The following is a 72089-nucleotide window of genomic DNA, read 5'->3' on the forward strand; positions in this document are numbered from 1 at the left end:
TATCAATATCATGGGGTAACTTTGGGTGGGATCAGCCAGTGGACATTTTGCACATTTAATTTCTTAGTCTGGTCATGGAGCTCTGAGCGGGGCTGGGACTGATTCTGCATAAGGACCGAAGCTGAGTGGTTTTGGGCAGTTCTTGCTGCTCTTTAAGAGTAAACATGCTGTCATGTCAGTTTCCAAAAAATCCATAAACATCAGAAACAATCACTATTTGTTGCTAGTTGCTTTCTATAAATGGTTGTTGAGGTCTAAACCAGGACTAAATTAGCTAATTTGTTAGCTAAGCTCTGACATGTGTATCAGTATAATTGGTGTACCACTAAATCGTGCCCTGACAGACGTTCTGTTATCTGAAATGCAGACTGTGATTAAATGCATTAAATTTTCCATTAAATAAACACAATCAACATGTAAAACTTCCACCAAAATATTATCTTAGTCTTTCCTTGCATGTGATGGGTGTCCAAGTCAAACTAAAGCTCCAGCCATTTCTAGAGATTCACCTCACCCTGAAAGGAGACAACATGAATGTCATATTACAATATCACCGCTCTTCAGTATTAGCTGTAAAATATGTCAAGCTCAGTTTTGCCAGATCCCAAACCTGCAATACTGTTCCACAACTCCTCAAAATGTTAACAGAAACATATCTCAGTGGTTTATTTTGAACATGTCCAGAATAAATCTGAAAACAAGCCAAAAACAATAAGAAGCAAAACAAAAAGGTGGAAAGTCCACCACAAGCCCTGGGAAGAAGTCTTAACTTATTTATTCCCACATCATTACAGTACTACCACTGTAATACGTGGGTATGTGCAACCATAGAACTTGAAAGTTATGCTAATGGCAGTAGAAGCTTTTCCAATTGGGTTGGTGTCAAATTCTTATTTTATCTATCAAAAAATTAGCAAGATGCAAAAAACATGCCAGCTAAAGGAAGCTAGATCTGTACAATTTGATCCCACTAAAAATAAAAGTAGCACAGTGGTCAAACTTTGTCCAAAGAAGATCTAATCATTGTAAATTAGCCTCTTGGTTTAAATTTACTGGACCATGCTTGAAGAGCAGACTGGTCAGGAAAACTCTAGGTTGTGATTCCAGCATGACAGTGTACCATTTCCCTGTTAAACCTGAACACATTCTTCCCACCTGTCTCGCATCTCCACTGAGCCTGCAAAATCGACAAGCTGAGAAGCTTTCACATTGCTTAGCGCGTGTTTATAATTTATTGCCCAAAATGGATTGTTTTTCTGCCTGTGAATTGACACAATAATGGCCGCCTGTGATGTATTTGACCACTTTGCTTCTTACTTTCAAATCAGCTCACATAATAGGCGGTGATTACGCTAGCTGAGCTGCGCTGCCACAGCAAATATTTCTTCTAAAGAATGGGACTGTTTGCGGCCCTTTCAGCCCAACACAAATGGAATCGATTAATAATTGCCTTCCCCCCCCCTTCCAACAATGATTAGTTATTTCATGTTGCCATTTGTGTAAGGTTTGATTTGTGTGACTGCTCAGGGAAAGTTTGTGTGTTTGAGAGGGTGTATGTAGGAAGTTGGGTGCATGATTTGTTGCATTGGTACCTGGGAAATGTATTCTTAATTGCACTGAAACCTTGTTACACCCGCAGACTGGTAGGTCACAAATAACTAGCCAGCTGCTCTATGGCTATGGGTACATGAGGAGAAATAAAGGATGGCAGTGTGATAGAATGTGAGTACAAAAGAAAAGGAGTATGTTATCAGTGAAACTACAGGTGTTGTGCTGTCGGGTCTGCATGGCAGGTGTGTGATTTGAATATCTTACCGGCAGCTACTTTTAAAGATGCCATCTTTTTTTTTTTTTTTTTTTTTTTTTAGGTATTTTTCTTCATTTAGTGTTTATCGGCTGAAAGATTACAGCAGTTGGAGTAGGCTAAACACAACAGAACATTTTATGTTAGCCATAAAGTCACACTAAAGCAGTAAATCCCAGTAAAAGGGCAACAAGAAGAAACTGGTCATTTATGGATTGAAGGAATTAAAAAGATTTGCAATGTGAGGAACTTGAGGTGTAATTATTTTTTTTTTTTTTGTTTCAAGGGACTTCACACAGTCTCCATGTTGATCTCTAGCCCCATGTTTACCAGCTGGTCCAGTGGCATGTTCATGTATGTTTGTGTGAATTTCTGCATCCTGCTTCACTTCACAGCTTACAACCCTTCCTCCTTGTAAAAGGCTCCAGCAAGCAAACAATAGAAAAGTGTATTTTTGGGGCGAAATGGCAACCAGAACAAAATGTTTACCTGAAGGCAACCAAGATCCGACATTCCCTCTAAAGACACAACTGTGGTTGGTGAAGAAGTTGTCTGATACAGGAACGCGACCTTGTTTCCGAAGTGGAGGGAGAGGTAAAGGGGCTACAGTTTGCCCCAGAGCTAGTTCTTCTCCTGTAATAACTACATATAAGTTATAAGTTACACTGGCATGTTCCATAAAGTGGTGATATTGCTTTGTCTGTTTGCACTTTGCAAATTCGTTTGCAAGCGAGGCAAATGAAGGTACAGAGGTGTGGCTTAAGACCTACTTTGTTTTTTGTTTGCAGTCAGCGCTCAACATCAAAACTGCAGTGAAAAAACTCTGCTTTTTGCTTATTTAATGGCGCAAACATGTTCTACATAATACAACATTTAAGTTACCGAGTGGAAAGTGGTGAACGCAGCAAGATGACCCACCCCTTGTATCTATGCAGTGGTACATTTTTCTTGTCAAGAGACAATACATTTTGGTGTATATACCTGACTGTAAAAAGAGGAAAACATGCTATGTTGTTCATTTTCTTGGTTATTAAACCACATAAACCATAAACTGAAGGTTTGCCAATATTGCAAAATGGAGGCTGCGAGGCAAAGTGCAAAGGCTTTGACAGAAATTGAGCCAGTGATACAACTTTCTCCACAATCAGACACATTAATCTGAGTCCACAAAGTCTAAAATGCTGTTTTATATTTGACAAAGAAAATTTATCTTGCCAGTAGAGAAAGATTGAGGCTTTGCATCCGTTAGGGAGGCGCGTCCAGCAATGGCTGAAATCGGTTTGAAAATCCCTGATAGTATTGGTGTTATGACCCCTGTGGGGTCTAGAGGTAAAAAGTAGGTGGAACATAAAACAGAACAAGTAACTAAAAGTTCAAACAATAAATATATTTACAAATAAGTGAATTTACCAGAAACAATAGGGGATAACTCAAAACTTCCCACTATGGGAGAGATAACTTTGTTTCTTAATAAAATAAAACAAAAAAACTAATAGACTGAGTCCACACAAGGACAATACCACAAGGAAAACCAACACTACAGGCTCTATGTCTACAGCAATCTCGAGTCCCAAAAATCAAAAGCTCAGCACAAACTACAGACAACTGCACAGGAGTGGCAAACTGTGCCACACTCAGACACAGCTGCTCTGAATGAGGCTAATGACGTGTCTTAAATAGTAGAGTTGTTGAGGGGGTAGCCTATGAGCTTTGGTCCTTAAAGTCCTCCACCAATCCTGAGGCACCAATGGTAGAGGCGGAGATGAGGAAGACTGCCCAATCGTATACTTGTGGGGTGCTGGAAACATCCTCCTCCACATTCCAGCCAGTTTTGGCCGTAACAATTAGCAAAAGAGAGACCGACAGATGGGTCATTTGCAGATTCAACTCAGTGGAAAACGCTAGGTACAGTGGGACAGAAGTGGAGAAAGAGTGAACAGACCACATTTCTAAACTGGGTGACCAGTTCCATGGCCTTACTCCACAGAGAAATGGTATTTAAATCTGTAGACTAACATTCCGAACAGCTGGAAAGAGAAGAGTTTACCTTTTGGAGATGATTAATTTCTACCTGGGTCAACGTGAATCATAAGACCGACTTATTTGAGAGTTCTTATTTTAATCACTCTTTGACTTAGACTTGGTGGTTTTAAATTCAGGATGTCATAATGCATCCTAAATTACTGGAAGATGTTTTTATTTAAATCTATAAAATTATTCCTTCTCAAGAGGGCAGTAAATGCTAAAAAAAGAGGGGAAAAAAACCTCTCCTCACTCTCGCCTATGCTGATATGTCCCCACCCAAAACCTCAGCCCCCACAAGAGTTCTGTGAAGTCTTTTCTAACTCTGCAAAATCCGCTTTGCTACCCTCACAGGCTAAACAGCAACAGAATGATGATTAGGGATTGCCAACTCTCACTGAGCATTACAGACTCATGGGCTTTCCACAGAAGAAGCAGCAGCTACAATTTACTCTGTTCTCAGCAGGACACTGGTAAAGCTACCCTGATCTCTCTAGGGTCTCTCAGCAGTAAAACCCAGGGCAGGTATGGTCTTGGCTCCAGGGTCTGACTACAGCCCTGCTTACTGAAAACTCACAGCTTGACTGCAGGAATTCTACAAAAGAGCAAGACGAGGAGAGATGACAATTTGAGACGCTGCACTTTCAGAATCTTTCTGAACTTAAACCAGTTTACAAACTTAAACAAGATGACTTTTTGGTTGGATCTTCAGAATCTATTAAACTGAATCTCATACTCACAGGGTATGTCTTTGAGTAAGACAAGAATTTTTCGTGTTACCATAGTCATCATCAGAAGAGATCAGGTTTCTTGGCAACAAGAGAAAACTAATCACAACTATTGAGCCCTGACACTGAAAAATTGTATTTCTTGAATTTCTCATTTAATTTTAACATTTTCTTTATTTGATTTCTTTTTAAAGTTAGTTTTACAGTCTCTTCTGCATCCCGTTGTAATGCTTTTAACATTTTTGTAAAGCACTCTGAATAGCCTTGCACATAAAATGTGCTAAACAAGCAAATCTTTTCCATCTAGCGTGTGCTAGCTTCTCCTGTAGTTTGCTAGCTTTTAATCTTTATTTTCATTCAAATTAATTACAAAATTTCCCCCAGAAAGTAGCATAGTTGCTTCCTTGGTGGACAGATTTTGGAACATAAAACAGACTCTAGAAATGTTTGATATATGTCCAAATATGGTCCAAAGTTTTGTTTGGGCCATAATTAGCCCATTGACTCCACGTGAGTGTGGCTGCCAAATCTCAGCCCCATGAAAACCACATTTTGGGCAAAAGGATTCATGTTCAGACCAGCTCCAGAGCCACAATGGAGCCGTTCGTGCAAAAGTAGCCCAGGCTAGGTCCCAATGTGTCAGCCTGTTGCACTTCATTCACCTTTCAGACACTTTAAATGTAAGAAATTCCAACCTACAACACTATTTATACACATTATTATTATATGGACATGCTAATAATATTAAAACTAGATTTTTCCTTTGTAGCAATACATTGATTTGACTTGCTGGCTATATTTTCATATGTGCTCAGGTTTTAATATCCGTCCACTCCCCTCCGATTGGGTAATATGAAGCACCACACAGGGGACACCCTGTTTAAACTGTATCATTGATTTCCAGCTCTGTTCAGGTATTGATGATTATGAACAAGATTGGAGTGCTAGCTTAAATGGAAATGACTGGTGTTTATTGGCCGCTAATAAGCCATTACCTCAACCTTGCTTCAAGCCAGAAGTCAATCCATGCTTGTTTCTCTTGTGGCAGGAAGCGGGTGGAGAGAGCTGGCGGTTGTGTAGTTTGGAAGTATTAAGGAGGCAGAGGGCAGAGTGAGATAAAAAGGGGAGAACATCCGTGTTTGTATTTCAATGTGCTGAGAGTAAGCTGCAGCTTAAAGCAATTTATATACCTGTGAAAAATGTGCCAGCCATTTAATGGCTGTGGAATTAGCCGGGAATGGAACAGCACCCATTTCAAGGGCAGGGCTGCTTGTAGATAAGCATCACCATTTACTGTAATTTTGCAGCCGGAGGATAGAGTCCTGTTACAGAAGAGATTAATGAGGGCCATATGTGTGGGGCTAGTGTGTGTGTGGATACTGTATTTATATCTTTCCTGGAAATGTTAAGGTTTCCAGGAGCAAAGAAATTAATATTTCCTCGTTTTTGACACAGTACACCACACATGAATTGATTGGTGCTGCTGCTTTAAAAAAAAAAAAAAAAAAAAAAAGGAAAAGGGTTCATAATAGTGCCATCCAGTGGACGAAGCACTCCTGTGCACCTGTGTGTGTCAGCATACCTGACACTGCCAGCACTTTAACCTGTCCTACTCTGGCTGATTTGCAACATTTTGACTGAAGCATAAATGCACACCCTCTTTCATGCACACACACATACACAAACATGTACAATATTCTATATTTGCTTTTTTTTTCCTCCAAAAATGATAGATGAGTATGGTTTCTGGTGTATTGATTGCATGCTTTTATGGAATTACATCTTTGGAGCAGGTTGGGCTTTAAAGGGAAGACAAATAGGTCTGACTTAATGAGAGTAAGCACAATCCAGCATCAGCTGGATTGGAAGATTGGGCCATGGGGCACCAAAGGGCCAGAAGGGGTTCCAGCTCCGCAGACTGACATCCATCCATCCTTCCTCGCCTACTGTTTGTCATCACTCTGAAAAGAAGGATAGCTGTCCTCAAGTGGAGAAATTTGAAATTGAATCCACTTCACTTCCCTTCCACTTGCTGCTCTCACTGGTACGGTGACTCTGCAGCACAGAAAGCAGCAGTGCAGCTTGATGTGTTTCTCTTATTGCAAGAACATTTAAATGGACCTGCTCTATTTCCTTTATTGATTATTATGAAAGCATTTCATTATGCAGGAAGTTATGACCAACAAGCAATTATGAATTCAATACCGCAAATGTAAACTGAACTGTGTCTTCAAGATGTATGTGTGTGTGAGAGAAGTGGAAAGTTACTAAATACCTTGCACATGCTGCTGTCTACACACACACACACACACACACACACACACAGCATTTAGTGCAGTGAAAGTGGAAATGCCATCATTTTTGGACACTAGATAATTCACTAACTTGATTGCCAGTGTGATGTTTTGTGTAATGCCATTATGAGAATCAGAAATGAGGAAAAGGAGCGTGCTTAAGCTGTTTTTGGAGATGGAACAAGCAGGAAGTGCAGCAGCGGAGAGGGAGAACCTGCTCCCGCTGGTCAATTAAACTCAGTCACTCATAGTAAGTAAAATCAAAGCTGAAACCAAAATGCTTTTAGAGATTAGTGGATCATATATGAATCAAGTGTCAGTTTAGACATAAGTCTTGTTTTTACCCTATTGAGGCTGTACTTTAAACTGTTCAGCTTGTTGAATGATGCCATAATATACATAATTACTAACCTTTTCAAGTGGACTTCATTTTGCTTTCTCTAAGGTTGTGAATGGGAAGTGTTCTCTTGTTTTCTGACAAGGTGATTAACCTGAAAAAAACTAAAAGTAGTGTCTGAACCATGAGTCGCCACCAAATATTCAGATTTATTTACAGCTTATATCTGAAACGCCCTTCATCATCCTGTTGACCACAACTAACATATGACAAGTTGAGATGTTGACATTTTTGTTATATCCTCCTGACTACCAGTAGTTCAAATTTGTCCTCGGTAGAGGACCTTTGTAAACCTAAATATTAAATATTTTCTCCCTGAATGTTACTGAACTAATACCTTTTGGTTTTTAAAGAGGACATTTAGTGCTTTTAAATGGTACCTCATTTGGGGGGGGGGGTTTGTGAACTTTCTCCAAGAAAAATGGCCTCCAATACTTTTCTTTGTGCTGATTTTTACTTGAAATTTTGTGCTTATATTTTCATTGAATATCTTATAAACACATTAAATCGTTTCTTAGATAAATATAACTATATTTTACCACAACAATTAAAAGTTTAAGCAATGTCCTCCGTAGTGGACATAGTTACACATTTTTTTTTCCTGGTAGTCAGGAGGATATCACCACCATTGTTAGTTTCTGTTTGAATAAACTATCAATCACTAAAATTACTGTGAAATTATTTTACCTAAATGTCCTACATTTATGACATGAATTTAGCATCAAGTTTTTGCATTTTCCCCATCAGGCAATTGAATATCCACAACTTTTTGTGAGTAGTGTAGATTCATAGCCATGGGAAAAACCATGTGATGCATTTCTTTTCTTTGTTTCTTTTTATTTTAATAGATTAGTTTTACTTATTTTTTTCAAACTGTCAGTAATAATCTCCTCTTAGTACTCCCAGCCCTAACCTCTGTAGTTAACAGCTATTAGATTGATTATATTTATTCGGCTACTTATCCAGATTACTGGAAGGGGGAACTGCTGAGATCATGTATGGATGCATCTGAAATCTGCTCGGTTGCAAACCTTCAGGAGGCTTTATGAGACTCTGGAGTTGCACTGCTCTGTTCTGTAGTTACATTTGTGCTAAAATGATCTGAGTTAAACAAAACAATCCTTACCCCAAAGTTTCATAAGTAAAGTTACAGAGAAACAAAGAAATTCATGAATTCAACCCTCTTCCAACAGTTAATAAGAGATGTGGGAATGTGTTGCAGCCAATCATAACAAAACTGTGTAAAGTAAGAATGAAAATGAAGGTCCAGATGAAGAGAACAGCTTCTGCACACCAACACATACACACCCCACATGCAAACACACCAACACAAAAAATACAACTCAAACAGAAAGGCTTGGTTACAAATGAAGGAAAATTTTGGTATCAGCATTGGACTTGGATTTCTGATGGGGGGGGGGGGGGGGTTCTCACGCTCAACAAAAATTGGTAAAATTTGTCATGTCCCAGACAGGGTAGACTAGTTTTAAATTATTAAACTGCATAGAATCGCAAGGCTGGTTTCTGTCAAGCAACATCATGTGGTAAAAACATTGAGTTTTTAATGTTAAAATGTGGAGAAAAAAGATTTTTGCCACAGTTTATTCATGTATTTCATAACATATACATCAACCAATGAATATAAATTCCAACCCCAGCAATGCACTTAAAACTTCTAACGTAACCACCTGCAAGTCAAACAGAGGAGCCAAATGTCTTGCTAGAAGTTTCTTAAATTTGCCGTTTTTGCATTACTGATGAAGAATGAATGGATATGACACCTAGCATGAATAGAAACAAAAAAAATAGTCGTTTGTGATGATGCAGCTGCATAGTACTATCTGTGAACATTTTCTCTGTGAATGTCATTTTGATAAAGTGAAGCAGAGAAAACGGAGAGAATTTGGGAAATCTTTCTGATGAATTAACCAGCTGCAAGTCGGAGTACCAAAGAGCAACAGGCACTTCAGGTAAGGTCTAAAGACACATTTGTCAGTGTGTTCTCAAAGTCTTCCAGCTGGAGGACCTCGGGTTTTAAATTAAGATTACCTTTCACATTTTTCTAACAAAGGTAGTTTTTAATTCCTCAACCTTGAATGAGGTGGAGGAGCCTAAACCTAACCAACCAGTTGTTGGTAGAAAAACGATGCACTGGGAGAAGTTAAAAATACTGACTCAGACTTGAGATAAAACTACATCTTTGTGTGAATTATGTATGATCAGGATTAATGAGGCTTATATATCCAGAGATGACTTATTCCAGTTCTCTACAGAATTAGTTGCAATTCCAAATGATTTCTATTGAGATAAGATTACAGACGGTGAGGATCCAGCCGCCTTTCGCTTCCCTCAACACAAACTCCAGGATTCCTTGTGGCTGCAGTAGGGTCTTCTGAGGCCTGTCAGTGGTATCTTTGCCTCTTATCTGCTTCTTTGATGTGGCCAATTATCCCGATGAAGGAAAAAAATACATCATTAAATAAATTGTACCCATGAACGCAGCTTATGTTCCCCTGAGCTGTTTTTTTCCTCGTTTTGCAAATTGCATTTTATTTATGTTTTTGGTTTTTCTTTTAGCATACATTTAGGTAAATTTCAGTGAAGGCTATTCAAAGTCTTAACACCCTATTTTTTATATTTACTTCAGTCTAGACAAAAGTAAACGTCGTGATGAGGGAGATGGGACTTGATCAGCATTTAACCTCTGACTCCATTTGGATCATGCAAAACCTGATATGACTAAATACTGCAGTCAGTGTGATAAAAGTCACAGCACTTTTCATAAGCAAAGGAGGGGGATTGGGGTCGGGGTGCAGGCAGAGGTAGACAGCAGGCAAAGAAGGCAGTGCAGATTTGTGCTGTGTTCTTAGCGCTTCAATCCCCTCGAGTGATCCCGGTGAGCAAGAGCAGAGAGAAAAGGGAGAGATGTTCCTGCTGCAATTTCTCTGCCTGATTTGTAACAGACTGATAAGCTTGGCAGCCATCCCTGCAGGACAGCAGACCAATGGTGGCACACCTCTCAAGCTGAGAGACAGGGAGACACATGTGGCATATCATAGATACAGCCTTCCATGTTTCCCATTTCTCAATGTCTCTTGATTGTCATACATGAAGCGCCTCTAAGGACATTAATTTTTCAGGTACGGCGTGCTGATCTTATTTGTTTGCCGTGATTTGATATTTTTCCTTATGAAAGTCAGTCAGGCAATGTGTCTGCAAGCGACATGGGGTTATCACATGCATTATAGAAACATAAAGTAAATAAAGCAAAGCAAACTAAGGAAAATGATTTTTGCGAATACGTTTTCTATCCAATGCAAACAATACCATTGGTGGTGGTTAAAGCAATGACTAAATAATGATGCCTGCAGATATCTTTTTGAAAAGGAGTTTATATTGTGACTACTGAACTGGAAAACAGAATGCACGACTGCTGTGATCAAAATTGTGCTCTGGTCAGAGCCCCGTTGTTCTGGACATAATTGTATTTGCCAGTAATCATTGCAAATCCCCGTGGGCCACCGCTGGCGAGAATATCTGTTGGACAATAATATTGATTTTCGATTTGCCTAACAGAAGTCATTTCTCTTAAATAACATCCATCATGTGTTGCCTCTCACTTGGTGTGGGAGAAATGCCTGCAAAGGAGCAAAAGTTACAAGAATGATTGGAGACTTTGGTCCTCTTATCCAATATATCACCGGAAGCAAATGAAACCACATGGAGTCAAACTGCCTCAATAAGGGCTTTGAAATGACTCAACACAATATTCTCCTTCCACCAGGAATCTATAGATGGCCCATTTAGCATCTGTGACCCGAGTGCCTGCTACTGAAGGAGAGTTATGGCCTTTCAAAAGGAAACTATCATAGATTTTAGTGAAGTAAGAAAATGTCCCCAGGTGCTGCTAGAGCAAATGAAATTATGCATGACCTCCTCATTACTTGGCTTAATAAGTGATCTATGGACTGGGAACAATAAAAAGCCAGATGTCATCGAGACGTATGAACCGGGGAGATAAAAAAAGACGTTGAAAATAAATCCACAGCTGCATGTTCTGTACTGTGGGAATGCATCAAAGTGAAAGTTCCTCCTCTGTCTCTTTGTCATTCGTGCCCGTGCACGTGCATGCTTGCGCACACATCACCAAAGGCTGTGATATCTGTCTCTCATTGGTATTCATTGACCCTGGGATGGAGAAATGGGCATCACACTTTTCATTTAATCAGACTCTTACGGGGATCAGCTGTATGCCTCTGAGGTGAGGAGTGTGTGCGCGAGTGTGAATGGTGGACATCGGCTGTCAGCAGATATTAACGCAGACTCGTCAAGGTGGAAGAGTGCAGAGGGTATAGAACTTCAAGCTGGGTTAAGTAATTGGATTCTTGTTCAATAAAAGCAGGGCTGAGTATGTGTTTGCGTCTTTATGTGTGCATGACGTTGAAGTGAACACGCATGAATATATTGATGGGAGTTATAATTGCTTTTGTGTGGCTTGTATCTTAAGTGGTATTAAGAGTGGCTTATGTTAAGATGGACAGTTGCATGGAGTTGTACTTATTTTCCTCAACAGGGTCAACAGTTGGTGCGACAGCTGTCATGCATGACTCTAGTTGCAATTAAAGTTGATCTAAAGCCATTGGACCCCATGCAGTGCAGCTTACATCAACAGTAATTCATTCTCTGATGTCTGACCCAATTGTTTACACCAAGAGTTGATGCTTTAGAAGGAACTGCAGCTGCAGAAAATGCATGAGAATCACAACATTTTTAGTTTTTACCCCCTTTTTTCCCCCAATTTCAGACTGATCAAGTGATTCTAGAAGATTTAAAGCTTTAACATCTATTTGATGTGAGTTTTTGTTTAGTAAGGAGCAACATTTTTCCATTGAACCACTGAGTGTCTCATCCTCATTTGAGCCCAGATGAAAGCAGAGCACACTCTCCTTTCAGCTGCTCTCTGGGAGGTTTCACACAGTCCTGGCACCAGATGGAACATGAGCTTTCTTGAACATGTCCTGGTTCTGCCTTAGGGATTGCTTCCCAGCAGTTGCTCACAGCCTGTTCATCCCCACGGCAACCGTCTCAGTAGATGTTGTTGCCAGGTCTGTTGATCACCAACACTCTGGTGTGACAGACGTGCGGTCTCCTTTTTCGGGCCACCCTAAGATCTTCTGACCATAAGGTTGTTGCCTCCAAGATAAAACTAATATTGATAACACGTGTCCAGGATTTTATTTTATCATTTACTGTCCAGAACTTGTGACCACAGGTGAGGGTCGGCACTAAGAATTGAGTGGTGTGTGGAAATTAGAGTCAGACTTGGTGGTTCTGCTCTCTGTCAGTGGTAATTGCAACCAGTTGCAGCATTACTGCAGCGTTTGCACCAGAGTGACTTGATTTTAACACCGGTTTCAAAGACACGGTCATGAGGTGAGGTATCAAAGTGCAGGGTATCATCCCCACATATATGGAGACATCCTGTCTCATAAAGACAAACATTTACTCAGGTTTGCATTTGACGTTTTGTGACTCAGGGGGAATTAGTCATTATTTGTGGATTTTCAGGGATCTTACCCACCTGGAAGTTAAGTGCATGCACTTGAGAAGCTACTCAAACACTGATAAAGACAAGTGTTTGTTTAAAAAGAGCTCTTGTGAACAAGACAGCACTTCATCATGGAGAGAAAGAAGCATCCATGTTCTGTAAAATGCAGTATTTGAACAGACTTTAGGCTAATATCACTAAAAATATATATATTCGTGTGTGTGTGTGTGTGTGTGTGTGTGTGTGTGTGCAGTACCAGTCAGATGTTTGGAGATATCCAGCCATTTATTTTGATTAGATGAATGAATCTCTTTCTTCCATGCTGCTTGGTTTGCCTTTTGTCCTACATGTCTGGATTGCAGGCCAAAGCCGTAAACTTAGCCAATTATGTTGCAAGTCCATCATTGGCTAATGAAGATTTAAGTTCAAAATATTAACTTTCAACTGACTACCTTACTGTTAATCCAGTTATGAACAAACTACATATTCTAACTTACAAAATGCTGTGTTTGTGGAACAAAAAAAAGGGACATTTCTTACACTATTTCCCAATTTTTTTGTCTATTTCTAATGCTCTTTTCCCTCAGTGTTTGCCTTCTGTTACTTACTAAATATCTAATTTATGGATGCACGACAGAAGGAAGTATATAGATGGTAAAGTCATGAGATGGACAGTGCTTTGCAATGACTAGTTGCCACCGGAAGGAGAAAAAAGGTGAAAAGATTATTTCAATTATTATATATATATATTTTTTTTATCATTTATAATCTCTGTAATAATGTCAAAAGGAATTTAACTATTTTTCAGACAAACCAAGGTCCAACCATGGGATTATGAGGTTCACATGACCTTTATAGAAGTAGACAATAGAAGGGACCTCTACCACATGTTTGTGACAACATTGGGGAGACTCAATGGAGGGTAACCATCTGCAAAGACTGCCTGCGGTTCAGGAACAGCAAAAAGGAAACCAGATGAGAAGTGGAAAAAATAATACATAATAAATATATGACAGGAGAAGCACAAGCCTTGGGAGAGGCAACACACTAATAAAAAGAGGTGAGGGGAGAGAAAAGTGTTGCTGCAGGTTGTCGGCCACCTGGGCTTCTAGCATCAAGACGAAATGATTTACAGTCGTCACCTGAGCCAGATACCACTGTACACGGCATAAAAGAAGCCAGATTTAAGTCTGATTCTAGAAGTAGGTGAAGGAGTTAAACAAAATCTCAGAGCTGGTTTCATTTTAAGGGATAGTTGAAGCCTCCGCCTCTTGTTTTGCTTAACTGTTGGCGCCGTGGGTAGGACTCTGAGAAGTTAAAGCACGAAAATGAAAGGAACTCAGGCACAATTTGGTCCCCGTTTGAGCCTTTTCTGAAGGTTATAAGAACATCCTGAAAATGGGAAATTATTATAATTTGGCTCAAAAGGAAATCAAATCCATCATATACACTTTTAAAATGTTTCAGAAAGAGGATGTTTCCAGATCAACCCAGGAAAGCAAGATTTTCTTCACATTATTTTTTTGTAACAATGTTTATGACACTGGAGAAAAGACTTATGTCAGTTGTAGCTTTAACTCATGTTACTATTAAATTTCTTTTGCTTTTACCTTATTTTTTACCCCTGGCAGGTGGTTATGCTTTACGTTTCTGTCATTTAGCTACATTGTGGGGACATTAAATGTATGTTCAATGTATAAACAGTAGATGCGCAGTAGCTGTCGGAGAGTTTCTGAGCATGGCCTCTGCAAGACTGTTTCTAATTGATTTGCTACCACTATTAGACAATTACAGTAGCCTTTGGCGAAAGATCTACAGTATCACCATTAATACACCTGGCTCAAGAGTGGGCTTTTAATTAAAGCAGCATTGAAAGCCTGAGGTAGAAAACCTGTTGATGAAGACACTGACCAGAAAATATTGCTTGCTGATTCTAATAAATGTAATGTGGTGCGTATTCTTCTTTGCCAATAATGACAATCCTTACACTTCCAACGTCTCCTGCTTCCAATTGAGTAAATTTTTATTATAAAAGAAAATGGAACATTATAATATATATGCTTTGAGACATTACAAGCTGTGCCATATGGCTTTTTAGCTTGCAACGGAGCAGCACTCAGTCTCTATTACTGGAAAAGCAGGAGTGTCTGACTCGAGCCAGGGAAGCTCAAGGTAGCATCATAGATTTGACCAGTCAGTCGTGTAGAGCGCTAAGTCCTTCATTTACTCCCCACATTCCCCTGTCTACTAGCCTCTCACCACAGACCCCCTGTGCACAGAACCACACATGCACACACTAAACACAAAAAGCATGCACAAGACATATTTTATGTACGGTGTGTGTCTGCTCATCCCCTCTCCCTCTTTGTCACACAAGGAAAGCTACACACACAGCCCTTGTTTCCCGACTAACTCACTTCACCTATTCAACACACTCTATTTTAGCAGCCTTGAAAAGCTAAATGGTGTGAAGTTGAGTGTTGGTCCATCTGTCTCCTGGGTGTTTGGAAGGAATGAGAAAGGGAGTGAGCAGTGGGAGGAACAGGGGGGGGGGGGGGGGGAACTGGAAGAAGTAAAAGGAAAAGAGGGATTGGGGTCAAGTCCATTAATATGAATCACCAGCAGAACCCCACAGTGGATCCATCTGTGGCTGTACAGTGCCCAGAAACAATTCAGTCAAGACAACGGGACATTAAAAGGTGATCGGGGGTATACAATACCTATGCATGAATTCTTGACAGCCTCTGCAAGTAGTTTGATGTGTCTGGTATCCTGCTGTCTTTCCTCCATTATTGTGTTGAAAGCAGTAGGCAATGCAATGTATAAATCAAACGCCACTGTGTATCTTTTGTAAAGCTATATTTTACTATTTTGCTGAGAGGTTTGGTTGTAAGTCCAAGAGCGAAGGTTCAAAAACCATCAAATGATGTCAATTTATGCATCCCAATGTACAGTGGATGGGCACAATTGTTGAATCTGAAATCAATATTCTCCCTTTCATGGATATTTTAAACAACATATCTCTCTGTGAGGCCAGGATACAGATTCAGGGGCTGCTCCCTCACCAACCACAGACACACACACAATCTCTCTTCCACACATGGCCCAGGTGAATGTCAGTATGACTGGTTGGTCAGTATAGGTCTACTATGAATCTTTTACATACTGTAGCAGAACCAGCAGAAGACATGTTGATCCCATAAAGTAGGAAAAGGTGAAGATGAATTGGACTCCCAAAATCTTCTAGCTGCACCTTGCTACAATTCAGGTAGGTAAATCATCTTGTTTTATGTTACCTCTTATGAAATGATCCTCATAAGCCACGGAGAGAGCTGCAGAACCTTGCAGAGTGTAAATGAGTTTTGCAGTTGGCAAAGTTGTGGAATAATGTTTCTAAATACTGTTTGGAAATGACTTTTGTAAGAAGGCTTAGAGACCACCAGACCTTGCAGGAGGTAAGAACATTGGCAGAGGTAAAACTTTGAATTATGTGGTCCAACGTTTGAGGAAAGGATGCTTAGTTCTTTCCAAATAATTTCAGTAAGAATTATAGGCTAAGTTTTCAGTGTCATTACCAAGGTGAAGCATCTGGTCATCAGCTGGTGGCTGTTGAGAAGACCTTGTTCCACCTCTTTATCAGACGCAACCAAGTGATGACAATGGCTTTAGTTTCCACATGAGTGGTGATCTTTTTGATGCACAGATGTGTAATTTTCTGGACTGTGATGCTTGGCATTAGATTCTGTAAGATTCCAGCCACACACATGGAGGACAACAGTAGTTCTACTGGTTGAGCATTAATATCACTGTGTAAATAGTTCTAGTTCTTGCCCAAAAGGCATGCTTGCATGTGGTTGCTGCAAAGTGAAAAATAAAATGTTGCCCTGCAACTGAAATTCTGGTTAAATTTGAGGTTCCAGGATTCCTTTTAATATTGTAAAGACAGAGAATAGCAAACTTGTCAACATTGTTTTATTTCAAACAACTCAGTAAAACTAGATGATTCCTTGAGCGATGACTAGTATTTTCTGTTTATCTGTACACATCCAATAAATGGGTCTCCATTGGCAGAACTCATACTTCACACAAAGTGAAGTTATACTATCCCTGGTGACCATTGTCTACCATCTCCCACTCAATACAGGCACTATGTTGCTTTCTTTACTGCTAGGCCTGCTTTGAAATGACTTGAAGTTTCTTGGCATATCAAAAAGTCTAAAGAAGTGATACAAGAATCTAGTTTACTCTCAAACAACTTAAGTTACAATATACTTAAAGACTATTATGATTAAAACCCCTCTCCATGAGGGGAAAAAAAAACTTGCATTACTTGGCAACAAGGGAATCCAATTTGACATCCAGTAATTATATTACAGATAGCCTACTAATCCCAGTTATGCTCCATTGCTTCTACAATTTGGGGGTTGACTTGTTTTGTGTCTTATCTGAAGTTTGATGGATGGCTGACATCAATTTAAAAATCATTTGTGTGCTAAGTGCACAAACTCCTGCAGGGAACATGGTGGTCGGAGCTTTTAGCAGACAGCAGTCACCCCCAGATAACAACACACCTCCTGCTGAAAAGTTTAGATCACTAACTCACTGATTGGTCAGATGGATTTGCTTGCATTCAGTTTCTTTTTCAGCTAAATATTGTATTCTTTAACAGTCGATGTCTGATTCTATGTAGCCCAACGCTGCCTCTTATAAAAGGTAACTAACCACCTCTACACTGACCTTTTTATTAGCATAGCCTGCACAAACTAGCACCAGGGAAAATAACCTAATCCAAAAGAATACAAGTGCAAAATCCCACTGCTTCCGTGTGGATACCTAAATGTGAGTAGAACTGAAGGCCGCGCATGCTTAAAAAAGGATCCTGTTGATCTTTTTTGTTTTCATGTTAGTTATTTTGAGCTTTTACTAGCAAGGGTATTTGTGGTGTAAAGGCCAGATGATACTCATACTGAGTCAGATGGTCAGATTTTGCAGGTATGTAAATGACATTATTGCAATGAGGTTGTAGTTCTAAAACAGACCCATTTAACAAGGGCTAACCTCAATCCTGGTCCTCGAGGGCTGATGTCCTGCAGGTTTTTCAACTGTCCCTGCTGGAACACACCTGACTTAGATTCAGACAAGCTCTGCACATGTCTGCTAAATAAACATTGATTTGATTCAGGTGTGCTGCAGCAGGGACACAAGGAAAACCTGCAGGATGCTGACCCTTGAGGACCTGGATTGAAGATCCCTGCATTACGTGTTAGGAAATGAACAGAATCAGTTTCTCAGAAATAAACCTGGAGTTACTAAAGAAATACAGAAAAGTTGAACTTCATGTCATTTGAAGCAGAATTCAAATGTAAGCTCAGAATGCAACAGAGTGAAACCTTGAAGTTCACACACAGATGATAATTAAGAAGGCAACCTGAGGGTTTTCCTGGGAGTAAGTTTTCATCTATAGATAAATTTAGCTATACTACACATTTATACTGACTGAAGTAGGTGGAAAAACAAAGACTTCATTTATACTGCACATTATCAAGCAAAATAACTGTGTTTAACTTAAAGCTTACATTACCTAAATATCAGAATCAGAAGACTTTTATTGCCATTGTCTTTGAACAATTCAGACTAGGAACTTGTTTCGGGGATAAGGTGCTGAATAATAAAAATAATAAAAACATTGAATAATAATATAAAAGTAGAAATACAGCTATTTTACAACTATTTTACAAGTAAGGTAATGGCATGCAGAGAAATTAATATATACACTTTATTTTTTTTGTTAAAAATGTATAGGCAAGAAGTAAAGGCAAAAGTAATCTTGTAATGAACAGTAGCATCCGCTTAGAAGCTGTACCATTTGCTTAGAAGCTGACATCTTGAGAAAAGTGGCCACCTTGGGAGTTCAGGGGTTAATGGTCACAGAGCGTGCTAAGGCTTCTGGGTCAGTAATGCACATCCAGTCCAAGTTTAGATCCCTCTCAGTCCAGCGTGGTAAAAACATTATTGGGCGTATTTAGGGAGGCTGTCAAAGCTGTCCTTTCCACACTATGTTCAATTCCACCTCAAGCACCCCAAGGGCCAGCATCTGGGAATTAGAGCTGTCTCATTCTCTGCAACCCACCCACCTGCACATAAATTCACATACTCCAACACCCCTGTTGGCCATGACCCATGCGGTTTCTTTCTACTTCTGCAATTCCCCATGTCTGATATGAGAGCAGAGCTAGTTAGCTGACAAAAATACATTTAATTACCCCCCAGCAACCCACCTACCCATGCACCCAGACAGACTGTAGCAGAAGGACATCTACGCACACACAGATACAACTAGATGGAGTGCACACCCACAGAAATGCTGTCTGTCTTTCACCTTGCTTTCTGGCCTCTCTACCATCTCATCACTTGTCTTGCTCTGACAGGCTTATGTAAGTGTCCTAAGGCGAGGGAAATCACTGTGTTTGCTCATACAGTATGTGAGAAGGCATGAATACACACAAAGATGAGCACTCAGTACACATAAACTCACACATGCACTTGTGTCAAGGCGTGTCCAGAACTAGTTTTTTTTTGGCGGAGGGGAGACAGGTCAGTTTGTGAATGGCCTGTCTGTCCGCTTTAGCTTGTTAAAGTCTTGGGGGAGTAGATTGACAGTGACATGACTGGCCCACCTGTCTAGGAGGAGATGGTTACATAATGAGTCAGTTTTGAAGTCCAGTGATTAGCTGATGGGTCAGCTCATGCGCAGGTCTGCACCCCAACAAGTTCAAGGACAAGATGGGGTCTTATATAACTATTGAAAATCTTTTAACATGGGACATGTAGCTGACACATTGAGATGGTTTATGCAAGGCTCGTTTTCTGATACTCAGCCATTAGCAAAACTGAGGTGAAGTCATACTAGGGTGTGCTTATATATTAAGCCAAGGCTCAAAATATTTATACTGACTTTATCAATTTTATTTTTTATACACATTCATAAATGCGCATTTGTTTTTTTCATTCTTAATTTTTAAGTATTCCCTAAAGATATCAGTGATTCAGTACACGATGAAATTATCTGTTTAATCTGATGCCCAGCCTGAGTAAATGTTGTAAAATGTGGAAGTATTACAGGAGCATATCCCAGTTTTCATGCATAGCTTAACAGTATTGACACAAGGGGAACTCAAGACAATGGTTTTCTGCACACACCTCTGCTTTAGTTTCCGCTTTGGCTGAGTAGTTAGCAACTACTTCATTTGAATTTAGGCAATCCCTTCGTACACTATTTGGATATTTTCATAATCTTTGCCCAAAGATGTTACCTCAGGGCAAGACAATTTTTTTTAAGTAACCTTTGAAATTCTTGATGAAATTTTAGATTTTGCAGTCTTTTGGAATAGAGAGGCTGTGATGGACTGGCCACCTGTCCAGGGTGTACCCTGCCTCTCGCCCAAGGATTGCTGGGATAGGCTCCAGCTTCTGTGACCTTTTAAACTGTTGGACTAAGCGCTTGAGAAAAAGGAATGGATGGATGGAATTTAGAGGTGAGGAATCATTTGGCTTATTATTAGCACCAATTAAAAGTTGACACCTGTGATAATGTGGTAATGCCTCAATGCACATGGGTAACTTGCACATCTGTGCTTTATATTGATGTACGCAGGTTTTGGAGCAACAAATGCTGCAATCCAACTTACTTTTTGTTGAGATTACTTATTACTTAATTTATTTTAGCAACATACCAAATTTAATTTTGCATGCATTAAAACTGTATAGCTTTAACGTGATGCTGAATTGGTTGACTGTAGTTTATTTCTCAAAAATAGTTAAAGTGGAACTATTTTGTGCATCTATTTTTATTTCTGAGCCCAGAAGGGCTGGGATTGATCGAGTTATTGTCACAAATCTCTTTTTTTTCAGACCGACCCTCTCTGTAGGCTGTCAGATCAGCCTGTGGGCAAAACGAGTGGATTGAGACTCTTCCACATTAAGCCCCGCCTCCCGTCACTGCACTACATCGGGAGCGCGCACCGCAGCTGCTTTCGCCGTCATTGTAACATCTCATAAACAAAAGGATTAGGCTCATATGAACTCAATAAAAAAACAAAATACAATGTCAACACATAGCATACAGCCCTACATGTTGGATCCTGAATCAGACCCTGAAAACAACCCACAGCAACGAATGCAGCAGGATGTTTCTCTTTGGTAAACTCACCAGCCATCGTTGGAAATAACTTTATCCGACGTTTTTCACCCACCTGATGTATTTGTACATGCCCTTGTTAACCAGTAGAAGGTAACCAATCACCGAACCTTATCCCCCGGGATGTCACAAGGATTTCCAATTAGAAAAAACTTTCTAAAACGACGCGTTTTTCGTTGCCATGGAAACCGAACGGAGAGGGTGCTGAAACTCAAACTCAAACATGCGTTTAGGTGATTAAAAAATAGTCTGATGAGGATTCAACACTGTAAGACTGTAAGACTGTAGAAAGCTCAGAAAACTCCACATACCATAATAACACCCCTTTAAGTAAGGTGATGCATCAAAGAAGGCACATTTAGTCCCTCCACTTCCCCCAAATCAAAACATTTCCTCTACATTGTTCTCCTGGACACTTAAAACATATATTGGAATCCTAACCTAGCTTGTTGAGATGCTAACCCACCAAGTAAGGCAGACTACAATTCAGAGCTGCAGATCAAAAGGTATTTACTCATAAAACAAAAGGACTAGCAAAAAATGCCATCAGACTAAAGTCAGTGATTCCTCTCAAGGATTATAAATCTTCCCTACGACTATGACCGTCTTCCTAATTTAATGGAAATCTCTCTAATAATACAAGAGATATTTTTGTGTCAAAGTGAACCAAAAGATCAATGTTTTCCTTTGAAAATTAAAAACATTCATTTTGCAAACCAATGAATAAATGATGGGCTCTGAATCTTTACCATGTGCTGTAGTTGTTGTGCATGTGCATGGCTTATATACTGAAACAATAAAATAGTTTACAAGGGTGCAGAGCTGTTTAATACTATGACATCACAATGTTTGCAGCAGTACATCAAAGGTGTCATGTAAAAAGCCCGGGGTCTATAGCAGTTCTAATAATCTTCCAACACCTCAACCTGTGGTCATGGTTGCCTTTTGGAGCCTGATGACCTGGATAAATCAGCTTGAGGCTCTTTGAGAAGTGTTGGTGTATGTAAATAGGTGTTAAAATACATTTGTGGTAATCTGAACACCTCTGGTCATACGCTGAATGAATGGTATCATTTTCAGGAGGTTAATCATTGTGCAGAGTCTTTTTTTACTTCTGACAGCTGTTAAATAACAAAAAAAAAATAAATCTGTTACAAGTGCTACTAAATCCAAACAATCCATAACTTTACAAGGCAATTTTGTGTATGTCAATGGTCACCAAATTATGTTTAAAAATGGGAGAAAATTATATGCCATTATGTGCTGTAAAAACATGTAATTAAGCATTTAAATATATAACTTTAAATGAGTCACAAAGACTTAAAGATGCAGTAAAAATTCTATTAAAACTTAAAAAGCGTTGGTGGCTTGATGACACTGTCAGCATATGACATACACTTTTAATCAGACTGTAAACTGATCCTTTAAATCTAGTGGAAGCAGATGAAGGGATTTCCTCCAAGACTTGTAATACACATAAAAAAATAATTACTGAAAACCTAAAAAGGTTGAGTGCTCTGTTGTACTGCAGTGTGGAGTTTTTTAGGATTTGTAGTAAGACTGAAGGGTACCCACATGCCACCTCCGAGGCAGAAGGCAGATGGCTGAAGAAAGACAAAGTCTGTTAACTCAAACAAAAGCAAATGCCCTGCCAAGATGGGGTGTGAAGAAACAATAATCCAACACATGTAGCACAGAGTGAGCTAAAAACAAAACTTGTAGAAATTATACCCACACAAGGACTTACAACAAACTATAATGAGCAAAAGAAAGGCTTTAATTTACAGAGTAAGGTAATCGCCAAACAACACACAAGCGACCAAAACCTGGTGTGAAGCAACAACAAAAGGCAAAAACATAAAGACACCTGTGAGCTCAGGAAGAAAACTCATGCTGCTCTGCTGCTTCTGCCTGAAAGGCCCATTTATGCTCTATCACAGGGTCATTCAATTTGGTCCCATGAGAGCTGCAGTCCGGCAGGTTTTTCTTGTTTCATTGCTCCAACACAAATGAATGAGTCACTGTGCAGAGATTCATAGGGTGTTGGATCCACTTACTTTGAATTGGATGTATTGGAGCAGGATGCATTGGAAAACCTAAAGGACTGCAGAATTCATCAGACTGAGTTGGAAAAACCTTGCTAAGCTAAAGACTGATAGAGGGCCTTCCCTTCATATCTTGAATTGTTTTGTGCATTATTTGGTTCTTTTTCCAGGGCTCTTAAGGATGTGTCCCATGATGCAGCAAACAGACCAGTACCACTGGAAACTATGGGAGAAGTGTTGAGCAGTATAGCCGATGTAGGACAAACAAAAGGAACAAAGAATAAACAGTAAAATATTTAACGGCCGCACAGACTTTAAATGTTTCTTTCTGAGAATGGACATTTTTGTTTCCATTGTTGCATGTTTGTATTGTCTGAAACTGATGCTGGAACTCAGAAGTGAACTCTGTACTGCCCTCCAGTCAATGTACTGACTAAGAACCATACCAACCTAAAGGATATATGGAAGTTTGCAGGCAGTGAGGTTTGAAACAAGCATACGTAAAGGGAGCATGATCCAGTCAAACATACTCATCCAATTTGTGCTCTTGGTCCATGGTACAAGGTTCCTCTCTCACTTTCTGCCTAGCTCTGAGGTAAAAAAAAAAAATAAAAATAAATTCTTGCTTTTTAACCATGCCTCTATGCCAACAACAGAATCTGTACTTGTTCACATACCTGAGTGTGTATTATGCTTGTTACTGAGGGATTCCATTTGGGGCTGCATTTTAGAACTAATGGTACCAGATTATGTGGTATTTTGTGGGAAATTAGTTTCATTAGAATGTTGCTGAGCCAGCTTGGGAAATCTGATGACATCCCACTGGCACCCTCTCCATTTAATCTCTTCAATATCTTCATCTGGTTTCAAACTTTGATCAATTAAAACTGATCTCTTGCCACATATTTCATAAGAATGCGTGTGACTGCTAAGCAGCAGTGGTGCATTGTGAAGATTGGGTTTGTTTTTGGCCAACAAACTTTAAAAGTTTCCATAGCAAAGTTGTGACAAGAGATAGGTGGATAAATGCTATTTGTGAAAGCAAGGCAATTGAAAATTAAGACTTCAATCTCTTTCAGCAGACATATCAGATAGTGTCAATGTGAAAGGGTGGGACATGACTGCATCCCATCTTAAAACCTAATTTCTCTTTTAACATTTGGGTGGAGCTGAGGTCAACATATCCATCATTGACACTCTCACACAACATAAAGAAGTTTACTCGACCACATGTAAAAATGCCATTGCCTGGTGACTGATCAGTTTCTCATAGGATAATGAATGGATTTGGTTCCATTTCAGCATTAATGTTCACATTCTTACTAAGACCTATGTCCAGTCTTGCACAAATGCAACAAATGGATCATTAAACACATCAGCACTTATAGCAACCAGTTGCAGCTGTGATTTCTCAGATAATCAGTGGTGCATGGTAATGCTTCCAGCCTTGAGGACAGATGAGCTACACATTCACATGCACACAGAAACTCAACAGGACAACTTAGCTCAGGTAGTGCAAAGCAATCTTGGCAGCCAGCCTTGGCATATTTTCAGGTTTTTTTTGTTTTTTTTTTTATACTGTCAACACTGAACTGAGGGCTGACTCTCACAACATGCTGGCAGGATAAGGTGTCCTTGAATAAACCATCCAGTTTACAATTTTCATACAAAACGAGACGTTGTTCCGTTGCTAGATTATAAATTCTTACCAGCTGGTTTAGACTTTCATTAATTTGAAGCTGGCAGAATGATGACTCTGTCACTTTGGAGAGAGACTGGTGGAGAAAAGGAGAAATAGTCGGTAGGAATAAGCAAGAATCAGAAACTCATCAAGCAACAGATGCTGAATATTGTTCTCATTTATTCAGGGCCTGCTGTGTTAATGGTTGTGTAAAGCTGCTGGTCTCGCAGACTGGTAGAAAGCAGCATTGGCAGGCTTCAACAATGCAGCCTAATTGGAGATAAGCCTGAACAACAAACCTACAGTGTGGCCTCATAAATTACAACTTCTGTGCCACCCCTTTCATTGCTGCTGTTCTTTTAAACAATCCAACACCCCCAATAAATCCAAAGCTTAAATACAATTAAACTCTTTATACAAAGCACCATGGCCTCTTTTTTTCCCCCCCTTCGATACAAAATCTTTCTCTTATTCCACTTGGTAAAAGACCATCCTTCACTCCTCCATCCACTTCCCCCTCCTGCCTCCTTGCCCTGGCCTCCCCAGGGTTGTAAAGAGGACTGTGCAGATTGAACAGTAAATTAAATTAATGTAGGCCATTTCTCAATCATTTTTCATCCCCCTAAAATGATTAAGGCTGACGTAAGAAGTTCATTAAAACAGAAAACATTAGGCTCATTAAAAAGCCATTAAAACTATCACAGAGAGGTGATTTATGCTTGAGTGCGACTGGGGGAGGAAATGATTGGGTGGGTGGATGGGTGGGTGGGGCAGAGAGTCCGAATGGAAGGAAATGGGAGACAGCAAAGGTTGATGGAGGGGAGTCAGCTTTTATAAAGGAGTTTGCAAATAGTAAACTCATATGAATGGAAGAAGAATGGCAGCAAATGGAAACAGTGGGTGGCAAACACCAGAGCTTTTAAGAGCCAAGACTTTTCCTTCCCACTGCACCTACAGGAAACCAGCTCTCAGTATAATGTCACTCTCAGCTTCCCACCACACACTTGCACCTAACTAAATGTAATAGTTCAGTTTGTTTTATATAAAACAAGATATCATTTATCTGAGACTTTTTGTCTCAAATAAGTAGCAAAACTCCTCTGCTTGTGTTATTATTCTGAATATTCTACTTTTTCCTTTGTTATATCTGTTAGAAATATGATTCGCTGAGACTGTATCTCAAAGCCCATTGTCTTCACTTGACAAGGTAGAGAGGAAGAGAGCTTTCAGTCTTGTGTTGCTGGAACAAAGGCACAAAGATCTGAGGAGATGGAGAGGCAGAGGAGGATATTTTAAAGAAAGTCTCTGAAGGAGCATGCAGCAGCTCCCTGTTAGAGATTTGGCTGTGTGTGCTAACATAGCAACCAGTGACAGATACAACAGTAGGCCAGTTTCTCTGGAGCGCAGTTCATTGGTAGAGATTCAGCCAATCAGATTACTAGAATCTGCTCGCACTAAGCTGGAGGTGTCACTGATGAGTATGCCACTATCATGCAGACATATTTCCCTTTTCATGGAGAAAGAAGATCCAGTGACATTAGTGGACCAGCTTTAGCCACCTGTCTCTGTTTACCATTTGAAGAGCGTTGATTTTAGATTACTTTCAAATATGGTTTAAATACATATTTTATTATTAATGAGCCAAATTTAGTAACTTACAATTACTTCACTGATAAAAAGCCTACACAATATTATGCTCACCAGGAAAGAAAATCCCGGTAATAGGTGTTAATGTTACCAGTAGATAGTTGGAGTGAGTGCAAGCTAGTGTTAGCATGGCCCACCAGCTACTTTGGTGCTTTTAAAAACACAGTAGAGAACTATTAGTCACTATTGAAGGCTAATTCAGCAACCATCTTGCATCCCTGTACTGTGAGATCTATCCAGCCAGTAAAAGATGCTCTCGATCTTATGGCTTCTTGTTCCGTATGTTTCTCTCTCTCTCTCGTCTTGTAACTCAAGAAACTCATTTTAACTCAAGAAAACAACTTGGAAATAAAGCCATCTCATAATTTGGTTTATGCCTGTTATGTCATGACAAAAGGTGTGTTTGTATTCTTCAACTAGTATGTTTGGCTGTAATACCAGGTTCAGTGAGGAACTCCAATTTAAGTGTATATTGGTCAAAGAACTAGAACAAACATGGTGCTGTAGCAATAAACACAAACTACAACTTGTCTGCCTTTTTCTTTTTTTGCTCGACGTTTATGTAATACTGTTTACAGCAACCCAGACTGTGTTAAGATGTAATTATCTTATATAAACAGTGGGGCAGATATTAGCTTTGGGAATGAGTGATGTTCTAGTTTTGTAGCGTGTATTAGCATTAGCGTGCATGTAGCATCAGCAATCATTGTTAATTTTTTCAGCTGAGCTCAGATGTACCATTATACAGCATTCTACAGTTTGTAGAGAATACTTCCATAGTTACCAACAAGTTTTTAAATGTCTTATGTGCTGTGTGTGTCACACTGTGTGGTTCTTCTAGTACCAGCAGCAAAAAGCTGCTTCCATTGTTAGAAGATGACACTGGAGGTTGTAACAATTGAAATGATTTATTTTAAGAAAACAGTTAAAACCCAACTAAAAATGCCCAATAAAACCATCCAAAAAAGTCCCAAAAGATGGGCCTAAAAAGCTAAAAAGGAATATGAAAGATACAAGTCCAGAGCACGTGCATCCAGTCAAAATAAACCCAATTTGAGAGAGGAGGCACCCTGGCTAGGAGGGGGGCAGAGGGGGGCCCTTGTCCACTTGTTCTCTTGCTCTAGCCCTGTAGTTCTTTGCCAGTTCCTCCTTTGGGTGGCTGCTTTACTTATCGTTTAGTCAGCTTTGAACCAAATCCGTCCCCGCTCGAAGACTTGCCCCTCCTTGGCCTCCCACTGAAGCTGTCGGTGTCTGTTTCGTGTCTGGCTTGCCATCCTGGCAGCTCAGGTTTGCTCTTCTTTGCTGGCCTCCTGTGCTCTTCACCCCTCCACACTTAAATATCCCAACCCTCTTCTACACCAATCACTCACACTGGGCATCTGCCACAGTAATCAGTCTCCAGGTGTAACTTATTAGTCCAGTTTGATCCAATTAGTATTCTTATCTGCTAAAACAGCCCATGCAGGAATGTAAAACACATGCAGTTAACAATAAAAAAGCGAAACACCCAAACCAGGAACAAATGCTAAAATGCTGATTAGTCACTGTGACATTTCTATTAGTGAAATATCTGGGACACGCTAGATAATACAATGGGTCATTTTTTGTCTCTATCAACTTATTCCTTTTTTCAGAGTTCCCATTTAAGAACGAGTAGCCCACTTGACCCCCTTTTACGATTCACCACCCATTTCCAAAGGTCTGTCTCTTTTGAGATTGGTGGCTAGAACTCAACACCCTCAAAAGTACATTGTTCCTGTAGGGCAGCACATACAGTGGCAAGCCTGGAAGCACACACAGGGAAACACAGTTCACACTACAATACAACTCAGATCAGTACACACATGCTTAACCAGCAGTTTTATTCTCAAATGCCATAGTTTTCCTTGTCTGCAGTCCAGCCATGGCCAGCTGGTAATAATCCCTCTTTTTCAGGAACAATCTCCTTGTAAAGTATGCCTTTAAAATGACCCAGTTCAAAAAAGTTTTTTCCAGTCAACTACAACAGCTGTAGAAAATCCTATCACATACTGATCCCAAAAATCCTACATTTAATAGTGAAGGCTGATGTTTTGAAAACTGAAATAATTGCCTTTATGAGCTATTTTTCCAGTAAACATAATAAGCTTGTTTTAGCAATGCTCTAGCCTCTAATGATGACATAATTATCAACAGAGAAATGTAAATTTTCACCTTGTGATCAGTTTTTTTCCTTGTTATAGCTGCATCGCCTGACAAAAAAAAAGTGCAATCCTACTGTATAATCACTGCATAGGTGATTTTTCTTGCAAATGGAAACAAGTTATTTAACCCAAACTGATGGCTTCTCATTTCTTAAACACCTATGTTAAAAGATACATTCAATGGTCATGAAAAGGTTTCTAGTCTGTTTTAAGGGTAAAATTGTTGGCATGCATCACAGATGGTTAGGCCTGAACATACTGATGACAGGTTATTCCATCAATGATTTTTTTTTCTTCCATGACATATAGAAAGAACAAAATAGAGTCCATATCTGAACCTTATTGAGAATTTTAAGGATGAGCTGGAGAAGGCTTAATGAATGGAAGCAAATCAATTTTGTAAGCATATCAATACTCCAATTTAGTGTTCATGGGGTTTTTACATAATACAAACGTCAGAGTTGTTCAAATATACAAATTGGCAACGAATGTGTTGAAATCCTAAGTGGTTGAATGTTTGGTGCATTTTAGTTGGATAGAAGCTGTTTAAAAATTATATGAAAAAATAAAATAAAATTGTGTATATAGGTATGAAAATATCTGTGTGTATATACCACGGATGTCAAAACACAGAAGCTGCTCACCATGCATGGAAGTTTCCACCCCAAGTCCAGTGTCCAGCGAATATACACTAAGAGCAAAGAAAGGGGCTGGGAACTAGTGAGCATCAAGGCCACTATCCAAGCTGAAACATCCAAGCTCCACGAATACATCAGGAAGAGGGCACAAAGGGATGAAGCACTTAGTGAATGTCTCAGACAGTCTGGAGGAATAGCCCCTGCATGGGATGTACCACCGGCAGATCACCGAAGTGGCCGATATAAACGAGTCCTATCAATGGCTTGAGAGGGCTGGACTGAAGGACAGTCCAGGCACTAATCATGGCAGCACAAGAGCAGGCTCTGAGCATGTAATGGTGACGGGTTGTGTGTGGGTGGTAAGCTAACCTGATAGCTACATAGCAAAAACGTGACGATAAGTAACTCACGAACACACTAGTACTGGATTTCCACAGTGCTCCTTGTTTATTAAACTTACCAACCTTATAAAACCCGATTGGACGGCTACTGCATTATCATACATGAATTACACAGAAGCTACACAACCCGCCCATTACCATGAGATTGGGAACCAAAACGAGCGTTCTAGAGAAATGTCCATCCATTCTCCACGAGGTGACGTCCCAATCTGCTAGGCGCTGTCCGATGACATCACCAGTAGTGGACAGGCAAAGTGTTCTTCAAGGGTCATTCCACAATTACGACTGTTACAAGCACCAGAGCAATCGAGGCCCAGATCTACCATACCAGGCAAGATCCCAGGTGCAGACAATGCAAAGGAGTCCCTGAAACAATCCAGCACCTCACAGCAGGGTACAAGATACTGGCAGGAAAAGAATACATGGAGCACCATAACCAAGTAGCTGGCATAGTGTACAGAAACATCTGTGCAGAATATGGACTGGAGACTCCTAAGTCCCAGTGGGGAAACTCCCCCCAAGGTGCTGGAGAATGAGAGGGCTATAGGATCCTCTGGGACTTCCAAATCTAGACAGATAAAATGGTGGTGGCCAACCAACCGGACATGGTGATCATGGATAAGCAGCAGAGGGAAGCTGTAGTGATCGATGTATCCATCCCCAAAGATGGAAATATCAGGAAAAAGAAGCATGAGAAACTGGAGAATTACCAAGGCTGGGGGCCGTGTCCCCCACACTGGAGAAGTGGCTTCAACAGATACCTGGTGAAACATCAGACATCTCCATCCAGAAGAGCGCAGACCTAGGAACAGCTAAGATACTGCATAGGACCCTCAAGCTCCGAGGACTCTGGTTGAGAACCCGAGCTTGGGAGATAAACAGCCACCCACCCTACCCTACTGTGTGTGTGTGTGTGTAACCTTTTTTGCCATTAGAACACCTTTCACCACAATGGTCACAAGATGGTAAATTGGTGAGTGTACAAGGGTAAATGTCTGATCATTGTATGTCCTTTTATTCAAGCCTTAATAAATCTCTCTGATTTTAGTCTAGCAGTTTTTGTCACATACTTTATCATATCAGTTTGTTCTTTTTTGCTTTAAAATCATCCTTCATTCCTGTATGTTTTTATTTTTTCCCTTCGCGCTACTATTTTACTTGCATTAGCTCCCCTCCCCATTTTACAGACAAATATTACAGAATCAGCTGAACTTATCAAGACAGAAATCCATTGCTCATTATTCATTCTGATTCTCTAAAGCGCAGTCTGTCAGTTAGCAATTTATTCAAATATTCACTGGTCTCTTTGAATGTGGGAATGCATACATATTGTTACTGTTGGACACATAAAGCATGCAGAGCAAGCTTGAAGGGCTGTTACACTGCAGCCCTTTTGCTCCCTCTAGATATGCTCAGCTCTGTTGTGTTTCCTCCTTTTAAGACAAGAAAAATCTTTACATGCAAATGTGGAAGCGTGCGTGCAAATATACAAGCACACCCCTCCTTATTGCAGATTTGTTTTTATGTTTTTAAAGAGAATTTCAAATTGCAACAGACACAGGCCAGTTGATGCTTTTACCCTAAAGTCATCCTGTTACAGGCACAGTAATTGTGTGGGTGTTTAAGAGTCTAACCATCCAGCTGACAAAAAAACACATTTTTACATATAGGCAAACAGCTGAGCTAGTTAGGAGTCTGCAGACGCAAACAGAAGATTGCATTTGCGACTGGTTTAGCCCCGCACAAAGAGAATGACAAAGAAGTTGGCTGTTGGTCACACATCTAATCTTTAAGCTGGCTTATGGTTCAAAGCTACATCACTAGCGAGCCATATAATAACTCTTCTACGAATTTCATGTTTGTGTTTGAATTTCTAACAGCAAATGTCTTTTGATGGAAACAATTCTGCTTGTATTATCTTTTTTTATTATTATTTTTTCACATAAAATTAAATTACGGTAACAGAAGCTTAAAAAGTTTAACTAAAAGTTTAACTTAATGAAATGCATGAAAAAAGACCCACAAAACAACTAAATAGAAAAAAAGGTCCTGAAACAAATCACAAAACAACTAATTTGAAAAACTGCAGGCGGCACAGAAAATGAATATGTTCACAGGGGACACAGACATAATGAATGCAGCTGGGACGCGTTTGTTGTTCCATGCTATGTGACTTTTGAGGTTACTGAAGGACTTCAGTAGCGTTATCAGACACAAAGCACTACATTTGTCCCCTGGAAACATGCATGTTGTCGTCTTTGCTACTTATTGTGTGTTTGGGTCTGTTGTTTTGTGTCAGCTGCTGAACTCTTGCAGCTCAATAAAAATTTACATAATCTGCATAAATCATTTAAAGTTAATAGTAACTGCAACTCCAAAAGTCTTCCTCAAGCCCAGCCTTTTGTTTTTAATGAACATCAGACATTTGTATCAATGAAACTTTTATCTCATATTTGTCTTTGGAGACTCAGACTGTGTAAACTTTTGTTGTGATTGTATATAGGGCAAAAACAGTAACATACCTTGTTTCTTTCTATTTTTTAACACAAAGCAAAACTCATCATTTCCTTAAACCAAGAAACCAAACCCTGAGAGTTTGTGAGGATTCATGCATTAAATTTTGATTTATGCTCATTTATTTATGTGTTTGACCAACATATCTTTCCAATAACGAGCTATGACTGTTTCACCAGTCTAATCCCCCCAAAAAACAATTGCAAGATTCTAAAAATAAATTAAAATCCTTAAAAAGCAAAAATAATGTCTTAAATTCTTTTTTCTGAACAATTCATTCTCAGAAGTAAATTCTCCAGCAAACCTGACAGAAGATCTGATGAGCTCACCTGAGCCCTGTAGAGGGCTATGTTGCAACATGCAGAGCATCATGTAGGGCATGGACTAGCGCGGCTGGCTCACAAAAGCTGATGTCTTGCAGGTTTTATGTTTTCCTGCTCCAGAGGACAGACTTCTGTTGATCTTGATACAAGCTGTTGGTGCACTCAGCAAAAAAAAAAAAAAAAAAAAAAAAAAGTTGGTTTTGAATCTTAAGAGTCAGTTCCCATGGATACCTAACAAATAGTGGTTCTCAAACATGAACTGTAACATCATTGGTGGGCAAAGACTGGTTTCACCTAAACGTTCGTCAACTGTATTACTGATGTTTCGATCAGAAAAAAGGAACAAAACACACATAACCAAACTGAAGTCAACCTCTTCTTCCTGTCCATGTTCACTGTGAATGCCAGACCAAATAATCATTAATTTTCCAAAGATAGACTATTGAGACTTGAACAGAAGAGGAGTTGGATGTGGTGTTACAAGTTGCATTTTTCCAGCTACTGAACCGTCACTACAGCAGCTAAAACCGAAGAGGTCAACTAAGTCTCCCTCTCCTGGCCCGACTGTTCATTGAAAATAAAGTTAAGATTGGTTAATTTAGGTCAATCATGCTGGAATTATTCATGTTGAGCAAGGGAAGGGTAGGCTGGTAACCAACCTGAATGGATCAAACAACTTATAACAGGGGTGTCTAGCTCTGGTCCTCGAGGGCCACAATCCTGCAGGTTTTCCATGTGTCCATGCTTCAACACACATGACTCAAATGAATTGGTCATTGTGCAGAACTTCATCGGCTGTTGGATCCATTTAATAGAAGCCAGGTGTGTTGGAACAGGGATACTTTGAAAACCTGCAGGACAGCAGCCCTCAAGGACAGACTTTGTAGGCCCCTAACATATAAAGTTCTGCTCAATGACTGATTCATTTGAATCAGGTGTGTTGTAACAAAATAAACATCTATATCTTGCAGCACTGCAGTTCTTGCAGACTGAACTTGCCTGCCCCTGATATAGAGCTTATTTCATTGTCATTTGGAATTGCTGCTCTGCATGTTTTAGTTCTGGCTAACTCCAGCACACCTGATGCACATGAAATGCTTGTCAGCTTCTATGCAAGCCTGCGAATAAGGCACTCATTTGAGTCAGATGTGTCAAAGTAAGAGGACCACTCAAAAACACAGGACAGTGGTCCCTGAGGACCAGAGCTGAGAAACGATAAGTAAAACACACATGCTGTGGCATTATTATGTTGAATGGTGTGACCATCTATTGTTTGTTGTAGAAAACCATACATTCATAGATTATAATGGAGTTTGAAAACTGAAATATCTTTGAGATTTTGTCTATGATTTGTTCTCTTCTGTGTTGTCAAGCCCACCCACTTAGTTCTAGTTAACGTAGTGAGAACATGGGCTGGTCCGCCAGACAGCATTAAGTTTCTGAGACTCAAATAGAGGCGATGCAAGAAATAGTGTCTGTGTGAGAGCATCCATGTCCATATTTTGTCAACTGAAACATACCTAAAGTAAAAAAAACACAAAAAAAAAAACCCAAAACAAAACAAAAAAAGCTTTAAAACTGACTTGCTGCAGAAATGTATATAGCATGTGCTTTAAATGTTTTTGAAATTTTAAAGCTTGAATTGTTTTCTGTGATAAAAAGTTCCCCGTCTGTGAAGTCAGAACTGGCATTTTGGCCCAGACTGACACACAATGTTTACTCCGCCTTAAATGTGAATATCAAACATCACACATCTAAAACCATATAGTGTTAGCAGGAATCACTGAGAGTAGACATGTTAAATACTTCCAATATAACCACGCCTTCTCCAGCAAAGGGATCAATATGAGATCAGCATTCCCTAATTTATGTTTGAGGGCGTACAGAACTAGACCAGCATAAGAAATGATGGATCAGATGAAAACTGTTTTTGGATAAAGTACAGAAATATGTCTCTGAATGTGGTGCTTGCTCTCCTCTTCTGGAATTGTCCCTTTTAACCAGGTTCAACTGAAGATGGAGCAGACATTTAAAAAAAAATAAAAATAAATAAAATAATTCCACGAAGTGCAGACTTGTTCGATTATCTGATTATGAGGCAAACAGCTGCATCAGTAGAACCTGACAAAACTATAAATGAATAGAAACCTTGTATATTTTAAACACCCACACAGAAGTTGCCTCCCCGAAAAGTTTCCAATAATCAGCTCACAACCAATAAAAAATGGGTTTATACATAAATTCAGAAAGCTGCTGGCCCACTGTTAGTGTTGATGAATGATGAAATTGTGTTCTCACTTCGCTGAGATGATTTTGTTCAGAAAGACATAAAAGAACTAGGTTTAAGATCTGCTGTTAGAACCAGTGAACACAACCAACTAACCAGCTTTTACCTGCTTGAAACTCTGTCATCAACGAATTATATCAAATGTAACAAGAAGCCCTAATGTTGTATCTAAATGTCTGTTTTACTGCTGTGTTATTACTACATCATAACTTTGTAAACAGTAAACAAAAATGTGTTTTAGATTTATTAAATGATGTCAACATTGATATATCATCTCTTACATAATACATGATGTGGCTGTACACACATTCACACACAGCTGCAGGATTTATAATGTTAATGGGCATCCAGCTAGCTTGCCATTATTAGCACATTGTCTTTTATAAACACATGCAACTGACACAACAACTAGCTTTTGTCATTCATTCAAACAGGACAGTGGTTGTTAACACCTGTAACGTTAGCTAGAAAAATGTCAGCTAGTTCTAAGATTTCTCCCTGTCTGAGTCGAGGAAGGTGGGACAATAGATCAATAGATCAAATCATTACGATGGCCAGGGGTGTGGTGGGGGTGAGTGTGTGTGAGTGTGTGTGTGGGGGGTGTTAAAATATTTCTTTTTAGACCAGGTAGTGTATAGTTTCTACACTTTTGTGTGTTTTTTTTTTAAAACACATACACTAAAAGAAAAAACAAATAAGATTTTAGGGGTGTCTAGGGGTGCTTCAGCACACCCCAAAATGGGCTAAAATAGGTTGGTAGACAGTTGTCTTCTGACGATTTGAATGAATTACTCACACGCTAGCCGTAGAAGGAAATGGTGTTTAAAAGTGAGCTGACCCAAAACCAGTTCAGCCCAACAGGAAGAAAATACCCCATTTCCTTCATTGCTAGTCTGCTGCTAGCTTAACTACCACTACAGAGTTCCTCCCCAATTCTTCAACCTGTAAGTGATCTGACTGTCGTGTCCTGCAGGACAAATGGTGACTTGCTCGTTTCCTTCACACACACACACACATACACACACACACACATACATGCACATACATAAATAAAAAAACAAAAAAAACCCAAACACATTCCTTTAGACAAATGCCAGCAGCTGGCTAATTTCGCTTGGCATTGCAATAAAAGGAAAATCGCTGCCAGGCAAATTATTCATTTAATCTCCTCCTGTCAATGAAACCATCAGTTTGTTTGTTGAACTCTCCCTTCTTTTACCAGTAATTTTACCCTTTCCTTTCAGATATTCTCCCCATTCCCCTCCATCATGTCATGCCTTATGTTTTAGTGCATAATTCTTCACAAAATCCTATGATCTGTTCAGTTTCACAGGATCCCATTGACAGACAGATTGTGGAGTTGGACATTACTCATTGTTTTATGTTGTTGTTTGTTTTTAATATTGTGTTGCTACTGGTAGAGAGTGGAAACAGAATATAATATGATAGTGGTTCTCTTGTTTTTCCAGAGTTAAGTCTGATGCAATATTTGCTCACTGTATGGTTCCACTTTATACACACACCTCCCCTCTTGCATTGTGTATAACTACACAGATGCACAGTCCTGCTCAAATATGTCTCATTGAATATACACAACAAGGATACACTCGATCCTCCATGGAGTGAAAACATTTACTCATGTGTCTTGTGTTTCTTTTTGTGCAAATGCCAATTCGAGCCCCACAGAGTAAAAATGCAGCACACTTGGCTGCATATTCATGGCGGCCATCATACTGTTGGGATTTTTTAAAACATCTTTTCAGTGAAATTACAGATCATTCTTGAATGAAATTGTGGCCTGTGTGCATGTTTCTGTAGCATCATCAGACGGTAGTGGCGGTCAGCACAAAACGGTTTGCCTGCGCTAACTCTTTACCACTTTCGACTCTAGTACACACAAACACACAAGCGATGTGTGGCTAGAGGACCCCTCTCAACCCAAATGAATGACATGCACGGAAAGCTTTTGCTTCTAATGAATTAGTCATAACTGTCATCATCAATCAATCAGTCCATCAATCAATCAATCTTTCAGTCACTCCACCAGGCCTGTCATGTGGCCATGCATTATGCATAGTCTGTTAGTCTGAATAGGGAGACAAACGGCTCATTTTGTATGCATATATTTGTGTAAGTTTATGAAACATTAAGGTTTTGGTGATGCCCAATGCCGCTCGCAGGCTGCACGAGTGGGTTTAGCTTTCTGACGGTATGACTAGCAGCTGTCTTGGCTTCTTGACAGCCAACCATCAGTTGATTTTTCTGGTTTTTGCTTTCTCTGTCCAGACTGATGCATGTCACTGTCAGGTGTTCAGCTGGAGAGCACCAAGCTTTTCCATGTCTTATTGTGAATTTTGTTTGAATAAGTGACTAATTGGTAAATTAACTACTTGAAAAATTAATTTCCAGTAAACCACATTATTTTTTCCATGTATGGATTCAAGCAGAAGTGTCAAGCTTCGGTCCTTGAGGGCCACAATCCTGCAGGTTTTCCATGTATCGCTGTTCCCACACAGCTGACTCAAACTAATCAGTCTATCAAACTAATCATCTCATTGGCTGTTGGATCCATTTAATGGAAGCTACACTGGAACATGCATACATGGAAAACCTGCAGGACAGCAGCCCTCGAGGACTTACTTTGAACACCCTTGGTTTAAAATAATACTGATGTATTTGTTTTATGGTCTGGCAAGACATTTTTTTTTCTTAGTTATAGTTACTTTAGTGAAGGAAACAGTTTGATCCAACCAACATTTGGTGCCTGGTTGCTTATTGTGTTCATTCATCAACCATGTTTCTTCTGCCATTTTTTCTTTGCCACATAATCTCATCACAGATGGTAAAACACATATGTTGGTCCATGGATAAATACACCATGTTTTTTAGAGAAAAGCATCAAAAATTGCAGCAAAGCAGCCCATATGGTGAGACTGATTAGGTTTCTACTCCCGTCACCATGGCATGATGTTGACAGATGTCATTTAATGATGTCAACAATCTTACTCGTAGGAAAATAAATGAATGAAGCATATTTTCACAAAGGGTGGGTGGTTGTGTTGAACTCTGCCTTTACAATGAGGAGTTAAACGTGCAATGTTAGGTGCCAGATTACATAGTTATATTTAAAAATATTACATTTTAATGGATTGCTGGTCTGGTTACAGGTGAAACAACTGGAGAATAAAAAGCTGTCACTTTTATTTATTTATTTTTTTAAATATAAAATTTTTAAATTCTCGACTCTAAAACTATGTTGTAGTCTATCATATTTATAGGGGAAAAAACTGAATAATCTGGTGATATCAGGCTGTACAACCCAGTGTGTTGGAAAATTAACTGAAGAAGCAATCCAGTCATTCCTTTGTATTTGTTTCTTGTTAAGCATCATATGGATTTAAGAAACGCCCACAGTTTCACTACAATCTAAAACAGTAGTGGGGAACCCTGTTCTTCGAGGCCTGAAATTGTGCAAGTTAAAAGTTAGCCTACTCCAACACACCTGATTTAAATAAATGTGTCACTATATAGAATTTGATAAGATGCTGGATCTATTTGGTCTTTAACTAAAACCTGCAAGACTGTGACCCTTCAGGATCAGGATTGCCCACCATTTGTCTAAACATTCTACTTATTTCTTCATCTTTGATTATTAGTGTCACTCCAAACATGCAAATTTCCCGTTTCATTTCCCTTAGCGGGGAGAAAGCGACAGAACCTGGAATAACATTGGTCATGTATTTCCAAAGTGGAGAGCAGTGCAAAAGTGCAGAGTTATGCTAGCTTTAGTTTCAGAACTAGCCTAAACAGGAAATCTCTATCCTACTGAGTGTGTCTCTATGGTTCTGAGTGTGTCCTCAAATTTTAGATATTTCACTGATCCACACTAGTCGGTGGGCCAAACTTTAGAGGTGGTTGGATCCATTTAATTTAAATCAAATAAAGTAAGTGTGAGCAAGGAAACACCTAAAACCTGCAGGACTTTGGTCCTGGAGGACCAGGAGCCCACACCCCGCGGTAGATGCTATATGCTCTGACAGATTTTCCTTTCTGAGCTCTGAACAACATATTTTAAACTTAATTTTTCATAAGCATTGTGTTTTCCCAAATGAAAAAAAATGACTATCATTTATAAGTACTGTGTGTTTAATCATTTAATACATAAAATTTTGAGCTACGCATGTGATCTACTTTCTTTAAGCTCCATGGACAGCAGCCTTGTTTTTGTTGTGTGCCGTGACTATCCAAGCAGCAACCACTTTCCATTCCTACATATATCTGACGATATCAGCTTCATGCAACAGTAACACAATGTTTATGGCATTAACCATGTTACCGATTTTACTTCTGTTCTTTAATATGCGCACATGACTTGTGAGGTCGCGGTGTACGCCCAAGAATACCAACATCCCCTGTGTAATTCTTGTGTTCCTGTGTTCTTGTGACAGCTGATTCATTCTTTAGAAATGAATGTAGTTCCACATTCATAATGTTATGACTGTCATAACTCTTTGGAATCACAAGGAGCTTGTTGCAAACTCTGAGGTCATACACTGAGATAAAATATGTAATGTGTATCCTCAGCGAAAATGCTTTGACTTGAACATTTCACACCTCCCATCCTGCTTTGGTGGATTCATAATTAATGACCTATACATGAATAATGCAGTTTTATTCCACCCACTCCAGTGAAACAAGAATTTGTGGCGTGTGACCATGTCCACTCAACTTAAAACAACTGTTTGACTCCCAACAGTAGATCTCCTCTCCTTTCCCCTCTCCCTCCTCTGTTTTCACTTTTCCCAGTGAAGCATATTCCACACACCTGCTTACCTTCATTGACTGGAATCTATATTTTTCCACCCCCTATACTGAACATCTACTTGCTTGCAGCATCTCTTGCCCACAAGGGAGACGATCCATTAATCAGCAAATAGTGCATTACCTTTGTAATTAACATTCAACTGAGTTTCACCCAGTAATATTTCATTAGTTTATATGCAAATAATTTTGAGCGATTGCCTCATTTGGCCTGTGAGTGCAATGATATATTGGTGTACTGAACGAATGTGGATGTGTGTGTGTGTGTGTGTGTGTATGCACATGCGCATCGGTGTGCTTTTAAACTGCTGTACTGTAGAACTGCCGTACTGTAGGTTAACGCATTTTCATGAACTCTATCTGTCCCTCTCACGTGGATAGCTGCCGCACACATACAGAAAAGCACACAGGTGAACACACATGATAGATGGCCATGCCATATATCCTTGTGTTTGGTTTTTAAATGCATTAAGTGCTTTACTCACATTGAACTAATTTCAAATTCACAGCACTCCATCAAACCTGAGCTGACTACTAAAACCGCCAGGTCAATTCCTTGTCAGTTTACCAAAATATACCTGCAGATGTTTGAGGGCAGCAACCCTGGCAGCTTCCATTTGAGCATGTTTAGTTAATCAGTACATTGGAAAGCTTTAAATGAGAGGTTGTTCCTTTAATTCTGCAAGTTGGGGCCCTTTTACAATGGCTGTGCCACTGGGGTCATTCATTTATCACTGGAGCTTTTGTTCACACCTTGCACCAAGGAAACATGTGCCCGTTCCCAATCGGAAGGTGTCACGTAGTTATTGTATGCCTCAAAAAAGAGGAGAGATGGAGGTCTTCAGGGTTAATTTTTCAACACAAAAGGTAAAAATTTGTTATTTTCACATCCTTAGCCAACATAATAGGTTGAAATTCTGCGGCTGTATATTTTAAACCAAACCAGAATTTTTAACTGAACCAAACAAACTAGTTTTAGGGTTTTAATCCAAAGTGTCTGTTGCCATGGTAATTGCCAGTGTTGACCACATTCTCAAAGTCTAATATCTTTGATGCGGTTGCAATCTTATTACAAATGTGGGGAAATAAATAATAAAAAACATACCATAGCATTTTGCAATATTATATTTATCTAAACACCCCAGCTCTGATGGGCTCCGATCACATCTATAGCAAGTAGTCCCCACCCACACAGACCCAACCAAGCAACCCACAGGACTCATCTGTAACTAATCAGTTGGCTGATAGGTGCTGTGACTCCCACCCTTTATTTGTGGAGTTTCACCTTCTCCCATCAGGACACAGGTTCCAGGTGCCGAGCTGTAGGACAAAACATTATAGGAACAGTTTTGTTCCATCTGCAGCAGTCCACCTTAGTAAATTTTAAGATAAACAATTTTTATCTATTAATATGACTATTCATTGCCATGATTTTGCAAGTCATTGTCAGAATGTCTGTTTATGTGTCTATTTTATTTACTGTCTTCTGTGATACCAAACCTTAAATTGCTCAACAAATCTACCTACTGGTACAAATAGATCACCTGAACCTGAACAATCTGGTACCAGACAGTGAAGCAAACTCTTAAGGGCCATTCATGCACATTTAGTACACACATGTGGACATCTGTTTGAAACACTGTCACACATTGTTTCTTTCATGTTGCCATGGCTGTTAGGTCAGTTCTTCCGCTAGTTTAGAGAAAGTTCAGGGTTCACTTCCACGTTTGGATACCTGTTGGTGTCTGTAATTTCAGACACACTTGCACAGCCTCTCTTTAACCTCTCCCACCATTTTTACATTTGATTTAGCTTTAACTTGCTCTTCATTTGCTTTTTCGGGTGTTTTTATTAAACGGTTTTTGCATTGTCCTCTTTCAGTTCTTTTTCTTCTTCTCTGGTTTGTTCTAGACTTAAGCACCTTTTATCTAGATACCATCTGGACACAGTGATCCATGCTTTTATTACCTCAAGACTGGATTGTTGTAACTCAGTTTTTATTGGACTCAACCAAAACTCGCTTTCTTGCCTGATGCAAGCAGAGAATGCCGCTGCAAGATTTTTAACTGGCACACGAAAACATGAGGACATATCTCTGGTTTTAGCATCTCTTCACTGTCTTCTTGTTTGGTTTAGGATCAATTTTAAGATTAGCTTATTTGTTTTTAAGTGTCTTAACGGCCTTGCCCCTCATTATCTGGCTGACCTGCTGCATCCCAACACACCACAGCGTGCTCTTAGATCAGCGGACCAGACGCTTTTAACTGTCCCCAAGAAACAGTGTAAATCCAGAGGAGAGAAAGCCTTTTCAGTTCTAGCTCCGAAAATCTGGAACAGTCTCCATCTGCAGGTGAAACAGGCAAACTCCCTTGCAATTTTTAAAATTTGTTTAAAAACACAATTTTATTCTTTGGCATTTGAGCAAGACTGAGTTGTCATCTGTATCCTTATATGTATTTTTAACTGTTCATTTTATTGTTATTTTATTTTCTTATGCTGTTTTTATTCACTTGCCGTTACTGTACAGCTCTTCGGTCAGATTTTTGTTGTTTTTAAAGTACTTTTGAAATAAAATATGGTTTGGTATGGTTCCTTTCCTGGTTGTGTGTCAGCTACACAACTCAACACTGTCCCCGGGACTTTGGTGGTATTGCTCCACTTTCTGTATTGAGTGATGGATAGCTAAGCCTTTTGAACAGTGACATAATTACACACCAATGCAAGGGATAGATGAAACTGTTCGTTCATCGACATATTTGTCTTCTGCTTCAAGCATAAATGGATTTTACATGTTCTTGAATACATTCATACCCCAACTAGTCAGACCTACCAAATATTAGAACAGTCATAATGTTATGGTTGATGCCACTAAATTTAAAATATGCTCTCAATTAATATAAATATGCCACCAGAGTTAAGCATTTGTGCAATCACTGCCTTGGAAAGAGCTCTGCAAATTCAGAGCTAATTTCCACCTAGAAAGCATCTCCTGGGCTTTTTCTTGTATATGGTTCCTTCTTTTTATTTCTTGTCATCCTCTTTTATAGGGCAGAAGATTCACTTTTGTCAAAAGCAAAGTGTAGGAGTTGGTACATACCATGTTCTCATTTATAATGCAGCCTGTCAAAGAACTGGAATGATATTAAATGTGATGTCCATCAGAAATTGGTCATCACAACACCTCAAGAGAAGACTTAATGGAAGAGGACAGATCACTGCTCTGTGTGTGTGTGTGTGTGTGTGTGTGTCTGAAAACACGTGTGTGTGCATACATCTAGGTGGCCCATTTTCTAGAGGGACTTGATGCTTGGGGCTGCACCATCATCTTTCTTCGACTAACTAAATGGAACATGTTTTGTGATGGTATGTAATTGTAAAAGATCAAGTGAGTGAAAACAGAAAATAGATGGAATTGAAATTCCGTTCAGCTGTGAATATGCAACCCAGTTCCGTAAAATTGCATTTAACTTAATGTAAGGTCAGAAAGAAATTGCTTGCAATTCATAAGTGTGAAATACTAATGAGTACGTGAGTAGATGGTACTAAAGCTATTTGATTTTAACATTTTGCATTCTACTGAGGTGTATTGATATGTAGAATGTTCATGCTCAAATAAAAATGTCATACTGGATACCATCCAAGTGGAGCTTGGATATAATTGGAGATACATACAGCTCAAGGATTTTAAGCATATCAATGACATAGCATGTGGTGAAGTGTCATTTATAATTCAAACCCTGAAGATTTCAGCCCTGTTTACTTTGCTGACATGAAACAGCATGTGTTACGGAGAAACCAAGCAAATGCTTTCTTAATATTGTACCAGGGAAAGAAATGTAAGCACCTATCCCACATAGCGAATGGTATTTATTAAACAGAGGATGTGTGAATCATATAAAGTCTTTCAGATTATAAGTAGATGCACATTTTTCAGTTTGTCCAGTCTTAAAATGGAGAAGTGGTAACAAAAAGAAATGGTGATATGATTAATCTTCAACAAAAACAGCAGTCATTGATCAAAAACACATTAGAAACACACTGTTTGCATTTCATCTGCAAGATACATTCACCAGTGTACCCACTACTACCAAGACTTAGTAGGACAGATCCACACCTCGTTATTGTTTAAACCAAATTCGTAAGCTTTCTGAATGCTGCACCAGATATCCAGACTAGTCAGACTGGGCAACATTTTCCAAATTTTAATTGTCTAATTTAGTGAATCTCTGTGAATTTCACCCTCGATTTCCTAGTTTTTGTTGACTGGACTGACACTGTGTGGCGTGGCGCTGTAGCCCATTTACTCTGTGTTGTATGCTGTGCAATCAAATAGTATTCTGGAGACCTTTTTATAATGAGAGGTCACACGTTTGCCATATTTGTTCACTTTATGTATAAGGAGTCAGTTTTTAGGCAGTTCTAAGGAAATGTGTTTCTTTCTGGTGCAAACGAAGTCACATGCACAGTACCTTACAAACGTAAAAAGCAAAACAAGACATGAAAACTGGCGATTGAACAACCATGTTGGGGATTATGTAGCCTAAAACCACATGCTCATCTTTTAAAAAAAGACAGTTTCTGCAATTATATTCATTGAATCTGTATTTATTTTTAATTTGAAGTATGATAAAGTATATGGTTTCATTTTTCATGTGCATTCTCTTCTCTGTCCTTACATTTAACAGATATTGAATTTTGACAATTTACCCTTTCAAAAATGCTGTAAACAAATAGATGCAAACAACATTTTATCCTGTAGTTGGACAGAAAGGATGGCTCTGGCTTTGTTTCAGGAGCTTTTGTTTGCATTTGAATTCATTTAATTTAATAAAACAAATTTTCCACACTTCTCTGATTTGAACATTATAGTTTTAAATTCAGTGAAATTAATGGTAACTGTTGGTTTCATTGCCACTTCTAATGATAAGTGGTGCAGACTGTATTTTTCCAAGAGAATGATTAATCAAGGGGTGTGACGAGGAGTTACAGGACAATTTGTCATTTGGAATGGCTTTGTGGTTTCAAGGTTGACACAAACATGCTTTTGTGCAGACATACAAAGAACATTTAACGACTAGATTATTTATATATATATATATATATATATATATATATATATATATATATATATATATATATATATATATATATATATATATATATATGTATATATATATAAAATTTAAAAAATTTAAAAAATTTAAAATTTAAAAAATAAGCAAATAAACCTGCTTGAGTCATCTTTACCAATTGGTTTGGCAATGTAAAACCCAACTGTTTTACTGTTGTTACATTGTTATTAACTTATTTCTAGCATCTTAACCATTTGCTAAAAAAAAACCCAATTTATTCTGTTTATTCTTGTCTAAAACAAACATAAAAACAAAGAGAAACAATTTTCTATAGTCTTTTTGTTATTCTGAAATTTAAAGGGTAAATGAAAACAATAAATACAATTTAATCACATTTTAGAGGCGAACTGCATTTAAAGATGGATTTATTTATGTAGTTTGAAGTCACTGATTTCCTGTCGAGGACCAGTTGAAAAATCTTATTATCTTATTATTTTTAAATTAAATTCTATCTTTCTGGCAATAGTGGTAAATGTTCTTAGAGTTCTGTCTGTGCAAACTGTATTTACTACAAGCACTACATCAATATATCACGTTCAACACAATAAATGGTACTTTTCATCTGAGAGGCCTCATGCGTCACACGTTTGCCATGAAGGCGCTCCTGCATACCAGAGCTCTCTACATTTCCATTGTGATCTGAAATCCAATGTAGAAAATGTTAAAATTTTACCTTGTTGGTTAAATATTTCTTTCTGCAGGTCAAAGCTAAAGTGCTCAGACACACTGGTGAAAAACAAAAAGTAAACTTCTTGGAGTTCTTCTTGGAAACAAAATTCTGGCAATAGGGAGACTTCCAATAAGGTCATGCAAAAGGATAGACATTCTATTTGTCACTTACTTATTTGGTAGCTTTAATAAATTTAAAAATTAGCTTTTATCTTTCAGATTACGGCTTTATTTTTTAAATAACATCTACTTCGAGTCAACGTAATTTGCATAATCTTATTTAGAGTAGAGATTGACCTGTCAGCTAAACACACGTTATATGTTATTTTGGAAGACTGCATATGATCAAGAGAGGATACACTTTATATTAGTGTCAGAAAATAATTTAGGTGGCGTTAAAGGTATGACAATTTAATGAAGTCTATGTCCATAAAACCATAATTAAAATGAGGAATCAAAATGAGCCCTAAGGCCCAAGAAAAACAAATGTCACTTTTTTTCAGATACCTTCTGCGTCAACAAGAAATGATGAAAAGTGTTTTTTTTCCTCTAATCTTAACAATGATATGAATAAAGACAACAACAATTACACCCAAAAAAGTTTCTTTTTCCACTCTGAGATTAATACATTTAATTTTCTTAATGTTGAAAAGCCAAGACAGTATGCTTTTACAATACTGTGACTTTCTGCAAAATTTAATGGCCCAATTTCCAATAAACTAAGGTACTCTGTTAAATTTACATGAGAAAATTTACAGATCTTTGTGACTAAATGCTCTTTAAACCCAAACCCAACACCAGGAGCAATGTGCCGCTGCTGAACTCAACTCTTGAGTAACTGATGGTTTGAAAGGTTAATCCCAGGTTTGAGGTTGTTATTGAAATGGATACATTTACTATTTCTAAACATAAATATGACCAAACCCTTAAAACGTGTTTCAGCTTCTACCTGTGTCACTGTAAACAACCCACGTTTGGGGGGGGTGCCCATGTGGATCTCCCCTCACTTTTCGTGGAGACAGCAAACCTGTGCCCAAATTTCTCCCTTACTTTTCACTGCACACCTTAGGATGCCCAACTGTGCCTCCATCTTTAGTGGAAGCATGGAGGTTTTACCACTTGAATAGTGAAGACAGGCGATGGAAGTTAATGAGAAAATCAAATTTTCCTAAATAAATAATCGCCATAAACCACAAGTACGAATAAATTGCTTAAAGATTTATCATCTAGCCCTAATTATATGGTGTGTGCATTACTATGTATTTCTTTTATTGTAATTTATGTGGTAAAATCTGACCTACTGGTTGCTGAATGTGTGTAATGAAGCCTTAGATTGATAAGATGTACCTATAAAATAACTCACGTGGAGTGTAATTAGATTCCAACTGAGTCCAACACAGACACACTGAAAATGTTTATTATCTTGTACTCAATGGCCAACTGCACAGCTCAGACTTTAAATTTCCCCTTTTCTGTTGTTTTTATCAAATAATGGATACTTGGTGATTGACTTTTGGTATAATCAGTAACTGACTTCATGAAGGTGTTTTATGTGAATCTAATTTCATATCCTGTTCAGTGTGAGTGAGCCACATCTGCAGCATCTTTTCTGTCTTTCTTAAGACCCCGCTAGGATACAAGCATGTGCTCTGTGGGCCTCTACAGGATGTCAGCATAACTGTTTCTACCACAGCAATATCATTACATGACAACTGTCAATGTGTCCACTCCAGTTGATTCATTGGCCCTGAGTCCAGGGGCCTGCCCGGGAAAGAAGGCCCTCCATCAAGCTAGGAGTGAACACATGCTGGCCTAGAGCAGACAGCTTTCCAATATGCAAACTTTCTGTGTTTATTTATTTGCTTCTTAATGACCTTAGGTTCAGTCCAAAGGGGCATTTTATCCCCTTGCAGTGATTTTTATTTTCTTGTTCATAATTTCTGCTGGCACATCAAAGTCAGACAGTGGCAGATGGATGGATGCCTTTCAAAGTTTCCTCTTTAATACCAATAAGTGCCCAAGTCATGGGCACAGGTACACACACATTTTGTTAACTCGGGCCATACCTCCTCCTTTTCCTCCTTCTCCACTTAGCTCTTCCTACCTGCTTTAATCAAAGTGATGTCAACACATCATAGCACTGTGGGCTACATTAGACAACAAGACAGGTAATGAGATTATACACACACACACACACACACACACACACACACACACACACACACATACACACTAAAGCACTAAATGTAGTTACATTATCAAGGATGGGGGAATGCGGGACATCCCGACTCTGCCTTTGTAAACTTTTGGAAGGGCATTCAAATGAGCAATCTATACACCAGCAGTACCCAAGACCAGTCCGCAGTGACAAGCCTGCATCTTTTAAATGCATCCCTTCTCTAACACACCTGACTCAAATGGCTAAATCCCCTCATCTGCATGTCATTCAGCTCTGCAGAGGCCTGGTAAAGAGCCATCAATTGGATTCAGGTGTGTTGGAAAAGGGATGCTTTGAGCTCTCGAGGACTGGACTTGTGTATGGCACCTCTGCTGTACACAAAGCAGAGCTTCAGCCTTCCTGTCATATAACTTCTCTGGAGGAGAACAAAAAAGACATCTAGTTCCAGTACCTGTGCCACTTCCTTGTCACGTCTCACCTAAAGAGTGGATCATACCAGCTGTTACAACTTTATCCAGCCTTTGACTTCAAGCGACTCCTCAAGTATCACTGTGGCAGTCTTTCTGTGCATCAGACTCCGCATGTTAATGAACCAGGCAGTAATCTGTTTTTCTTTTTTTTTTGTCAGGGACTGGTCGGATTTTCACATTAGTGCATGCATCTGTGAGTCAGCAGAACACATTTAGATGACAGCAAAGCAGCTTCCACCACACCGTTGTTTTATTCCTGAGCTGTAAGACTCATTAAAGCGTTCTTGTTTGTTTCCCCAAAGATCACGTCCTCCACGCGTTATTGGAGGAGAAGGTTGCTGCCATCAAACCACGAGAATACCACACCTGCCAAGTAGAATCTGCCTTTTCATCATTCATCGGCCTCTAAACTGTGCTTGATCTCACCGTGCACCCCTCGTCTAGTTAGTGGGTGCATGTTCCTGGATGTGTTTGTATGCGTCCTGAAGGGAGCCATGCAGGGAGGGCTTTGGGAAGCTGTTTGACAACTATGGTAAACATATTACAAATGCAGAGGGAGTGCATGTGGGAGGCTGTTGATGCGTTTCAGTATACTGGACCAAGCCAGGGATCCTAATCTCATTGGGGGTCAGACTATAGCAGGATTAAAGTAAGGGGGGGTTGTGCAGGTTTCAGGCAGGGAGATACAGGTGCTGGAGCTCTTATTCTGCATGTTGAGCAGAAACATCAGATGTGTGAGGTGTCCTGTATATATATATATATATATATATATATATATATATATATATATATATATATATATATATATATATATATATATATATATATATATATATAATGTGTGTGTGTGTGTGTGTGTGTGTGTGTGTCTGTAAATGAGCTTCTTTCTTGTTCCCAGAGGACAGGGTAAAACTTAAAAGACTTCAAGATTATCTTTCATTAATGCAAATCAGTGCATCTCAAATGACGTGAGCTACAGGAATGCGGCGACAGATTGCTGCACTGTGGATAACTCGGTCTTTTAACAAATGAGGTTCTCTTTTTCTCTTACTCTTCCCTCCACACACTTTTATGCTCAGTGTTTTTTTTTTTTTCTTTTCATGCACCTTTTTATGCTGTTCATTATACTCTAATACCTGCACTGTCAACATCATAGATGAGCTTGGCTTTCCTGGGGCTTGAGCAATCTGCATCCGAGTGCCACAGATGACCGGTGTGGAACCTCACAGGTGATCCATCACGACGCTAACCGGACGATAGGGACCAACTAGTAATGCAACAACTGATCGATGTGCAAACTGTAATTAAAAGCGCAGCGCTAATAAGTACCTTGGGAGCAATAGTCCATACTACGTGCATAGCCGTAGCGCAGGAGAGTGGGCTGGGTAGAAAAATGATGGAGGGGCAGAGGAATGAAACGAGGGATAAGAGGGATGGAGATGGATATGGGAGGTAAGAAAGATGAGTAGAGTTAGAAAGGCGGGAGCAAAGGAAGCTGCAGGACTGTAATGAGTAGGCCTGGTTGAGAAGATCAAAGCTCAAGTGTTCCGATGGACAGATTGAAAAGCACGGGGTCGGGGAAGGCAGAGGAGGGAGCTGCCGGCTGAATATCTAACAAGCTGAAAAAGAAAGGGTAGGGGAAGGAGGAAGCTGGTAAGGAGGTGAACAGGTACCGGCTGCAAAAACAAATATCAGTTTAAAATTTCTTTAGAGCCCTCTTTTTATTTGCCACATGTGTATGCACAGCAGGCTTTCTAAAACTGTTTATACTGCAGCAGAGACTCCAGAGAAGCAGCGACGGATGAAGTCAGGAAGTATAAAATGACGCTTCTTTGTCTCCTAATCTCTCACCATCACTTTTTTAGGCTGCAGATCCATTCTCATCCTAATTAAAATCCATCTCAATTATCAACAACAATGAATCGCAAATGCATGCCCTACATGTGAGGTTGGACTGATCACTGATGCACTCACACACACCGAAATCATAAACCTTGGGTGGGATATTCTTCTAAATCCCACTGTAAACAATTAGGCAAGTTATAGACTGTTTAATGAGATCAAATAAGATAGAGCCTTGTCTTTTGTTTGTTTCTCCATTGGGACCACGAGCTGGAGTTATTTTGTGTTATCACGATGTTTCCCCAGAGGCGGCTGCACGGCTGGAGAGCTTCAGGCATTAACACACAACGCTTTGCTCCATCGGGGTGTGTGGGTCTTTTTGTGTGGGCATGTGCTTCAACCTTAGTCCAAAAGTAGATACCAAGCGCCAAGCTTATCCAATTTGTCTTTTATTTAGCTCTGCCTTGTCTTGCCTGTTGTTTTGTCTCTCCTGGCCCTCTTTCCTCACTCCCTAAATGGCTGAAAGGCCTCTTCTTGGGCTCACACACCTTCTTACAAAAGCACGACAGAGGGATATTTCAGTTGCCCAGGAGGCGGCAAATTAAACAAGGCTGTGAAGGAGAAATTCCTCCCTCTCCCTTTTCATTTGAATTTGTGATTGCTTGCTGCGGTGCTGCTGTCTGCTGCTGCACGTTGGGAAGCATGAAATGAGAAGAGCTTTAGTGTTTATTGAGAGTCATGTGGCGTTGAGAGGACAGGATACGGCGAAATCGCCAGAGCTCATTCAAGACAATGTGCTAGCAGCTCTTCCACAGCTGACACGAAATTACCTGCGAAACAATTTAGAAAATTACTGCAACCCCTTTTCTTCAGCCTTCTGGTCTTTATCTCTGCCTTCACCCCTCTCATCAATTCCTATCCTGTAGTCTGTGTTTGCTAGTTATCACACATCACCTGCTAATCGAGAGAAAGGGTCCTGTTCTGTCAACAAACCTGCAAATCTAAAAGATCTTATCCAGCCTCGACACATGTCTGCAAATACTTTGGTGCTATAAATGATTCATGGATCTCTGCATCTGATGGCAGAATTCATATTCTTGTTTACTTCCCCCCCTGTTTAAATGGGATGTGGCTTCTTATACAAGGCTGCAATTACAAGCTAGCAGAATAGTCAGAGATGTAATAGAAATGTCACCACACTCGAATGAGCTAAACCCAGCTAAACGATGACAAGCACTCTCCCTGTCAGACGTACAGGCTAACAGGCTCCAGGGTTTAACATCCACTTCACGATCCTCATTAGGAGTGGCTAATGCGAACCTTCGGCTCGGCAAATAGGCAAGACATCAAAGTCTCTTGTGAAATAAGAAGTGCGAAAGGCTAGCAGGGCATCAGATCATAAACTCTTATAACCATAAAATGTGACAGGTGCATACATCAAAGTCTGTGTACACGTGAGGGTCACATATTTTTCTCCATCATCGTGAGAGATGAAAGGTTGTATGTCCTTTGGATACATCTCTTCATTGTCGGTTGAGAGTTGCCCACACAGCTACGTCCACGGTTATGGCTTTCCACCATGTATAGCGTGTAGAATCATTTCAGTTGTAAAGTGAATCCCGGCTTTAATTTTCTGCACGATGGCAAAATTCCTTTGTCAGTTTTACATCTACATTGTTCTGTCTTGTCCTGTCCCGCAGGTGCCGTCACCGCTTCTCACCTCTTCTGTCTCCTTTACCCTCTCCGCTCCCCCTTTACTAATTTGTGTCTGGGCTAATGACACATTCATCTTCGGTCACCTTCTACCTTCTCAAAGCGGCTCTTGACAAATGCTTTCACTTTTTCAAGGCCGCCGGTGTCAAAAAATCAGAAGGGAGAGTGGCGGTGTAAATACCAACAACTTATGCTACCTTCGGGATAATCACCGCTTCAGCTGGCCTGGTTTTGGCACTCAGCACCCCACTCAGCTTCTCTCTTTGATTTGCGGCAGGGGAGGGCAGGTTATCTTATCCTGTGTGCATGCGTCCCTGCATCTATGTGTGATTAATCTATACTGAGCGAAAGGTTGGGTCCAATCAGCACTCCATTTGTGAGTAGTGAAGGACTCGGTGACCATGAAGGAGAAAAGGGAAATGGGAGATGGCGTGTCCAGTGTTTTGGCAGGGTAATGGAGCCTAAGAAGTTATTTAGGACCAGCTCTGCCCTGTCACATGCCTGTCACACCGCTGGCTCGGTGGTGTCACATCCGATGTGCGTCTGCTGGAGCGCGGCGCCGTGCGCTGGCATCTCCCATAGCCCCACGTCAGTCAAAGACAACACACATCACAATCAAAAATTCTCACACGCGCTCAAACACACATGTACGTTGCATCATGGAGAAGCTAACGGGGCTGCAGGGACCCCGTCAAGCCATCAGTTCTGTCCCCTCCAGATAAACATCCTCTCAACAATGTGACATTTTCCTCAATGCAAGCGGAGTGTGAAGGCTGCAAATGTGCATGGTGGCATGTGTGTATGTGTGCATATCTGAGATTTTTATTTATGCATGCATGAAATAACAGGCCTTTTATATAAAGAGCAAAATTAATGTGTGACCCTGCTGTACTGGGTAATAAATCACTTCTTGTGAGATGGATGCTTTCTTTTTTTTTTTTTTCTCTAGCTCCCCACCTAAAATGTTAGCATTAGCATTTTGTTGTGTTGTGTCTAGATAAATGATTGAGATTTATGCAAAGAAAATTGGATGATACCAAGTGTTTCTGGCACGGTCATGAGAGTCATGTCAAACCATGCTGTTTTTGATCTATAGGAAAAGAGCAGTGACTTGACTTGACGTGTACTTTTAACTCCCTGCCAAGTTGAATTTAATTATTAGTCATTGGTCTTTTCCATCCCATGTGACCTGTAATATTTTCCCTGCTGATGTGCTTTGGACAGAACATTACACAGAGGCATGGGTGTGACAACAAACAGCTTTCTCCCAGCTTTAAATTAAGCATCATCCCCCCCATTAGCGTCTGTGGTGTAACTTTTAGATGCCAGCATGATGGCTTAATGTTGATATAACCACAGAATGTAAGTCGATTTATGCCTTCTTGCTTTTGATATTTTTATCCACCGATGCAATCAATCCAGAGTCACAGAACTTTAGCCCAGCAGTGTATCTTCCAGTCAGACCACCTCCAAAGGTTTCTCTTTCGCTCCCCGCCTCCCAGTGTTCCATTTGTCCTCCTCCTCCTCCCTCTCCACACCCTGTGCGAGGTTGAATTAATGTTTGACTGTGGGAGACTTGTAGATGGCAAATGTTCGCATTCATTATGCATGACTTCCATGTTGCTGTTAATTTCTCGGAGCCAGCCAAGTCGAGGAAATGATTTTGTACATTATGTTTGTTTAATGAAATTGTCACACTAATGGAAGTGAGGGTGAATATGACGGAGATGACTGTTTCTATTTGTCGTTTTATGACCCCCCCCCCCCCCCCCCCCTTTTTTTTTTTGTATGCAAACAGTTTTCACCTCATCACCCTCACCCAGTATTTATAGACCCATGCAGTACTCAAGGAGTTCTTATGGATCCCTCAAAATTGCTCAGCAGCTCATAAATAGTGGTTCTTCTAGCATGTTCTCGTTTGTTCTTATCAATAGTGAAAGTGTGTTCTGTGTGTGTAGATCAAGATATACACATATTTGTAAGTGTGCACCGGTTAGTGAACTGCTTGTCTATTTACTCAAGGCCTGCATGTGTTTTGAGTGTTAAGGGTTTGTCTGTGCTGGTTTGTGAATAATTTAGTTGTCTGCATGCCACTGATGTCCCAAAGCAAGCATGTTTTATCTCAACCCTCACTGCACCTGAAGCCAGAAGGTGTACAAGATTCTAATCACATTTCCATTTTTTTCCCCCTTAAGAATTGCACTCCAACATGTTCTCACACAGGGTCAAGCCTGGTATGTTAGGTGGGCTTGTACAAATGATAAACACAAACTTTTGAGGGTAACTGAATGGGAACTAGAGGGAAGAACTTGTAACCCATATGCCTGCTGCTGTGAGACCAAATAAAAAAGGTTATTTTGGGGTATCTGAAGCCATTTTCCCACTACAACATTACCTTTATAACCTGCAAATATCTGACTTTTGAGTGTCGCATTTCTGCAAAGTCATTGTCAAGTCTGCAGATTGAGTCTGGCTCCAAGTGGCATTGATGGCAGCATAACAACTGGGTGCAAACACCACACCATCTAGACATATCCCTTCTGCAGGAACGAAGAACAAAATAAAATCACTGAAGTCATGAATGTGTTGATGGATTACAAAAACCTATACTACTTACATTATGTTTACTGTGAGGAGTGAAATAATTGGGCCAGAATGAACTGTTCTTGTTCTTGCGCCCTCGAAGAGAAAAAAAGAAAAGTTTCTGTTCTTGCAGAGTATGTAATAAGCTAAAAGTTGCTGTGCTTAAAACTGCAAGACAAGGTACAGATCACTTCTTTACATATCCACTCTTTTATTAACCTTAACATCTTCCTCTGAGGCTTTAAAACAGATACCAGCAACTCCAAACATGATACAATTGATTGAATTTACTTACTTGCAAGACATCTGGTAGCTTGCTCTCCATAGTTCAGTAAAATAAGACATTGGTATGACTATTTCATACAGCAATACAAACAGTTTTGGTGGTCTGGTGGTGTTGGATGATAGTTTCTGAATGATCATTATCTCCTGCTGTTATGGCTTATGTGCTTATCATGTGAGAGACCTAGGCACTGGACATCACTGTCCTCCTCCTTTTACAGTGTCCCTCATTGTAGTACATTAAGGGATAAAGACACTTTGACTTATGGATTTTTTCCCCCCCAACATCTGTAGATGTATGTTTGAATTTATTCAATATAATACAATTAACCAGTGATGGAACCTAATAAAGTACAAATACTTTGTTACTCTACTTAAATGCAGGTAAGGGGAGTTTTTTTTCCTCCCCTTTGTTGCTTAAAATCCCCTTCACACTCAAATAGCAGTTAAAATGTAATCAAAATGTAGTCTAACTCAACCACCACATGGCCCACCCCCTTCAGCGCCCCACTTCTGTACGAATAGAACACTTTCAGAGGTGAAGCACTTTTAGAGACAACAAAGCAGGAGCGCGAGCTTGGCTAGCTTCATTAGCTAGCATAGCTATTCTTGGTAACCCATTTCAGGGCCTTGGAGGCAAAGTAAGTTTACTGACATAGCACGATTCAACAACAGGTTGATTTATAGTTCTTTACAGAAACACTAACAACTTAGAAAATAAGAAGAATAATTTAAAACAAGAATAAAAAGGGAAAATTAATTAACATTAAATAAAAACTGATGAAGTCATGACCAATTCCATCTTAATGAAATATGCAGATTTGGACTCAAAATAATAACTTAAATAAAAATGACTGAAATGCAGCTGAGAACAGGAGAGTCTTTCACCTGGATTTAAATAAACCGAGTGCTTTAGCTTATCTGGGGCGCTCTGGGAGTGTGTTCCAGACATGTGGAGTGTAAAAGCTTTGTACAGTTTCACCATGTCAAGTTCTTACTCTGGGATCTGATAAAGGACTTAATCTAGATGACCTGAGGGGTCTTGTAGATTCATACTGGGACAAGAGGTCTGTGGTGTCAACTGGTCTTTAATCATTCAGAGAGCGGCAACAGAACTTTAAAGTCCATCCTCTGATGGACAGTCAGCCAGTATAAAGACCTCAGAACTGGACTGATGTGGTCCAATTTCTTGGTCTTAGTGAGGACTCGAGCAACAGAGTTCTGAACTAGTTGCAGGTGTCTAATTGACTTTTTAGGAAGACCTTCAAAGACAGACAATTAACGTTAACAATGCTGTTTTGTTCTATATCACAAGTCAATCAGTCATTTTCTGAACTGCTTTGTCCAATTTAGGGTCACAGGGAAGCTGGACCCTCTCCCAGTAAAAGGCAGGGTACACCCTGGATAGGTCTCCAGTCCATTGCAGGGCCAACACCGAGGGACAAACAACCATTCACGCTCACACTCAACCCTGAGGACAATTTAGAATAACCAGTTAACCTAACATGCATGTCTTTGGATGGTGTGAGGAAGCCAAAGTACCCGAAGAGAACCCACACATACACGGGGAGAACATGCAGACTCCACACATCAAGGCCAGCGTTCAAGCCTCCCCCAGGCTGAGGCTCAAACCAGCGACCTTCTTGTTGTGAGGCCACAGTGCTCACCACTTTTCCACCATGCAGCCCTATACACTAATCAATGTCGAATACCTACTTCAACTTGTTTTTTTTTTTTTCAATTTATATATCCCGAGTAATCTTTGCATCAACCAGTTTTGTTTATGTTTGAACACAGGCTGCCATGTACCTCCTAAGATAAATTTTAGGCATTGTCCTTTTATTTTCTCATCTGCTGGGCACATTTCTTTTCTTTATAACTGCTTTAAATTTGAAATTGGGACGATAGAAAAGAAAAATGCTACAAGTTGCTGGTAGTTGTACACAAAATACCTCAGTGGCCCATTGATCTTACTGGCTCATCAACACTTTAACAAACATTAGAAATGCACCAATAAGGCTGGTTTGTGTTATTCTCCAGCACTTCTCAAAGGCCCTGGAGTTCATTTGTCAGCAACAGGCATGTAGCACTTGAGCAATATGCTTAATTCTATTATTTTCTAAGACCACATTTAGCCAGTTAACTGTAGGAGTAAAATTAGTTCGGGCTTTGTCCAAATCTGCAGGGAGAGAGTGCTGGAAGATAAAATGTTCACCCCTGAGTCTGTTTACTTCTCATTTTGCTAATCTATATATTAATAAGTCTAGATTTAGAACAATTTAAGTTTGTACAGAGACTCCATTCCCAGACACAAAGTTTCCAAAAATCTCACAAACTTGAATGCTAAAACGCAAAAAACATTATTACTGAGTGAGCTTTGGAGCACTGTGGTGCAGTAAGAACACCCAACTAGAGTCATAAAGGGTGAAAAAAAAATTCTATGAAAAATTATTTATCTGCAGATTAAACTCCACAAAAACTGTAGTGCAATGGTGATTGATGCATTCCCACACCACACACCTCTTACTCAGTAGCCATGCTTGCTTGGAAATATTTGTTGTTTCCATTTGTTTCTGCATGTCAGGAAAGACTTTCTACACATGAGACTGTGTTTCAAGACCAAACAAATTTTTATTGCAGTAACAAAAAAAATCTTCATTTATAATCTATAATGGGCTGCACGGTGGCGCAGTGGTTAGCACTGTGGCCTCACAGCAAGAAGGTCACTGGTTCAATCCTTGGCTGGTTCGGTCAGTGGCCTTTCTGTGTGGAGTTTGCATGTTCTCCCCGTGTATGCGTGGGTTCTCTCCGGGTACTCCGGCTTCCTCCCACCATCCAAAGACATGCATGATAGGTTAATTGGTCACTCTAAATTGCCCCTAGGAGTGAGTGTGAGCGTGAGTGGTTGTTCGTCTCTCTGTGTGTGGCCGTGCAATGGACTGGCGAGCTGTCCAGGGTGTACCCTGCCTGTCGCCCAAAGCCGGCTGGGATAGGCTCCAGCTTCCCCGTGACCCTGAATTGGAATAAGCAGTTCGGAAAATGAATGAACAAATTTCTCACAAAATATAAACAAAACTTTGAAAATAACATGAAAATGCTGGGATTTATATTTTCCCTATAGGATGACCATCTGATACAGTTCATTTAAGCAAAATCATTGGTTTTCTTTTCACTTCATTCTTTACTTTGTACAAGCCTGGCACACATTGATCAGTCAGTTAATAGTTTTATGTCTTTTTCCTTTTAGTCTGTCGTGTTTTATGTCATGCAGAGGCACACAGCCACTCTGTAGGTCCATAAATCCATCCTTCCATTTTGAATACCCACTTATTCCAGTGCAGGTTTGCGGTGGGCTTACGTCTATCCCAGGGTGTACCCTGGACAGGTCACCAGTGAATCGCAGGGCCAACACAGAATATCAAACAGCCACTCAGTCTTGAAATTCTTTGTCTTCATCTTGTGCTTTGGTGTTGCTTGTAATATCTGTGTTGGCATTGATCACAAGTCTTCACCATGTGTGTTTTCAGCTGTTTTGTTTACTTTTATTCATGAAACATAAAGGCAGAAAGACAACAAACATTTGGATGAGTTAAAGTGCAGTAGGAAAACTGCATTTAGCCACAGGATGATAATGTATACACATTTTGACATGAGGAAATTTAATTTGTCCGAACGTTCCTTTGAATTTCAAGCCTTTTCTGTTCTTATGAAAACTTTGCTAAGGCAATTTTCTGTAGACTTTTGGTGTTTGTCTCAGTGGTGGATTTTAGCTCCTCAGGATGTTGTTTATGACATCACAAGCCATTCCCATGTTCCTCAAACATATCAGCATTAATCCTGTGTACAAAACCTTTTCAGCAAACTCCTAAATGTAAGCACATGTGAATGTTCTGTGTGTGTGTGTGTGTGTTTGTGTGTATGTTTATTGCAGTGGTGCTGATGCTGCCTCTAACCCAAAATCCATCACCGAGTCCAGCCATGCGATTACAGCCTGCCATGGGAAACGCTGACTACTGCTGCTACTCTATTAGGCAAAGTGCTTGTGTGTGTATGTGTGTTAGTAAGAGAGATAGTAAGAGAAAGAGAGAGAATGGGTATTATCCCAGGTGCTAAGTGCTTCTCACTACCCCTTTTCGGCCCAGGACCATTTTCTCACACGCCGCACCTATATCCCTCAGCACTCCAGGGCTGTGAATCAGTCCCTTCTGCTGAGGAGATTACCGTATGCTGCACTGCTACAGACTGATTTAACTCTTCTGCTTTTCCATCCCATCTTCTCTCACCTGCATCCTTCTCATGTCCTCTGTTCTAGCACTGTAAATAAATTTATCCAAAAGTCTAAATCCTGGTGTTGATTTAAAAAAAAAAAAAAAAAAAAAAAAGGAGGAACATCTGCTCGGGACAGATATGTGAAAATGTCTGCATGGTTTCCGCGTGTGCACATCTATAATGCATATCACATGTGTGTCAGTGTAGGCGGCTAGGCGGGCTGTGAAATAGGGATTGATGTGTCCATTTGGTGACAGGTGTTTAGATGTGACTGAGGGCTGCGGCAGCGTCACTCTGCTTCGGTCTGCTGCCTCCGCCGGGGCGCCTCTACCACTGGCCTTGATTACTTGTTGTTATTGGAGTGTGAAATCTGAATATGCGTTTTCATCACTCAAAGTTTGGCTTGAGTTAGTGCAGGGAGGCACAGCAGCAGCGGCAGCAGCAAGATGTGTGGTCTTATGTTGTGTGACTGGCCCAAATTTGTGCTTTTGGTTGCTAACTTCTCAGGAGTTTGAACTATTTGTCTGTTTTGAAGGTTAAACACATCCAGGCAAGAACTAATGTGTTTTTCCTTGCCTTTTTTTTTTTTTTTTTTTTTTTTTTCTTACAGCTCAGTTTTAGGACTTTTTTTTTTTTTTTTTTTTTTTTTTTTACAAATGTTACTTTTATTATGTGTTAAGTCTGATAAGAAAAGTAAAAAATATACATGTTGGTGTTTGCTGTATTTATTTTGTTGTACTTTTATGCAAATAAATGGATATACATTAATCACATTCGGCTGTATCAGCATATTTAACTGTAGAGCTTATAAAACAATCGGGAAACAGACTCTTAATGTTTTTTATTAGCAGAATTGAATTCATGGTGATATTTGGAACTTTAAAATGTATAAATTTATACAAACTATAATTTGAAAGGCTTTTTAATTTCTTGACGAGTAGTACCTATTTAAGTAGCACACACACGAAAGTGTGGGTCATATTGCCTCATTCATAGCCTTGGTGTCGTGTTATATATTAGTAAAACCTCACCAGAAAGTTTGAAATGTGAAATATTGCCCAAATTTATTACATATAATAGTTCAATAACTCAAGCTTCAGGGCCTGCTCTCCCCGCCTCTTTTACAGAAACATGAGCTCCCAATCCTTAATTTCCATCTCTTAACTAAATGTAGTTAATTGAAATAAATACCTTAATGCTTAACACTGCAGAGGAAACAATATTTTTGGAAACCAACCGTCCAGGAGGCGGCTCACATGTTACTACAGAGGGTGACAATTGAGGGGCCGCCTTGATCAGGGCAGGTCGGGACCCACACTGCAGCAAAGTAAACCTAAAAACAACATTAAAAGAAGAAGGAGACAAGAGGAAAAAAATATCTAAAAGTAAAATAAAATGAAATTAAATCAAATTTCACTTTGGTCAACTAGAGTTTGTTACTTTAACATGCATTGTGCTTTGCTGAGCATTTGCACACTCAGCAATAAATCGACTTTCTTAGCAAATAAACTAGTTTTTACAATTAATCTAAAGTTGCAATTTTCACATTTAGTGAAAATTAATGTACAATGTGGAAAATAACTTATTTGCACCAGTTATGTCATTTGTGAATAAACTGGCTCTAAGAGCTGCTTCGTAATAAATGAGAAGAGTCGAATGTTCATCTCCGTTTTTCAGCTCAACTGAGAATCCATGCAGAAGGATCGAGACTTTAGTTTGGTTACCACACTACAGTTCTCACAACGTACTAAACTGTAGTGACTCTGGGATTTTAACAGTTTTGATCATGAAAAATTGCAAAATATAAGTATTTAATGAAAACGCCAAATAAAGAATTGCTTACCAACAAACACCATTCATAATTACTCAATTGACAGCTATTTTGGGAGCAATACAAGCCAGCTCATCAAGCGAGACACATTTTTTTATGCAACAGAAATCACATCGCTGATTTGGAGATTTAAACAAAACATTTCAGAAAACTTTAAAGAACAACTTAAACCTGCATTGTCACCCCTTTGAGAAAGTTTCTTATCAGAGTAAATATTGGTTAAAAAGGAAAAAAATGCCAAACATTTTCAGACTGGATGTTGGGACAGCTGCAGTGATGCTGATGTTAGTCCATCAGTTGGTAGACCTCTCGTTGCTTTTCTTTCTACTCGTGTCAGATTGTATTAGCCATACCCCTGGTTCAAGATGGTTTCCTCTAAATGACCTCATCCTGTAAGCTGACAGTCAGACAGCTGAGCGTTTAAATAGCTGGAGTGTGTTATAAAAAGACAGAGAGCACCTGGTAAAAGTCTATTAATCTTCAGGTGCTTGGAGGAGACATTCGTTATCAGAGCTTGGGAATTAAACATGAGCATGAATTCTTCAGAGGCGCAATATAAAAGAGTTGGATAATTTTAGAAGGGATCACTCCACCTGTAATTTTAGCTTCTCTCAAAGGCCTTTCTGTCTCTGCTGTTTAGAGCTAATCCCTTTTGGAATTTGGAAGCTGTGTTCACCAATATGTATTCACAAAGTGGATTAAAGGGACTCAGTAGTTCAGGTTTTGTTTTTCATGTGATTAAGTAAAACCTGTGAGAGTGATTAGATTTCCCGGCAAAAAAGGGAGAAGTGGAAGTTAAAAAAACAAAAAAAAAACAAAAAAGGATTGCCTTAACATTCACGGGAGGAGTTGTTTCAGAGATGTTTGTCAGAGGGATGACAACGACTGATCTTCAGACAGATTGTAAAGTAAATGCATTTTAATTACATGACTTTTAAGTGTGGCTATCTTTCAGTCTCCATCAGTACTTCCAGTGAAACCTGCGGCTGTTTGTTTATGGAAAAGAGCAACAAAAGCAGCAGGTGTATTTGCAGAGCACCATTTCGCTGTGATGTTTACTGCGCTCTGCGACATCCATGATATTGCGTTTGGGAGTGATTGATCATTCTGGCCGTGGCACCGACTGCTTTACACCCATTAGCCTTTAAACTTACAGGTGAGGGGTCACATTGACTGCTGAGAGGACGGCATGTTGGGATCAAGATGGTCTTAATTTACGATCCCGTTACTACAGCCCTGTCAGGATGGAGACCAGTGGGAATGGGTGAAGGTGGGGCGAAGGGAGTGGGAAAGGGATGAAAACAAGACACATACAGGGGACGAGAGGATTAATCAACAAGGAAACCATATGAGGGAAAGCAAAGCGGAGAAAACGTTAAAACGCAGGAGCCTGAATTGTTTCCTTTTCTGATATTTGTTTTATCTGAGGTGGCAGGTGTGTCAGGTCCACAACCTCGCAGTGCTTCTCTGGCCCGTTCTTACTGGCTGTGCAGCTCGCCTGGAGATAAGACGGTAATGAAGCCAGATGGGAATAACACGGCCCACCAAAAGAAGCCTCCGGCCAGATAGCCAGCCCCGAACATTGCCTCCATCCCTCCTCCCATGACTACTCTTTGTCTCAAAACATAAATTTGTTCCTTCATCCCCGTCCTACTGGCTCTGTTTGTTTAGGGACTGTCGATGAAGGAAAATAAATTGTGCTGATTCCCAGTGGGAAGTCGGGCCGCTGGAAGCCCCCGTGTTTGTCTTATCACAGAAACCGCTTCAAGCAGGGAAGTTTAAAGCTATGTATGGAACGTTGGAGCAAAGCGATTATGGCTGACAATTGTTAGCATTACATCATATTGGGTTAGCAGAGGCGCTGAAGCATAAAATGGATATTATTCATTTGCTTAAAGAACATAAGGCTGCTGAGGGAAATCTAATCAGCAAAGGTAAAAAAAAAAAAAAAAAAGGATTATCAGAAGCTGACAATTCCATGTTTTTCATTTCTATATATGATATGTGATATATATATATGACATATTTTATACAGTATCTTAATACATCTTTATTCATTCTAACAAAGCAAAAAAAAAAAAATTAATAAGAAATGGATTTAATTTTATGTTAATGCAAATGACTGACTTTTAGACCACATTACATTTTCTATTAACCCAAAGAAGATAAGATAAACTTTTTATCTTCCATTTTATCTTTTTATTGGCCTATGGTGTTCATTTTCATGATCCAAAAATTCAAACACCTCTGGACTTTTTTATGAGAGTAAGATTAAAAGTTTTTATGAACCAAAAGTAAGAAATATCTAAGTCACCAACTTATTCGGCAGGTTTATGTGAATGAAGTTATACTCCTGTCTGAAAATGCTTGAAATAACTTTGCAAACTGATGAAGTCCATGTGATGTGGGTAGCTTTGAAATGAGTTAATGGGTGGAAACTGAGTTCTGTACCTTTAGAACATCCCATTTAAAGTCCCATTCCAGTCATTCTTCATCCCATAAAATATCATTGGTGTTTCTCAGAAATATACATTTACCACTATTTACTACAGTCTTTTTCTGTTCCATTTTTTTTTTTTTAATGAATTGATCTATGAATATGCTTACCTGATCCTAACATCTCCCACCTGGACATGGAGCTACTTTAAGCTATAGTGAGAAGTTAACCAGTAACAAGTGTCCAAATTCAGCCCGTTAATGCCCACCCACTCAGCCCTGTCCTGGCAGATGGTGGCTAACGCCTGTTCGCTCATTCAGAAACAGTCAGCGTAGCTCACAGCTTCCTTTTTTGGCCTGATAACTTAGTCTGGGGAGTGGCCATGCACACCTGCTGGCCTCCAGCTAACTTTTCCATCCACTAGGCGTGTCTCATTTCACCAGCTCCTCATATTCACACAAATTAGCTCCGAAGCCCCAAATTCACAAGTAGTCAGAAATGATTCCTCATATCTTCCCTGTGGAGTCCCTGGACTGATGCAAAGCAGAAATTTCCATCCGTAACACTGATTGCTGATGATACATTTTATAACACAAAGAAAGTATGATAGGCTTGATGATGTTTTCCAACCCGTACCCCCATTAAAACCCAAATGAGAATGCAGACACTGTTGAGCATGCAGCTTTGTTTGACAGATCTTGCAACAACATTCCAATCATTGGAAATTTTTCACACCATTTTTCCAGAAAACCAGCTTGTTGTTGAAGTTGTCCCACCAACTCGAAGCCCCACTGGGTCTCAAACTGCCGAAGTTGGCATCGCTTCTCTGTCAGTGGAATGTCAATGTAGACGTGTACTCCATAAGGTGTTACAACACCTCTGTTACTTTATATAGTTGGCGACTTGCTGCGCAGTTATGTGCGAGCATGTAACATGTCCTGTTAGCAAGGTTAGAACCAGTGCTAAGTTAGCTAAATTAACTGTTTCTATGGAAATGAAAGGCAGAACTGCTAATATTTTTTACATTGAAACTAGGCTAATTACAAAGCACACATATCTTGTTGAAATCAAAATCTGGTTTTCCAAGCCCTCCGATGAACATTACAGTCAGGGTTGGTGAAAACCTTCACCTTGCTGGGCTTGTTCCGAAAAGTTTTATTTCAGTGTCCAAAAACAGTGATTGTAATCAGACAAAAGATGCAAAAATATGAAGTTATAAAACTACCAGGGTTTGCATGAGCAGGGCTTTATGCACATAATCACAGAACCTGATCTTTAGTAGAGAAGGACTTTTAATATTTTGCAGATATACTAAATTATTAAAAGATTAACACTGATGTGACCTGTTTAAGCATAGATGGATGGATGGACAATCAAACGGTTGTCTGTTAAACTGGATGTGTACAAGTGTAACTGGATGTGTACAAGTGTACAACCTAGCACACACAAACATGCCATATGACACGTGTGTGAGGTGTGTGTGTGTGTGTGTGTGTGTGTGTGTGTGTGTGTGTGTGTGTGTGTGTGTGTGTGTGTGTGGCAGAAAAAAACCCCAGTTGCACTGACACCTCTCAGTGTAGCAGGTGAAAGCACAGACGCTCTGACAGCATTGTGGGTAGGAAATCTGCTTGGTCCAATGATGTGTGTGTGTGTGTGTGTGTGGATGTTTTTTATGGGCAGAATGGATTTTGCATTAGTGCCCTTGTTTCCTCTTCTTCCCCTCCTTCTCTCTCCCTCTCTTGTCCCTCTATCCCACACCCTCTCTCCTCCTATTATTCTCATTCTGCACTAGAGGGCCGTCAGTGAACCCTGAATGCATTATGCTGTCTGCTCCATTGTTTGTGCTGTTTCTCTGTGCCTGTGCCCCACTCTCTCCCAATATTTGTTTTCATTAATCACAATGGCTGCCTGCTGTGGGTGTCTTGATGGCTTTTTTTTTTTTTTTTTTGGTCTTCTTTTGTTCCGCTGCGCAGCTTTTGTCTTTAGGCATGGGCTCGCTCTGTTTTTGTTTGCGTGCCACTCTGTTTGTGTTGGCATCTGTGTGTGTGGGTGTCGAAGTCATTGAGCACATGTGAATATATGCCGACATGCAAGAGCACGGACAATGCCAGAGGTGATGCAGTATCCTTCCTCCTTTCATGTTTTCCTTTCATCTGGGCTCATTACAGCCCTTTTTTTTTTCTTTTTTTGGAGAAACAAGTCGACGCAAAATGGAAAAGTTTTCTGTCAAAATGCTGCAGCTATAAAGACTCACTATAGATGCACTCATTCTTACAAACAGCACATGCCACGATTATAGTTACAGGATAATTGCAACCCTACATTACTTCCCATTTATGTGGCTATGTCTGGTCATGATAGCTTTGCACTCGTTTCCCTACAAAGGTGTGGGGAAGTAAAAGTAGCATGCAGTCTCCTCTCTGTACAGTGAGACTGCTATCTGCAGACCCATGATTTGTACATGAGTCATTTCAAATGTTCATTTTCAAGTTAGACACAGGTTAAACTTCGAAATCAGCCACCAGAAACCAATATTTATTTGACAGCTGTAAGATAATAACAGTCACTCATTTGCGTGACTCCTTGTTTACTTGAATCTTAGCAGCAGTGGCTGTGCAAGGTTAGTTTAACCCAATGCAAAATATGTATCTTATAATAAAAGCGACCACAGAGAAGTAAATTATAGCTCAAAAATGATATACGAGGAATATACACTCGAGCTAAATGTCTCCTAGTCTCTGTTAGCTCCATTATTAAAAGATCTTGTTGGTTTGTTTGGCCCAGACAGGTGGTGTTGCCATAACATGGATAAATAAATCATCTTAGCAGAAATATTAAAACTTGTCTGTTGTTTTCCGCCCTCCTACCCTGCTGCTCGGCTCTCTTTCTCGCTTTCTTTGCCTCTCATTCACCGCTCGGCTTTTAAAAACTCATTTTCTGGACCTTCGGCTAGTCCGTCTCCTTCTAATCTATGATTCACTCAGCTTTGTTTTGTGTTCCAAGGCTCTGTATCTCAGCGCACACAGGTGCGTAACATCGCCCCATGGCTGAAATGTATGGATTTGGACACTGTTAAAAACTTCATTTGCTCCATAGGATCAATTCCAATTAAATATCAAATAGTGCTTCTGTTTTCTCTTTGTCTCTGGCTGCTCTCCAGTCGCACACCAGCATGTGGTCCAGAATTCTCTGTTTCTTCTTTCTTCCCTCTGTAGCGGAATAGCCTCTACAAATTATGAATTTATTAATTACCTCGGAGCACCACTCATCACCTTTAATTAACTTAAAATTCAGGCGGATGACACACCTGAAATAAACTCAATTCAATAAACAGTCTCACTTCAAAGGAGTAAATCCTAAGAACGAATGAACCAGAAATCGTGCATTCAGAAATTATGACAATAACGGATGAATTGATTATACATATTTATTTACAATGATGGTAAACATACAGCAGTGAAAATGAGCAATGATGGAGAGATGTTATTGGTGAGATGGTATGATGAATTTGTCAACATGGAATTTCATTTATAACATTAATAAAGAACGCTGAGATTAATTAAATGAGAAGGAGTAGGAAGAAACTGGTTGGAATTAAGCAAATAAATCGGGATGATTATCTTATTTAAATCTTTGACAAGAACGTGTTCAATAATTCTAAATTTGGATAAGAATTCGAATTTAATTATTTAATTAGAATTTGATGTACTGGTTTGGGACATCACAAATGTCAGAGCGCTATCAGATCCTACTTTGAACGCTGAATCCGGAGTGTGGGTCGAAGCGGGTGGTTGGTCCCCTATTCGGCGCGTTTCCGGGGGAATTGGATCCCTGGAGCGTCAGAAGATGTAGGTCTACGCAGCTACTCTGGCCTTCTGGATCCGTTCAGCGGAGTTCCAGAGCGGTGTGATGATGATCCAGATTGTCCCAAAAATAGATAGTTCCAGATTTTACGTGTAAAGACGTAATGGAAAAAGTTGGAGCTACGGTTCTAGTTAATTACTGATCTCGGGAAAAATACTGGTTACAAATAAACACTTGTACTTTCTCCCGTTCGGAAGAACGGAGAGGTAAAAACTTATAATGAAATAACAAAAGAAAAGAAGACGAAAGGCTAAAGACAAAAGCTAAGGACAGGAAAGAAACTTAGAGGAGACAAAAAGCTTAAACGAAGACAAAAAGCTCAGGAGGAGAAAAAGCTAGGAAGTTGGTCTGCCAGTCTAATTTAAACAGACCCGCCTTTCGAACTTCCAGCCAATCATGAGTTGCTTCTGTCAGAGGCTGACCAACCTTATCCAATCAGGTCAGCTCCAGTTCCTTCTCTCTGCATCTCATTAATGTGAACAGGATACTTTCAATTCCTTGCTTTGTCTGCCGCAATACACATCAAATCACATTCTTTCAGAGTTATGCAGATTCCTCGTTTGCTGGAGAAGGAAAGCATTTTATAGTATTACTTTCACACATGAAAAGATTGGCTACATGTAATTTTTATTAAAGGTGGATTAATTAATTGTCATGACTCGTCCTCATTGGGTGATCCTAAAAAGAAAACTCACATTTTATTCATTCACATTAGTAGCTTAAGAGAAGTCTGAAGCTTGGAAAACATAATCAACAATTATTTACCGCAGTGTTTATGATTAATGTGTGTGTGTGATCAGTTCAAAGAATTAAATCACATATCAAGATAAAATAATGGAAAAGAAGAAATTCAACCAAAACAATTAACCACAGTCTTTTAGACTAAGTTAGATCGGTTCCTTCAATTGGGAAAAGAAGTTTGGATTCCTTCTGTCTCCTTCTCCGTCAGGGGAGGGGTTGTTCTGGCGCCATGGAGTCTCGTCTTTTGGCTTAGAAGTGTCATTTCTGACCAGAACCAGGGTTTGGTCAGATGCGACTCTCGGCATTTCCCCCGACCTGCGACCATAAATTGTTAGATGTGCTTTAATCCTTCGTGTTGACACAGCTGCATTCTGTAGGGAGTAAAGGTGTAAATCTCTGAGTGTCACCACGCCTCTTGGGTCAAATGGTCACTCTCTCTTCGTCCTGTGTGGACCAGTCTTACTGCAGAGAAAGAAATACAACTATTGTTTAATCCAGTCGAATGTTTTTAATCCTGGGAGGCCAAGATCACTACACCTCCAACCTGGTCTGGCTCTGATGTCCTTCCTTTCTCTACGTCCTACAGTTTCTGTATTCATATTGAGTTCAGGTACAAATGTTGGGAAAGACACTGCCTTTCAACACAGAAGTCGAAGTTACCTGTAAAAAAGGCTGGGGGGTTGTGTGTTCCAGCATTTATATCCATCTGTATTTACACACGAGTGTGTGCATTTCAGCACAAATCCACTGTGTTAAATGATGTGGCAACAGTGAACGAGGCAGTGTGAAGCCCCTTTTTTTTAATATCTCACCCGTGGCAGTTCTTCTGGATAATGGTGTGTGTATCTGTCTGCAAGCCTGCAAGTGTGTCACTGTCTATCAGCTAGAAGTGGAGCTGATAGGAGCTCCAGGGATATCTCCGTCCTCACACTATTTTCCAACTAGGATCATTCTTCCAAAAAAGGATACTGAACATTGAGGTGCTGACCTGATTACATCATTGATACTGTAAGTACCTGTTGCTGTTTCGTGTGAGCTCTTTGCTGCTTCAGCCATAAAATCAGTCATGTCACTTCGGTCATGGTTTAGGAGCTGAAAATAAAGTGGTTGCTTTGAAAGTTTATGAAACCTTAGTACTTAAATTCCTTTTATACGATTATCTGCTTATAAAATATGACACATCTGTGTGTGATAAAAGAATGTAAAAGCTAATGCCCAGCAATACAACCGAACATTTATAGTGATTAAATGTTCCTGCGCATTAGCTTGAGGAAACTTTAGGCTCATTTGATCACAAAGAAGAGTCTCAAAATTGGGATGTTGACAGGCGCTCTTCACATCAATTTAACATTTCAGGTCCTTTTTCAATATTTCTGAGATAAAATACGATTTGACCATTCTACAGCATGAAATTTGTTCTTCTTTTGACTTTTCTTTATATCAAGAATCACCAAAACCAGTCCTTTGGATGAATCTTCTCTCCAAAACACCTTAATCAAATCAATGTGACATTACCAGGCCTGAGGGAATTCAACCATTTGATCTGATCTGGATGGATGGATGGATTGAACAAACACCAGATCCAGCCTGTGTGGAAGACCAACAGGACTGCTGAGTGCTATCCAGCTTGATCCAGTCCAGTGTTTGTGTCAGGGCCTGGTCAAAAAACTGCACCCTTTTCCTTTTAAATATCTTTTGGAAATGACACCTTTCTTAGTCTCCGTCTCAGCTGTCAAAGTGCTTGACTTGACACCTGGAAGAACTCATTTATTACTTCTCACCACTACTAATTACTTCTCTTTTACAAGCAAAGACTGGAAGCAAAGCTGATGCAATTAGCAACAGAGACCATTCCAGGTGACTACATTCTGTTTACACCAAACAGTCTGTGAAGTGACATGTGTTCTTCTTCAGATATACTAACCATTGTTTGCATGATTTCCTCCATCCCCCCACCCCCACATGTGAAGTTAGCTCAGGCCCTTCGAGCCACATTATCCACTAAGTGTCCTGTATGCCCTTGCCCAAACAATGCAAAATATTGCCAGAATAAGACACACAAATGTAAGTTGACAAGCTACATCTACTGTAGTTCCCTTTAATTCATAATGGAATATGTAACAGGAAATGTGTTATTCAATTACACACATAACCCCAGAAAGCAAGTTAAAGCAAAGGCTTACCTCTTCTACTCACACATGCTGTTGGCTGTTGTGGACGTTTGTAAGTCCCTCTGATCCCCCTGATTAGAGAAATCCTTCCAAGCTTCATAAAACCACCCAGAGTTTGAGGGAAGAAGTGAGCCTGTTCATTTGCTCGTGTTATATTATGCTTTAGTGGATTGACCTCTGACTTCTTGCTCTCTGACCTCCTGTCTCTCCTGTCTCCTTTCTACTGGCACATCTTCAATGCTAAGCCTCAATTATTACAGCTGCAGGGAATGAATGAATTATCAATCCCCAGGAGACATGAACAAGACCTATTTCACGTGCAAAGACTCAAACTACATCAATACACACTTTGTGCATTGGGAAATGTCTATGAATGATTGATGTGACGTCATTACTTTTCAGTAATGCAGCAGCGTTTTCAATAGGCTTCTTTGTAGATTTTGATCCTGTTGTACCTTCCATGACCAAATGTGTTGATTCAACAGTTGCCCTGAATTATGTATTACAACCTTCTATTGTGAACTAGCAGTGTTTATAAGGCAACTCCACCACGGTGGATGTGACTTGTGTGGCAATATTTGTTGAACCAATAGGGATTGAGATTACCACCCGTGTTATTCCAAGTCTGGGAGGCTCTAAGTTTTCATACTGGCATCCACACTCAAGTGATTGTAGATGATTTATGAGCTTTTTTTCTCTATCAGCACATCAACATTCATCATCGGCATGTCGGCATCCAACATCAATACAAGTCTTTCAGCACAATGACATTGAATTTTCACATCTTTCTAATATTTAGTTGGCCATAGATACAAGGACGAATGAAGTGGTAGAGTGAGATGCTAAGACTACTCACAAAATACTCCACTGTTCATTTCAGCTCCTTCCATCTCATCACTTTTACAATTGGAAAGAAAAAAATGTATGTTTAATTTATTCCACTGCAATCAACATTTAAAATTAGTCTTAGCTCAGGTTTTCTTTCCTTGTTGGTATGTCTTTAAGGGCACATTCACATCAGCCTGTTTGATTTGAATCAGAGTCTGTTTGCTCAGAAAGTCCGCTTTGTTTGGAGAAATGTGACTGTGCCAAACAAATTCTGATTTGGACCAAAGAAGTGGACTCGGTCCACCTACAAATGCAGGTCCTGGCCGGTTTCAAGAGGACCAAAAACAGGAAGCGGACCACAAAAAAAAGTCACTTCCTGCATTTGATGTAGCGTTGCATTGTGAGTAAATACATAGAGATCATGTTAAGAGTTCTCTGCGTCATCTGTTGTTCATACTGCGTCCATTGTTGCAGCATATTTCTGCAGTATATTTGCATAAGACACAATAAAAAAAAAACCAAAACAGCGGTAGCTTCATTCTCTACGTTTAACTCACAATGGAGTTTTCTTCTTCAGCTGGTCTTGTTCTCTCTTTTGCTTAAATACAAGTGCAGCACCACTTCTGGTGGGAATGGGGATATATTAAAGTAAAAGTTTGGCGCATTTGACCAAAGTCCAGCATGAACATAATCTCGGTCTGAATGAATACACTCCACTACAACTTAGCCGAGTCCCCAATCAGCCCAAGTGTAGTGGTCTATCCTGATGTGAATGCACCCTTAGTCTTTTTGATTTTCATGTGATTGACTGGCAATTTGACCAGGGTGTACCCATCCTCCCACCCAGTGATTACTGGGATAGATTCCAGCTTACCTGTGACCCTTCATTGGACTGAGTGGTTAAAAAAATGAATGAGAGAACATGTTTTACTGATATTCTAACTTGTGTGTTTTGTTATGAGTGATGCTTCATAAAAACAACAACAACCAAAAAAAAAAAAATTCCATGGCTCTTCAGTGGATGATTTCTGATGTAAATTTATGTTCCATTACATAGGTAAATGGGGCATCTGTTTCAAACATTGTCATACATTATTGCCCTCATATTTCTATGCATCTCTTACATTGCTGCAGTTAAGTCACTTCATCCACTAGTGGGCAGTGCTGAGTTTAGAGTTCACTTCCGCATTGTGTCACCAGTTAGTAGCATTACTGCACAGCCAAAAACTTGTTCACTACCATCATCAAAGACATATTTCATTGACATGCAGAGGTTTACATGATGCAAACTATTTTGTAAGCAGTAAGTGCATAGTGTTAGCTTATGCATTCTGTGATCAATGTCAGTCTGTAAAACTGGAAGGCCAATGTTCAACATATTAAATTTTTTTAATATGGTGTTCGAATATTGAAGCATCTTATAATAGCAGTAGAGACATGTTAATTCTAAAAAAAAAATGTTACTGAAAAGGAGAAAAAATCAAAGGGGATAAATAACAGAAAGTAAAGCAAAGATAAAACAAGTAAAAGTCTAGTACCTGCATGTTA

This window comes from Telmatherina bonti (genome assembly GCF_933228915.1).
Source record: "Telmatherina bonti genome assembly, chromosome: 12".
NCBI lineage: Eukaryota > Metazoa > Chordata > Actinopteri > Atheriniformes > Telmatherinidae > Telmatherina > Telmatherina bonti.